Source organism: Adiantum capillus-veneris, chromosome 12 (assembly GCF_014529385.1).
Source record: "Adiantum capillus-veneris isolate H3 chromosome 12, ASM1452938v2, whole genome shotgun sequence".
NCBI classification, from domain to species: Eukaryota; Viridiplantae; Streptophyta; class Polypodiopsida; order Polypodiales; family Pteridaceae; genus Adiantum; species Adiantum capillus-veneris.
Window position 1 is genome coordinate 126899320 of NC_140942.1, and position 72089 is coordinate 126971408.

A 72089-nucleotide genomic window follows, 5' to 3' on the forward strand; every position below is an offset into this window, starting at 1 on the left:
CTGGAAAGGGAGAAGAGCATACTCCCACCTTCTCATTTTTGTTTTGACTTTTTCAAGGTCCCCATGAAATCTTTGTTTGTGAGTTACATCCAGTCCCAAGGGGGCTCCCAGGTGCCTGAAGATATTTCCTTTTGAGACAACCTCACTTGTCCAGTCAGAAGGGTCAAAGGAGTCATTTTCTGATAGGAATATCAACCTCTACTTCTCAATATTACAGTTGGAACCCGAGGCCATGGAAAATGTTTCCACAATCTCCAAAGATTTTCTGAAAACCTCGGGACATGCCTTCAAGAAGAGGAAGGAATCATCTACAAGTAGTTTTGCTAGGAGCTGGTCATTGCACAATAAAGTCAGGCCTTGTAACTCTCCTTGTGCAGCACTGGCTTCAAGCATCATATGAGAGGATGTAATCCGATGGCAAAAAGTAGGGGGTCCAAGGGGCATCCCTGATTAATAGACCTTTTGACCTCAAAGGAGACCACATTTCTATCATTAAACACGAGCTCTGACTGGCTACCAGCGCCCAATGTGCGAATGAGGTGACAAAGGCAAGGCCCGAAGCCCAAAGCTTCCATGACATCTTCTATATATGACCATGTCATTTTGTCATAAGCCATGTCAAGGTGAAGCTGTAGCAGAATGCACTCTTGCTTGGTGGAGACTGCGTATTTGATGCCCACCATTGCTGCCAAGATGTTGTCATAAATGGATCTTCCTTTAATGAACACATGCTGATGGGGAGAGATGATCCTATTCGGTAGGGGGGCTAGTCTGAGGACGACTGCCTTGGCAATACTTTTGTAAACTATTGACATCATCGTAATAGGGCACCAATGTTTAAGTTGAGAGCAAAAGACCTGTTTGGGGATGGGTTTGACAAGCCCTCTTTTCACACTTGTATCCAACGACCCTTTTGTAATGGCTTGGTTAGCCAACCGCGTGACTGGAACCTTGAGATCATCCCAAAATTTTCTAAAAACTTCAACAGTCATCCTATCCCAACCAGGGGACTTTTCCTTGCCAAGAGCTTGCAATGCTAGTGAAAATTCATCTCGGAGAATCCCTTCCAAGCGATTGGCTTCCGATTGGGGAACCTTCTTCTTGACACTCTCAAGCGAAGTCACTTTGGCTTCATTCACTTCCTGGGATCGGATCTCTGGGTAGCCAATAATTTGGCTTAGATACTTCAACATTAGACCAGCCATCTCATCTGGTTCTCAGCTGCATTCCCATTCTCATCGTAGAGCAAGTGGACATGGCGTTGGATCTTCTTGACTTTTAGAGCCCTAAAAAAATGTGCGTGATTAGAGGATTTTGGTTGTAGGAAGGTCTCTTTGGAAATCAATCTTGCCTTCTTGATTACCTCAAGTTGTTCATTAGCCAGGTTATATTTAACTTCAAGACACCGCTTGCTAATTTTTAGTAGCTAGCCCAACAACCTTTCTTGAGTTTAACAGAGCTACCTCTGATGTGAGATGCTTGAGGTACGCCTCACTCACTTCTTTGATATGAGGGCCTGAGCTTTTGATCGCTTTTTGAATTCTTCAAGGGAATGGATCCCAAGCATTTAGTTTCTTGAGATCCATATCTTTCATGAGCTTACCCAATACTTTCTTGGTGAGGCTTCTAAAAAGACAATCTTTGAACAGGTGTGTCCCTATTACAAGAAGCTTTTACCTCCTTTTGGGGTCTGCCCCTCCCCTTTAGCTTTCTTGAGTTGTATGTGTAAGGGCATGTAATCCAATAGGATTTTTGTTGAGATCACCTTCATCTCTAGCATCGACAAGATCTAGTTAGCTTGGTCAGAGCAGTAACATTTGTCAAGCCTGGAGACGGTGCGGGAATACTGGAGACTTGTGTAGGTGAACCCAAGTATGTTGTTCCAAGGGCCCACCTCCCACAAATCAACCATAGCCCATTTTTCACACAAGCTTAGCCATTTAGATTTTTCAATGCCAGCCAACATACTGGCGGAACCTATTCTATCCTTACTCTTCTCTACCATATTCAAATCCCCAACCATCAATGACTCCAATTCTATAGGAGTATCCCAACTTGGTGAGAGCAGTAACATCTGTCAAGCGTGGAGGCGGTGCAGACATACTGGAGACTTGTGTAGGTGAACCCAAGTATGCTGTTCCAGGGGCCCACCTCCCACAAATCAATCATATCCCACTTCTCACACAACCTTAGTCGTTTGGATTTTTTAGTGCCAACCATCATATTAGCGGAACTTGTTCTATCCTTACTCTTCTCTACCATTTTCAAATCCCCAACCATCAATCACTCCCCTTCTATAGGAGTATCCCTAAGATGCATTCACAATTTAGCTCTATCCTTTGCATTGCATGGGCCATACTCATTCGGGGTTGATCTTCCCACCCAATTCTAACTCCAAGGAGTCTGTCGAAGGGTGGTTGATAACAATCTTTGGTTCCAGTTCTCTGTGTCAAAGTAGGACAAGAAAACACTTTTTCCTTGTGTGGGTATTCAGGGGTTTGCAGTTGAGGTTTCGCTTCTCCAAAGTCTTCTCCTACAGCACCATGTCCACCTTATCACATATCATAGCCTCGTTTCCCTCCCCTAATCTTGCCCCTTCATTGCTCTTTAACTAATTCACATTCCCTTCAACCGCGATTTTCTCACCATGGACATGGTCGTCATTCCCTTCATCAAAGGCTTGTGTTGTAGGATTGGTATTCACTTTAGCCTTCATGGGGCAATCCTTGGCAAAGTTTCCAAACTTGTTGCACTCAAAAAAAGCCCCAGAGTAAGTCCCAAAATTGAGCGGAGTAGTTGTCAGCCCAACTCTGACATTGATCACCATGCTCTTAGGTGGTGTCTTAGAGACATTCCATCCTACACAAACCCTGTTAGAGGACTTTCCTAGACCTCTCTTGTTAGGAACAAACAAGGGGGTGCGCAGTTGACTGGAAAGCATCCTGATATAATCCTAGATTCACCTAGGCAGTCCCACAAACTCAACCTAGACCGGATGAAGCCCTTGGAGTGATTCTCCCGAGTCAAACACTAGCTCCCATGGCACCACACAAACAGTATTCCTGTTAAATAAGAGGTGAGCTTTATCCAAGATCTTCAAGACGTCAGAGACTTCTATGAATCTAACTGAACAAAACCCTTGGCTAGGTATGAGATATTTTCAATTGCTCCTCCATGCCCAAGAATTGCGGTCCCTGAAGCCAACGATTCAACTTGTACCTATTCGGGACTCTCCCACTGAATCCAAAAACAAGTGTAAGGTTAGCTTGCATGGCAATCTTTTTTTTAATCAGAGTTGGTAGAATTTCCACTATAATAGCATCTACAACCTCCACCTACTGTGGTAGATATTTCTTTAAATCACTAAAGGCCCTATCCGCTAGCACCATCTTCAAAAACCCCACTCATTCAGCCTGTGAGCAAGTCCTTTTGTTTTTGTTTGGACTGATCTCAATTTGTCTATCAACTTTTTTAAGTTTCTGTTTGAGCCAATCATTTGCATTCTTTAACTTTTCAAGGTCTCCCTCACTTGATGACTCATCTGATGTGGCTTTATCGCCATCCTTAGAGTTGGGACCCTTTAGAATGCTTGGGAGCAACAACTCCTGGTCTGAGAGATGCAGAGCCGATTGCCATCTTGTTCCCATTTACACAAATTGGATCTTGGGGCTCAGTGGCCTTAAGGGTCTTTACCTTGAAGTTGGTTCCTTGAGCAGTTTGGTTGATCGTTTTCTTTCTCATCAGCAAAGGGGACCTTCTCAGCCGACAAAGTTTTTTTAACCCCCATGGGTGGATTGCTTCGCAAAGTAACACCCGTCATAATTGGTAATTGCTACCAATTATTCATCTCCAATTTCAATACCAATTGCCATTGAGTAGGCACACACACCCAAATTGTATGCAAAAAATCCATCAATTCCACATTGCAATGCTCAAATTTCACCCTCGATCAAGCATAAATGAATGTATGCATGCTTAATTTTTTAAAAGTTAACGCTATTTTGACCTAATCAAGCAATGCACACAATAAAAAATTAAGCACAAATGATCAATTTTTTCTCAATTGATATGCAATTAGGCCAATCCCTAATGATTGCACACAATTGTCATGCACATTTCACAATCAAAAATCATTTGGGTGCCCCAATTGACCATCAATCATTGAAAATCAAGTGGTCTTGGATGGGCACACACTCTCAAATTTTGCCCAAATTTTTGGCAAATAGGCATATCCAATGATTGAATTAGCCTAACATACACATCAATTACATGATTTCATACTCATGTATCATCAATTTTATCAATTTCTATGCATGCACACACTCAAGATTAGGTGCACACACACTTAAATTTTTTGACAATTTTTTTTCCCTCTTTGGTGCATTACACACACAATGATTTTTATGCACACACATGAATTTTCTTGATGAGAATTAAACATTATCTTGATACACACAAAGTTCACTAGGCAAAATTGACCATCAATCTCATTCCAAGTGAATCAAATTAGGTGCAAAAGTGTAGGTCAATTGATTTACACACCTAGTTTTAGCAAATAATTAGCAACATTGAACCACATTAATCAATCAAGAATTGACATGAGCAAGTGAGTGCACTTACATTGTTATCACACTCAAAGCTATTCCTTTCTCTAGGAAAAATGCATCCAAGGCAACGACGCCTTTGGTCTTTGTCTGTGGAAGGGAAGAGACACGAGGAGATAATGGCATCCCAGATGATCGCTACCACTAGGGCAAAGCTCTCTTTCTCTCTTTTCCATGTGTGCATACTCTCTCTCTCTCTCTCTCTCTTCAATCTTGCAAGTTGCAACCGGATCAAGAGCTCACATTTGATGCCAACGCGGCATCACTGGTGGTGTTGTATGCAAGCAACCAGAGCATGCTCTTATTGGTGTAGTAGCCATAATAATTCCTCTTTCAACATGCTGTGAACTCCACTACTTGTGGAGGTACTCAAGAAGAGAGAGAGAGAGAGAGAGAGAGAGAGAGAGAGAGAGAGAGAGAGAGAGAGAGAGAGAGAGAGAGGACCTGGGAGCCATTATGACTTGTTGCATGCCCAAGATGAGCCACAAGTCTTTCCTATAGGTTTGTTTTGGATGATGTTTGTGCACCTGGGTGTGCACCTTGATGAGGTCGAGGGGATGCTCGTTTAGCCAACCACCACCCATGCGAGCATGCTTCTTATCGTAGCATGACATAATTGTAGTGCACACGTCTCCCTCCTCGACATCCATCCCGCTGTCATGCGCATCTCTTCCACTCCGCTTCTATTCAACAAAGGAGCTGGCACATTACACTATACATAAGTCTAAGCCCACCACAATTGCCTCCTTGAGTTTAGAACTATATGGCTTTGCAAGGTGCAGTGCATGTTTGAACACTAAGATAGAGTTGTTTTGCAACTATTTATGAACCATGTGATCAGCTTTGAATTGGGTTTTGCATGCAACATGTGCAAACCCCCATCCATGTATCAAAATGTGTGTGTTAATGGATGTTGCATGGAGTAATGTCCCATTAGCTAGCACTCAAAGTTGCCTCATGCGATAGTATATGTTGGGGTAAAGCCCCATGTGGCCGGTTAGGCCAGGCGTCCGCCCACTATACTTATTATTATGTACATCATAGAATAAAAGGCCTCACATATTGAGAGTTAGTTTTTAGCCCCTGCAAACACAAGGTATCCTCTTCTCCTCTCTTCTCCATTGTTGCACACACTCACACACGCTCCTTGATTGCGCACTTCAATTGGTATCAGATCAGCTCATGGCGAATGCGGAGAGCACAACGACATTGAGGCGGACATTGCGATGAAGCGGTGAAATTTTCAGCACTGTTTTGCAGCATAATTTTGGTTGAGAAAAATATCAATTTTTAGAATTTATTCCCTCTACCCTTACCAAAAACATCATGTTCTACAACTTTCCAGTTGAAAGTTTTTCCAAATTCAGCACTAATTTTGCTATATGTTTGACAGACTGGCTACACATCTAAGGTACACAACTGCAGATTTTTACAGATCTATTTTGACCTGTGAAAATAGCTCATTTCATGTCCATTCCCTCTATTTTGGATCATTTTTTTGAGATCTACAACTTTGCAGAAGGAAGGTTTTGTAAATTTTCAACGGTTTGAGAAATATGGGCCGACCGGTTGCAGGGTGTTCAGAAAGTTGAAGATTATGTATGCCTATTGTGGTGATTTGCTACATTTGGAGAGCTTGGATTGAGCTTTATCATTCTCTTTTTTTGCGCATTGATGTTTTGCTCTCAGTGAAGAGAGTGTGGGTGGATATTTTCAACAAATTTATGTGCATACGCTGAGAACACTTTGTAGATGTATGCATTCTTGTGGACTCTCAGGATTCGAGAGTGGATTCATCACAGGTTATGTGCATTGACTTATGCGATTACGCAGATTTCAAAAAATGTGGTGGATAGATTTGCGGAGAGTTTTGCAAGCATTTCTGGCATGATTGTGAGTTGAATTTTTAGCTGATTTAGATGCTCATTTGATACATACATTTGGTATATGATTAATGCTCGTTTATATTGCCATGTGGATGCACATGATGTGCGCTTTTCGGTGGATGATATTGTTCGCCTTGCAATGGCATATGTGGGCTGATTTTCAGCTGTTTTGAGCATCAATTTGTACCATATTTTGGTTGGTTTGCATCCAAATTTATGCTAGTATATGCCTCGCTTGTAGAGTGCAGTTAATGCACTTTGTGTTTTGGATTACATGATTGTTTTCCAAGTTTAGGGAGTTGAGACTTTGGGGAATCTCGTGTATGCTTGAGTGCGGATTTTGCGCATGATTTGCTCATGGTTTTTAGCATATTTATGGCATGTATAGTTATTATGGTTAGATAGCCAAATACTACCGAAACTTTGCCGGATTTTTCTTGCGAGTTTATATTTTTATGTGCATGGTTTGCATTCATGTTTTGATTGCATTTGGCACTTAATGGTTGCTTTGCCATAGTGTTTTGGTATCACATTGTGAAAATGTTTTCTCACCGGATTATGTCATTTGACATATATGTGGTAATCTCTTTAGGAGTGAGATTGTTGATGATAGTTTCATCAGTTACCACATAGTGCTCTTGGATTAGAGCGGGTTTTTTGGCATCATTTGAGTGATTTTGCTCAATTGTTTCGTTGCATTGATCGCCATATTTGCTGACAGTCCTCTTAAACAGCTTATGCCAACTTATGTTTTATTTTGACATTTATTTGTGTGTGAGTTAGCTAGGCTTTGGCTATTGTCAGTTGATCAATTTGTGCTTGATCTTGTCACATGTTATTGCCATGGATTTGACATGTACATCATTGTCAGGGTTTATGCTTTTCCATATTGAGCATTGGAAAGCAGGTATGCATGATGCATTGACTTAGTTGGGTCAAGTGTTGCCACTATAGGGCATGGATGCTAGGCCAGAGTCTATGAGTGACAATGAGTGGGAGGACTTGGATGAATTTGCATGTTTGACGATCATGTTACACCTTGGTGAGTTTGTCTATCACATTGGTTTGGATGCATGTATAGCTAGAGATTTATGGCAAAGATAGTGCAATGAATTTGGCACAAATATTTCTAGAGAGATGCCTATATAGTAAAAGGACGATCTTGCAAACATAGAGATGTTGTGTGTTGGCATTGTGGTCATACATGGCATGTATATAGGCGTTGTTTTCGATGGATGAGACAATGCAGGAGACAACATACGAGGGATGCTATCACTTTGGATGATGTGGGAGATGATGGTAGCATATATGGCTACATATGATGGAGATGTTGACTTTGCTTCCATGTTTACTCTTGACTTTCTTATGTTGATTTTTTATAACACATTACCTTTGCATTGGATACTAGATGTGAGTGCTAAGTTTCATGTCACACTGAATTGTGAGTGGTTTAGCACATTTGCTAGTGGTATGCTTGGACGTGTGTATCTAGCTGATGGTTCAGTGCATGACATAGTTTGTACAGGAGATGTCAGACTATTGTTGCTGAGTCGTGCATCATATGTGTTGCGAGATGTACGCCATGTGGCAGGTTTGACACAGAGTTTGATCTCTGTGAGTCAATTACGAGGAGACAGTGGATGTCAGGTAGTGCTCGACAAGCACAATTCTAGATTGCATTGTGGACAACTAGTCATAGCGAGAGGTGCTAGTGTTGGCACAATTCATGCTATGCGAGTATGTCATGTGAAAGATGGTACTGTCTTCATGAGTATGCAACCATGCAGAGAGACAAGACATGTTCCTTGGCAGATAGGTTGCATGATACTCCAGTTTGTGAGCATGTTGAGCCAGTTGTGCAAACAATTATGCAGCAAGGCATGTCATTCGTGGATACGATGACGTATATGGATGTCCTTAGTGCTGAGGATTCAACCATGATTTAGTCATTCATGGATATTCTTAGGCCAAAGGCTGATGCATGTGAGTTGGAGCTAGGCATTGCTCTTGCCAGACATGTTTTAGGATAAACAAATGCTCTTGGTGCACATGTGATGGACACAAGGATGGATTCCAAGGATCAAAGCGGGTGTTAGGGTAATTTCCATGAGTGGAGTTCTGAGCCAGATTTGATCAAGATGGTCAGATTGGTAGATAATTCTAGAATTGCATCAGCATTCAGGAGTCTCATAAACAAGATACTGATCTCGAGACCTGAAATTTCATTTTCGGTAGGTGCATTTGCAGTGGGAGCAGTCAGTCTTGTAGTGGCTGACGTTGGCCTTGAGCATAGGGTACTTTGCATTGTATGGTGAGATACCTGCGAGATGTGTGCGGCTTTGGTGAGGAGTATGGTGTTGATTGCTCTATACTTTCTATACAATTAGAGCTGGATGCACATAGATTGAGTGAGCCAGTGACTGTTGGCTAAGGTCATACTTGTGATGGCATCGTACAGGTTTTGTATGTTTTTTTTTCTCTCTCACAACACATTGGCCTTTATGTGGGAGGTTGTTAGGGTAAAGCCTCATGTGGCCGATTAAGCTAGTTACCTGCCCACTGTGCTTATTCATTATGTACATAATAGAATAAGGGAGCTCACATATTGAGAGTGAGGTTTTAGCCCCTACAAACACAAGGTCTCCTCTCTTCTCCATTGTTGCACACACTCACACTCAGACTCTCCCGCTCGCGCACTTCAATATACAACAATCTCTTTAATGTGTCTAGGAAAAGCTCGACTCTGAATGCTACATCATTGATAGATCACTCATAGAACTAGAGGATGAGTGCTGTCTAACTTTGGAGACTGAATGTTAGGGTTTTGTATTTTGTGACATGAAGTGGACTCTTGGCCTTGCTAAGTCTTGAAGTAACGACAAATAACAAGAAACGATGATATCTTCTTTACTATTCAAGTAGGGAGATTAAGTATGTGTAATTGGATACCATATGTTGGAATTAGGGTTGCAGAGAAACGCGCACAGCTTGGAGAAGATGAAGGAAGATCAAGGCACACAATAGAGAGTATGTTACTTAGTGTGCAATGGAAAGATAGATAGCCCTAGAGTGATGGGCGTATATCCAATGCTCGGGGGAAAAAACCTCTTAAAGAGGGAAAAAATGCCCCGGTGGTCCTTTCACACACATCACTACCACATGTATATGGTAACAAATCCCCCCCGGAGTGATGCGGTGAATGATAGCTGGCACATAAGTAAAGGGAAGTGCCATGCCTTGAGGACATGATCAGTCCACAGAGGGGAGTAAGCCCAAAGCTTTGCAGAAAGCTTCAAGCTTCTCATGAGACAATGCCTTTGTGAAAAGATCTGCAAGGTTGTCTTGTGTTGGCACATAAGCCAACCTGATCTCTCCTGCTAAGAGCCTCTCCCTAACATAGTGGTAATGCACCTCAATGTGCTTTGTGCGAGCATGAAAAACTGGGTTCCTTGCAGCTGCCAATGCGCTCTGACTGTCAGTGTAGATAGTGTTGGCAATGTCCTGTCCAACACCCAAATCAACCATAAGGCGTCTGAGCCATACACACTCAACCGTAGCTGTGAAGACTGCCCTGTACTCAGCCTCACAACTCAAAGTGGCCACAGTAGGTTGCTTCTTGCTCAACCATGATATACATGAATTGCCAAGCATGAAACAAAACCACTTGTGGACCCTCGCGTGTCAAAACAACCAGCCCAATTTGAGTCCAAAAAAGCATGTAAGTCTGGCGGAAATGATCCCCCCTTGGGATAAAACAATCCAAGATGTAAAGTGCCACTAAGGTAGTGGAAAATCCTCTTGACAGCATGCCAATGCTTAGACCCTGGGCTATGCATAAATTTGCTAACTTGTGAGACTGCAAACTGAATATCCGGCCTCGTGTTGCATACATAAATGAGGCAGCCAACAACAGTTTGATAAAGAGTGACATCAGTAGGATCTCCAGCATCATGTAAACTCAACTTCAAACCTGTTTCCATGGGATTGGCAATAGGTTTGCAATCCTCACGTCCAAACTTACATAGCAATGTCTCTATGTAACTTTTCTGGCACAAGGCAATACCACCATCACATTGCTTAAACTGTATACCCAAGTAATGATGCAACAGCCCCAATCTTTCATCCTGAAAGTATCATTCAAATCAGCCTTAAATTCAGCAATATGTCTCTCATTTGGTCGAGTGATCATCAAATCATCGACATAAAGAACCACAATGAGAAGTACATCACCCTCACGCTTTACATACAATGTGCTTTCTGTTGGACTGTTACAAAAGCCTCGTTTGACCAAATGAGTGTCAGCTTTCTCATCCCAAGCACAAGGAGATTGCTTCAACCCATGCAAAGCCTTCTTACATCTGCACACTTTGTCCTCTTGTCTTTTTATGACAAAACCACGAGGCTGCATTACATAAACTTCCTCAAATATGTCACCATTCAAGAAAGCAGTAACAATGTCTGATTGATGTACATCCCAACCAAAATGAGCTGCCAATGCACATAGAAAATGCATAGTAGTCATATGACAAGTGGGAGCAAAAGTCTCTTCATAATCTATGCCTTTTTGCCGTGCATAACCCTTTGCAACCAGTTGAACCTTATGGCGATCAATCTCACCATCCGGCTTGCGTTTCAACTTGTAAACCCACTTCATACCAATGGCCTTTTTTCCAGGAGGCAAATCACATAAAGTCCATGTGTCATTCTCTATAAGTGCATCATATTCTGATTGCATGGCAACCATCCAATTTTTTGAATTATGTGCTTCATCATGTAAGCTAGACACAACCAAAGCATAACAATCTGATGCATAAGATGCATGGCGAGAACTTGAACGAGTACGACTAGACAAAGGTGCATCCAATTTACTGTCACGCAAAGTGTGCACTAGCCATTTTGGCATACCTCTAGCCTGCTCATTTTCAGCCCTTTCCTCATCAAGTACATCATGCACATTTGCATCAGTAATAGGGTGATCTGTAACATTTTCAGAAACCCCCATAGGTTGTACATTTACCTCATTGGAACTTACATTCGTATTTCCACCACCGAAAAGAGGAAACAAAGTGTCATAAATGTCCTGTGAGCTTACATTACTGTCTCTAGTACATGACAGCAAGGGATGAATAGAATCTTCCACAAACACTACATCCCGTGAAACCAGAATACATTTTGTTTGTGGATGATACAATCTGTAACCTTTGCTTTCAGCACTATAACCAACAAAAATACATTTGACAGCCTTATCATCCAATTTTCTGCGCTGTGTTTGTGGCACCAAAGCATATGCCAAACAACCAAAAACACGCATGTGCTCAATAGAAGTCTTTCTATCATGCCATGCGTGTGGAGTAATAGACTGCAAAGCTTTCATAGGACACCTGTTTAGTACATAAGTGGCACACATGATGGCCTCAAGCCAAAAAGAATGCGGCAAAGCTTGACTTTTGACCATACATCATGCCATTTCCGTAAGTGACGTGTTTTTCTCTCAGCAACACCATTTTGCTGAGGTGTATAAGGCACTGTACATTGGTGTTTTATCCCATGACTAGCCACAAATGCATTGAATTCATGAGACATACTCCCCCCCTCGATCGGAACGGAGGGTGCCCATAGTACATTTCGATAGATTTTCAGCCATAGGCAGAAATTGTTTGAAGCACACAAAAACTTGGGACTTCGCTTTAAGCGGAAATGCCCATGCATGCCTACAGTAATCATCAATGAAAGTCACGAAGTAAAGGTAATTGCCCAAGGATGGAGTTTGCATGGGCCCACAAACATCACTATGCACAAGCTGCAACCTGCATGTGGCCCGAACTGAACCATCCTTTGGAAACTTAGAACGGTGCATCTTACCCAAAATACAGCCTTCACAAACATGTTTGGCAGGTGCTTCAAGAGGCGGCAAAGAAGCAACCATATCAGATTTTTGCAAACGCAGCAAACTGGCAAAATTCAGATGAAGAAAACGTGCATGCTAAAGTTTTGCATCTGAAATAGCCCTTGAATCTGCAACTGCATTTGCAAAATTTTGTCCACACTTGTCATGCAAAGTGAGCTTATATAGCCCACGACACAAAAGCCCAGATGCAACAATTTCATCACCAAAACTGAGATCATGAATTGTATATCTGTCATCCACAAATTTGACTACAAGTCCAAGTCTAGCAAGTGCAGATACAGACAAAAGATTCTTCTTGATCCCAGGTACATAAAGTGCATCAACAAGTATGAAAGAACTGCCATTAGCATCAGTAAGCACAATCTTTTCAGTTCCCTCAACTAGATAAGAGGCATTGTTGGCACAAGTGACAGAATTCCCATGAGGGACAGACTCGAGAGAGGTGAACAATTCATGATGTGAGGTAATGTGCTTTGTAGCACCACTATCGAAATACCACACATGTGAATCTGCAGCAACTGACAAGCATGCATCATGGATAGCAGGATTGTAAGTGCACTTTGCACTAAAAGCCCATTCTGCATCAACATTAGCAACACAGTCTTCTTTTACAGAAGACTCAACAATGGCTGCATTTGTAGTGGAACCAACATTTGCAGTGGAACCACCCTCTTTCTTCTTGACCTCTTTGGCCTTCAACTTAGGACACTGCTTGATCAAGTGATCATTAGCTTTACAATAATGGCAACGCATCTTCTTTTTGCCCTCATCACTAGAATTTCCAGACGAAGTGCTGCCAGTAGAAGCATTAGGAACAGAAGTTTTGCCACTCGCGGCAGAACCATAAGAAGTGGCTGCATTGTTGTTAGCACCCTTTCTTTGAGAAACAATAAAAGCTTGTTCAACTGCACGCTGTCTAGTCCTGTTTTTTTGGAAAGTGACTCTTGCAATAGCAATGTGCATAAGGCATCAAACTTGACAACTTTTGGATTTCCTTGGGTCATAAGTCTCCAAGTACTAGCAAAAGTATGGTAAGAATCCGGTAAGGCATCAAGAACAGTCTGCACAAGGGAACGATCTGAAATGACTTCACCTGCAGAAATAAGTTGCTCATTGATATCCTTGACATTAGCAAGGAATGTGTCCATATCATCTTTCTCATGCATAATCTTCAACTCCAGCTCTTTACACAGCAAAGCAATTTTAGCCTCATTGCAGCTTGCATAAAGACCAGCCAAAATACCCCAAGCCTGTTTTGCAGATTTTGCTGAACGGATGTGAGGAACAATGCTGCACTTCACAGACAACGCAATCAATGCATGAGCTTGTGCATCCTTTACATCCCAACGAGCTTGTTCTCCCATAGGAAAAACAACTCTTATAGCAGCAATCCTTGCAGCAAGACCTGCAACATCCTCAGAACCAGGACGTACATCAATGCCCTGCACAATATTCTAGACGCCCTTTGACACAAGAACGTGTTGCATCATATATGCCCACATAGGGTAATTGTCCCCATCCAACCTGTCCTCAACAGCAAACATCTTGAAGACATCTGTGTTGTTGTCAGCCATGGTAAATGCTGCACCAGATGTGAAAACTGCTCGAAAATACGAGAAACGGAGCGAGAACAACACGTGCTATATAGCACTATAAGGCACCTGTTATGCAAAAAACGGCACTGATAGAAACTCTGCACAAAATGACGAAATAGCCTGTGCAACACTGCTTGTCGTGGAAACGGAGGCCGAAATGAGCCTGAATAAAAAATTTGAGTAGATTGCGCTCTACGAGCTTGCTCGAAATATTTGTTGACCTACGAATGCTTGCCAAACCTCACTAAAATCGGAGAAAGTAGCAGGCGTGTGCTGGAGCAGCTGATGACTAAGCCCGGGATGACGTAACTTGCTCTGATACCAATTGTTGGAATTAGGGTTGCAGAGAAATGCACACAGCTTGGAGAAGATGAAGGAAGCTCAAGGCACACAATAGAGAGTATGTTACTTAGTGTGCAATGGAAAGATAGATAGCCCTAGAGTGATGGGCGTATATCCAATGCTCGGGGGAAAAAACCTCCTAAAGAGGCAAAAAATGCCCCGGCGGTCCTTGTGTGTTCACACACATCACTACCACATGTATATGGTAACACGATATGGTGTGACAAGCATGCCACTTTTATAGCTTGCTTCTTGCGTAGGGTGTCGTAGTTCTCTCTCTCTCTCTCTCTCTCTCTCTCTCTCTCTCTCTCTCTCTCTCTCTCTCTCTCTGTGGTGCTTGTGTCATTTCTCTTTTCCCTCCCCCTATTTCTCACACACAAGGCATAGAAAAATTCATCAACCTCCTTTATAATTAGGTAATAACCTTCTTTCTCTCTCTACTCTCTTGGGTACAACTACGTGTATGGACGCCATTGGTCCACTCCCTAAGTCTACAAGTGGTAAGAAGTATCTCGTGGTAGCCATTGAGTACCTCACTAGGTGGATCGAGGCCAAAGCTGTGAAGGAGATAAATGCACAGGTTGTAGCCCACTTTGTTTTTGATAACATCTGTTGCCATTTTGGAGTGCCGTGGTACTTATTTTTTATAGAGGCCAAGGATACATAATCAAACTTATGCGGGCATTAGTGGAGGGACTAAAGATTTAACATCAGTTTTCCTTGCCTTATCATCCCCAATGCAATGGTCTTGTGGAGGTGCCAATGGGCAAATCATCAAGATGCTGACGAAGTATGTGTATAAGCAGGAGATAGAATGGGAGATCAATCTAGAGAAGTGTCTATGGGCATAGAAGATGTCCTACAAAGTGGCAACCAACTTCACTCCATTTGAGTTAGTTTATGGTAAGGAGATAGTGCTGCCAGTGCGTGCGCAGCTAGGTGCTTTGAAAGGTATGTGGCACATCAATGCCACTCCACTAGAGGTCTTACAAGATAGGATTGTTGGCCTTGAGGCATTGTGGATGGATAGGGAAGCAACAACAGACTACTACGTGAAGGAGCGGGAAAAACGAGTGGGCAAATTCAATGAGAGTCTGCCAGACAAAAAGATAGAAGAAGGAGACCTGGTAATGAGATACGAGAGGTACTTGGACTTCACCTTTCAGAAGAAGTTCAAGGAGAAATGGACGGGTCTGTACAAAGTGAAAAGACCTTTTTGAATGGAGCCTATTAACTGATGAGAGCTAATGGTCAGCTTCTCAGGCACAGGGTAAATGGTGTATGGCTCAAGTTGCACTTTGATAGGAGAGTGGTGCCGAATGTGAATCAGATTGTGACCAAGGGGCTTAGGAAACCCACTTGAAAGGACTCAAGAGTAACAGACATACAATATTGTATATATTATACATATTTTACATATGGTTGTGCGCTTTTCAGTGTGCTTGAGTGTTTGCAAAGTGTTGTGAGTTTCAAGTTCAATAAAGCCACTTTTGGTTGAACATGAAAATGGGGGGGTAGACAATGGTGGCAGCCAAAGTTGGTCTATGCGGGGAAGCACTCTATGCCAAGCTATGGGTGCTAGCAAGTGCAGGACAAAGGGCCAAGGCCAATGTGGAGGACCTGACTAGGCAAACGATAGTGGAAGTGTATGTCTAATGTGGTCCAAGCTTTTGAAAAACTACATGTGATGTGGGGAGTCAGCCAAAATTTACGGCTCATTGATCGGAGTCATGGACATCAAGATAGGCCCGTTTCAAGTTGGCAAGCAAGAACGGCGAAAAGGGATCGTCAGGTGACTTTTCCCGTTTGTTCAGGGCATGAGATGGTCGAAACACGACAAAGTTCTCAAGGTTTGGAGCCGATAGTATGGAGTTCCAAGGTGGGTTGACGGAATGGGTGTTTGGCAAACCTGAGTAAGTGGAAGCATCGACCACGTGGAAAATGAGCCCAAGGTCCTCTTTAGGTGTAAATTCGTAAAGGGAATGTTGGTTGGACTTGGAAAAAGAAAAGAAGTAAGCTCACGAGCAAAAGGGCAAAAAAAAGAAGGCTTGGGGTTGAGAAGGCAATAGCTCACTGCACTATTGCTCAAGGAAACCTTTTTAGAAAGTGGTACAAAAAAGAGAGAAGAAGAAAAAGGAGAGGCACTGGTTTCGAAAAAAAGGAGAAGGGTCCTTTTGGCTTGGAGAAGAATTTGAAGAAGAAGGAGAGCTTTGTATATGGTGTAGAGGCCTCATAGGGGAAGTTGTCAAAGTTACACTAGATTGTGGAGTGCCATGTAGCTGCTTGGAAAGGGAAAAGTTGGGAAGAATCACCAAGGTGCCTCCTCACGTGGGCGAATGGGAAGGGCGAATACTGTTGAAGAATTTTGGGAGCCTCATGCACATAGGGTTGTGTTGTGTAGTGAAAGAGTTTTTTTTCTTGAGAATAGCCATGGTCATGGCATTTTGAAGGTTGTAATTGGCTTTTTTGAATCAAGATTGCACCAGTTTTGCCCCGTGCGGTGTTGATTTTCCCTTCCCCTTTTCTCTTTCTTTTGCTCTTGTTCGTGTTGTGCGGTATCGGTATGTGGAAGTGTGTGCCCCCCCTCGAACCGGTGGCATCTGTGTGTGTGAAGAGAGAGTGAGTAAGAGGAGTCATGTGTGTTGACAGGGTCAAGATCAACCGCAGTGGTGTGTTCATGTGGCTGGGTGATCTTGACAGCGGTAGGTGGATTGGGTGGAGTGCACGTGAGGCCCTTCTAGTGCAAATTGGTTTTTTTTAATTTGTTTCCGAGAGGACAGGGGTGTTGTGAATACCCTGAGCTATATAGAGGCAGTTGCTTGTGTGTTGGGTGTGTTTCCCATTCCCCCTCTCCAACATAAAGCAATTTTACATATTTTTGAAGAATTTACATTTGTGGATATGATGGGAGAATTGGATGCAATTATGCGATTTGATGATGAAGCTGGAGTGACATTGTTAAGGTAAATTCAATTGTCATGTATGATTTACTTTTTGGATTGGATGCAAAAAAGTATAGGTTAACACTAAATAGAAAACATTTTTCAAGAAGGTAAGGCATGTGGCTATTTCATTCCAAAAAGAGAGCGACACAATTACGGAGAAGTCTTCTCGACAACCTACTCTTAAGGATACATGTAGATTTGGATATTCAGTTATTGAAGAAATTTAATAGGACTTGAAGATAAGTGATGAGAATTTCTTAAATCAAGAAGAAATGGAATGTTTTAGAAAGATGTTGCAAAAGCATGGGAAAGCTTTTGCTTCCCAACCAAGTGAAATTGATTGTGTGGATCATGCCAATTTGGGAGCTTTAATGGTAGTATTCATTTTTTCACATTTGCCTTGGAATTTGTGGCCTATTCATGTTCCAAAATCTCATTTTTCCAAGTTGGTAGATTTCCTCAATGAAAAGATTAGGATGGGTATTTTGGAACCTTCTTGTGCTCTTTATTCAAACAAGTGGTCTACATTTCCCAAGAAGAATGGCACATTGAGGTTTATAGATGATATGCAAGTAGTGGACAAGGTTCAAGAATGTAGGGACAGATCAAGTGGATGAATTTGTAGAGGCTTTTGTAGGAAGAGCTATCTATTCTATGGGACATTTGTATTTAGCCTATGATTAGTTTCACCTAGCTATGAAAAGCAAGGACTTCACAAGTACTCATACACCATTGGGATTGGTAAGAATGTGTACATCACCACAAGGTGCAACTAATTCAATTGCTCACATGAACAAAAAGAACAAAGTATTGGGGGAATTCACCCTAAGATCAACATGTCTTTCATTGATGTTATGCCAATTAAAAGAGTATGAAGAGGGTGAAAAAGATATGGCTAAAGACAAGACAAGGTGTAGGCATTTTGTGGCTAACCATATTATTGATTGTGGCAAGGTATTATCGAGGCTTGAAGAGGTCAACCTTACACTTTTGGGCTAAAAGTCTACGTTTGGGGCAAGAGAAGTTTTGATGTGGAACACTTATATGGACCACCTTATAGAAGGACGGACCTTATCAATGTGGATGCTTTTCAAAGGATGAAGAATAAGTACACTTTGGTTACAAAAATATAGAGGTTCTTAGAGGCATGTATCTTTTATTTGATATGGTTGCCCCATTGTGTTGATGTTGTAGAGGTCTTATATCAATTGTTGTGTTGATGTTGGAGAGATCTTATATCAATTGCTACAAAATGGGAAAAATGTTCTTCTTTACACTCAAAAGGTATTCAAATGCTAAAGAAGATATTGCAAGAATCTCCTAAATTAAGCAAAGAAAACTACAAATGCATGATTCCAATTATTGTGACTGTTGACACTTTTGGATGGGCTATTGGATAGGATGATGAGCAAGGAAAAAGGTATGCTATTAGATTTGGCAAAGAGCCTCCCGGTGGTGAAATGAGAACTTTGGGGTGTTACAACTACCCTAAGGTGTGACACGGAATACTCCACTGTGTGATTGTAGAGATCAATGATTTCATTTTACTTGGAATTGTCACAAGCTATTCTACATCTGACATAGCTATACTACAGTGCATTGCATATGTAAAGCCATTAAATTTAGAGTTCCATCATTTTCCAAGTAAGAGTACATGATATGCTGTCTAGGGCCAGATTTGAAGATGAAGAAAGCATGGTCTCTGAGAGTAAAGATGTGGACTTAAGGTTCTTTATTTCCTCACAATTAAAGGGGAAAGGGGGACACATGTCAGAAGGCTATCACTTATGCTTCTTAATACTCATTGGCTAAGCTTGGAAAGGGCTAATAGGGTTGCAGCATGAGCAAATAGCAAGAGGGGTTGACCAAGAGAGAGAGAGGGGACTGATTTTCTCAAGGCATTATCCACACAAACGTGTGAAGCAAGAAGAAACTCTCTCCTTCTCAAGATTTAATGGCAAGCTTATGACCTACTCCAAGCTTGTGAGAAGGGAGGCCTACACCAACAACACTTGGCTTTGTGATGCAAATCCAACCAAGAGCCAAGCTTCAATGCATGCTTATCTCCTCTACCATGCTAATTACTAAGCTAAGTTATGCTAATATGAGTGATTATGTGAGGAGATGTACATCTTTCTCGTAAGACTACTCCGTCTTCCTCTCAATCTACTCTCATACCCCGCTAGCTCTCACCATCTTTGAAGGTGTGTGAGGTCTTGGGTCTGAGACCATGAGGGAATTGATGTTGTGTTTAATAAGTGTTTTGCTTAGTGCTTGAAGTTTCCATATTCATTGCACTAGCTAGTATTGAAGGAACACAAAGAATTGTATTGTAAAATGTCTCTCTTGATGGGAGAAACCATAATACAAAGCCTTTTGGAGGGGGACCGGCTCCATGTAAATCCGGTCCACAACTATTGTCAATAGCTTAATTTCTCTCTCTTTTGAAGTATTGTTCATGCTATCTAACTATGTTTTACACTTTTTGTTGCTCTCTCCACCCAAGCACTCTTGTTATTCTCATTAGGAATCTATTCTAATGAAATGCTCACTATGTTCATGCTATTTTCCGCTACACACAAGTTGCTAGGCCATTAAATGTTACATAGAGACTGGAGCGCGAGCCAATGCCATCAAGTACTCTACATACATGAAGATGTAGGTCATACCCTTAATGAAAAATCAAATAGAGCTCAAAGCTACCAATTGAGGAAACATGGTCAGCTTAGGACAAAGTAGAATTAGCTTGGAGGTATCGATGTGCTATCCGTATACAACTTGCATATGGATCGACAGACTGAGAACTTGTAGACACTCGAGCCAATGCCATCAAGTACTCTACATACATGAAGATGTCAGACATACCCTTAATGACAAATGAAATAGAGCTCAAAGCTACCAATCAAGGAAAGATGGTTAGCTTAAGTCAAGAAAATCTAACAATCATCATCGATGGCCATCAATGCCCACATCAATATCATGTCATGGAAGATACATATTTTAACAAAGTAGTCATCTTAGATGTTCCCTGGATGTGGACTTACAATGCATTCCTAGATTGGCAAGAGGATACTTTAAAGTTTAAACTTAAGAAAACCTCTTATGTCACTTCATTGGCACAAAGTGATCATATCTAGGAAGTACATTCCATTGTTACAGAACCATAGCCAGTGATGAAGCCTATGCCTGCACGACAATTCAACGGACAAACCTCAAGGTAGGTATGGATGAAAAAATCCATCATAGTAAACAGGCCTAAGCAAATATGGATACCCAAGTAAACCAATCCATGAGTGCCAACCACAACAAAGAACCGACAACCATCAATGAAATCTCGATAACCTTGACCCAATTATACTTAGAAGTGACAAGTAAAACAACCGCAAAAAACTCAAGCAAGACAACCCAAGTATTAATGGATTCCAAAGAGGCAACAATCCAACCATCACCAACGAGCCAAAATAATTAGTCAATGGAGATCTAAAAGACCAAATAGACAGATAGCTCAACCGTCTCCAACAAATACGACTACCAATACCAAGTGGGTACCAAAGGAGCCACAAACAGCACAAATAAAGACAATGGTACTCCAACAACCCATAATCCAAGAAACAGTGAGCCGTCTCTTTAAACCCTTTCGTTTGGACCATGTAGTATAGATGGAGCCTCACTAACAAAAGCCGCTGACAACTTTGTTCAGTACCCACATCTTGCACAACATATTGTTACCCCATGCATCTCTTCCATTGGCACAATAGGGCCACATTCCACGACCTTGCATAGTCGCAGTGTTTTTATCCATGCATATCGCACGGAACTTCGTCCAGGATGACTCAGAATAGGAAGGTGAGACTAGTAACCAATTGCAAGATCATGAGCTGCCAGAGCAGTCAAGTTCAACAAAGTCATCAAGGCTTTGGAAAAGAGGTAGTTTGACTACTAAGGAGCTTCCACAACTTGCACAAAGATGTACAATGGCTTGGAAGGGGGGAGTGTTTGGTAGATGCATCTGATGGGCACCCTCCTAATCAGCCACGCCTTGTCCAAGCTCCATTTTTTATGTAATTTATCCTTTTTTTAACAAGAAGCCTTGTAATTGAGTCTGTGTAATTTTGATCTGAAAGTTGCACACTCTGAGTTGTAATATTTATCATGAGCCCAAAGCCCAAGTAGCCGGACGTTGGCCATTTTGAAAAGCCCTAGGTATAAAGGTCAAAAAACTTAGTTTGGACACACATCTTATCTTTTGAATTTTGAAGAGCTTTTGTTGTACGAATGCCAAGTGGCTACTCATCTACATCTTGTAACTCATTTTTCTCATTATCTGATAATCTAAATTCAATTTCAAGAAGTGCATTCTGTTCCTTGTCTCTTGCTCTTTCAATCAAGTATAAGCAATTCAAGTTTTGTTGTGGTTTATGGCTACGCATCATTGGTGAAGCCAAAGTTGTTATGTGTTAGGAAGTGTGCTATGCAAGTCTTTGGGTGTATACACGTGCAAGGCAAAGTGCTAAAGCATGTACAAAAGCTATGGGAAAGCAGGTGATAGCGGAGATGTATGGTTGATGGGATTTTTAGACCAAGAAGCCTCCAAACAAGTGGGTTGGCAAGTACAGGTATCCGGAGTACTAGAGTTATACTTTGAAATGTAGTGTTTGAAATTCTCTAGAAGTTGGTCTCGACGGCTCCTCAAACAGAGCTATGAACGATGTGCAAGATATGTCATTTCAAAGTTCGAAGGTCTTACAAATCCTAAACGGACATGGCAAGTGCAGATAGGTGGCTGGAGCTGATGTCAGTGGGATAGGATTGAAGTGTCCAAATTATGAAGTATATCGATCTTTTCGGATTGTGAATCGGAGCTGTGCAGTGCAAGTTATGGCCAGTTGAAGATTTTTTGGGGGTCGGTGCCAGATTGACGGCATTGGAAGGCATGCCACCAGGTGTTTTTTGGGCCTCTCCAGAGTTTTGAGAAGGTAGGGCACATCATGCGGAGTCGATAGGAAGTGAGAGCTTGTCAATCGGATTCTCGGATAGCAAGATATGCCAAGTTGAAATTAGATGCAATTGGTGGTGGAGAGACGAGATTTTCATGGCCTTTTGTGGCCTCGGTTGGCGGGCTCGGATAAGTCTAAGGGAAATGGAGTTTGCATGGCATAAAGTTGACGCGGTGGGCTAACGAGGGAACTTGACGCTCGAGCATTGGGCCCATGAGTGTCGGATAGTAGGGCTTTGAACTTGCGAGAAAAGAGGGCATATTTTTTAAAGATGAAGTGGCTGCTTTAAATTCTCAAAGGGTTGTCTCATTGTGGAGGTGCTATGTGGTGGGCATAATCCCACATGTGGACACAGGAGGAGGGAGAGTGGGGTATATAAGCAAAACCGCGAGCCCCTTATGAGTGTAGATTGGAGAGAGAGCTATGGAGCTCTCCCCTCCTCCCCTCCCCCCTCGTGTGTGCAGCATTGGTGGAGTTTTAGCTGACGAAGGCGGTGAGCGCGCTATTGGCAGACATTGTTGTGGACGTCATTGGTGGTTTTCGGGCACTGTTAATGATAGATACTGACATGGAATCCCGATAGCCTGTCTCACGCCCGTTAGGGCCCTAGATTTTTGAAGGCACTTAGGGAGGGAGCGACCTCCCTAAGTGCTTCCCCGTGTTCATATCAGAGAGAGAAGGTGGAGATGAGCCATAAAGAGAGAGAGAGAGAGAGAGAGAGAGAGAGAGAGAGAGAGAGAGAGAGAGAGATAAGGAAATTGGGAATCCAACAGACCAAGGAAATTCCAACTTCAAAGGGAGCAATTTCAAGGTCAGTCAAAGCAAGTCAAAGAGGCACTTCTAAGGGCCGAACAAAGTGAGCAAGTGGGCAGTTCTAAGGTGAGTTGGAGGGTGGGTTCAAAGTGGAAAGGAGCAAGTTGAGGTAAACAAAGAGAGAGGAAAAGAATAAAAAGTTCAAAAATACTAGGGACACTAGCGACATCGCTAGTGCTTCCCCTCCTCAAGAGAGCAGTTAAGAGAGAGCTTAGAAAGGCTATTCCCCCCTTCCAAAGTTTCCCAAAAGAGATGGCATGGGCCAATCGAAGGCCCCCTTCCCAAAGTGAGATGAGAACCCCTATAAAAGTCAATTTTAAGTCATTTTTTATGCTTTTTAGCCAAGAGGCTTTTTGGGCAGGGCTTTTGGGGAGCCGGTTGTGTAGAGCCAAAGGGGGTGAGTGTATTTTTTTGTGGGGCTTCATGTGCAGAGGTGTGTGCCTGCAAAGCCCAAGGTGTGAGTTTTCTAGTCCGTTGACGATCATGTGGGTACACCATTTGATGTATTCGAGCTATGTGTGGTGCTTTTAGAGCATGATCGGGCTTCTATAGTTGTTTATTGAGTGTCATTTCCCCTGCTCCCCTTCTCTACTTCTTTTGCTTTTGTGTTGGTGCTAGTGTGTGTGAGTAGGTGTGCTCTCAGGCCCTTTTGTGCGCAAAATGGAAGTGAGAGAGTGGTTTGTGTGCAGCAACGATGTGTGGCTCAAACTGAGCTGTGAAACGTGTGTGGATCACCGATCTCGCCGAACGTGTTTGTGCGTTGTGGTGTGTGCAAGCGGTGGTCTGCTAGTGGAGTTGTGAGTTTGAAGGTGTTTTTTTGAGAGAATAGAGATGCTCTGAATTCCTCGAGCTGTAGAGGGGTGTTTGTGTGTGTGCTAGATGTATTCCCCAGTCCCCCACTCCAACGTCTGTGAGTCTTATTGCATATTTGAGTGTTAATCACCACTTTTTCACATTTTGACCATAGGAGAGCGTTAGTAGACCTTAGAATGACTTGGTTATGTTGTTATATTTTAGTTTTTATGATCTGGTACATATCGATTGCGATTTTTGTACCTTCTCAGATGGACACCATACTTTGTAGACTTGTGCCCTTAGACCTAATATAGCTTCCCTAAAGTTTTGTGACGATCCGAGTCCGTTTAATCGATAAAATGGTGTGATGACTTAGAGCGACGAGATATGACATATGCAGATTTTCAAATCGGAGAGTGGTGATTAACTTGTTGAGTTAATATGTTTGCTTGCTAGTTTCGCTTCTTAAAGTTGACACCCTTAAAGACCGAGTCATTCCCTGAGTATTGAAATATTATGTTAGTACCAGAAGGCTATGCTACAAACGTCCGTTGCAGTGACCTGCTAACAATACAATCCATTCAAATAGGTTTCATTTTGGTAGGAAAAATATAATGCAAAAATTTGTGGGCCCCAAGATGCACTTTACAACTTGTCATTTGGATACATAGGGAGAGAGAGAGAGAGAGACATATGAGTTTTTGAAGTTTAGGCTTGATGCCAAAAAGCTTCCAGGGAAGGGTTTTCTATAAACACTATGGGCTTAGCTTTAAGCGGATACACCCATGCAATCCCAGGTGTAATCATCGATGACAGTCATAAAGTAAAGGTAATTGCCCAAGGACTGAGTTTGCACGGGCCCACAAACATCACTATGCATAAGATGCACTTTGTATGTAGCCCTAACTGAACCATCCTTTGGAAGAACCATCCTTTGAAAACTTCGAACGTTGCATCTTACCCAAAAATATAGCCTCACAAGCATGGTTGACAAATGTTTCAAGAAGCGGCAAAGAAGCAACCATATCAATTTTTTGCAAATGTAACAAACTGGTAAAATTCAAATGTCCAAAACGTGCATGCCAAAGTTTTGCATTTAAAATGGCCTTCAAATCCACAACTGCATTTGCAAAATTCTACCCACACTTATCATACAAAGTGAACTTATACAACCCATGGCACAAAATGCCAGATGCAACAATTTCATCACCAAAACTGAGATCATGAATTGTACACCTATCATCCATAAATTTCACAACAAGACCAAGTCTTGCAAGTACATATACATACAAAAAATTCTTCTTGATCCCATGTACATAAAGTGCATCAACAAGTATAAAAGAATTGCCATTCACAACAATTAGCATAATCTTTCCAACTCCATGGACCGGATAAGAGGCATTGTTGACACAAGTAACTGTATTCCCATGAGGGACAACCTCGAGAGAGGTAAACAAGTCACAATGTGATGTAATGTGCTTTGTAGCACCACTTTCAAAGTTGGGATTGTATCGTTGAGAAGTTCTAATGTCGTAAGTTTGTAAAGAAATTAAAATTAATAGCTTGTATCAAAAACTCTACAATCTAGTGAGCCATCAATCTACAGATGTATCGTGATCCTATCAAATCAAAAATATTGGATGTCCTGACATTACAAACTAAGATGAAGGTTTGAGTTGGCATTCTAGAACATCTAAAATAAAAAGGAGATCGAGCCATGTACCAATGTGAGGTTGTGAAATGAAAGGACCCATTGACAAACTAAAACCTAAAGAAGATTTCAATTGCTCACATGAAAAGAAAGATCCAATCAGAGTGGAAAATAACAAATTTTGAATTTCTGCCTAACTCCCTTCCTCAGAAAGCCAAAAAGATAGCTTTAGTGCTGATTGACAAAACTTTCAAATAATGCCTTTTTCTTGGTTCTCTACTCTTTACTTTCACTAGCAGAGTCTTGCAGGAACTGAAGAGAGCTCATCTCTGCAATGCACACTAAATGCATCTATCTTCTCTCTTTCCCTACCTTCCCTTCCGTTCAATGGCCACTGGTCCCCCAAGGTTGACAAACCAGAAAACCTTAGTCCTGTCTTGGAGCATATCAACGTCCATGACAATCTTGTTGAGCAAAATACCAGTATAACATTAAAAAAATGTTCTTTCAGAGGATGAACAATGTGAGTATAATGAAAAGAGTGCTTTCACAGGATGAACAACGTCAGTATAATGCCAAAAATGACACTCTATACAAGCTCACAGGTCAGTATACAAGTCAGTGTATTTCATGATTCTTTGGCGACAGCATGGCCAAGCGTATAGTTTTTGGGTTCTTCCTCGAAACGTCTTTGCTATGTAGGAAGTAGATTTTTGTACACATGTCACAACCATATTCACAATGCCCTTGCCAGATCAAATTCGACATTTAGCAAGGCGTGCTCTTTGAGTTCAACAACTCCAAATAGGCAAGTATGGCTTCTCCTTCCTTGTGCACGTCAATGTCGTACTCGGCCAATGGGTCCCCTGTCAACTTTGTGGCTATGTCTTCTTCCATCTCAAAATCCCTCTGACCCTCCGATTCTTCAAGTGCTGTTTGAATCCCACCACTCGTAAGTACATTTGATGAGCTTTCAGCAACTTCAATCGGAAAAGAATCTTGAGCAAATCCATTGGCCATAGCTTCTGTGTCTCCATCACCACGAAGAAGTAGAGTTATAGCGTCATCAACGCTGAAGGCAGTTTGCAAAATCTGATCCACTGCAACACATGAGCGAAAAACCATGAAGAGCAACTCCCATTTGCATGCACAAATGCATAAGCAAATAATTAAATTTCTGAACCAAGGCAGAAAGCTTTTGAGTCTTGACCATCTACCTTGATCACGAGTAAAGCCCATAGCAAGCAACTCTTCTATTGACTCATTATTCAGGCGTTTGTGTGATTGCTCCCTTCCAAGTAGTAATTTTGACTGATGCACACACAGGTCGAGTCAGTCACCTGTTACTTACATACTCATACCTATTTGATATTCTCAGTTTGTACCTGTAAAGTTGCATTCTTCGAAGGATCGCTGAGAACATCCAGGGCAACGTTGAAGTCATTCTCATTCTGACGAAGAGCCTCCGCAGCTAATAACATCTCATAACTAGAAGCAAACAGCACCACAATTTGTTGGTAAAGGACTATTACCGCAAACGAGGCAATAGATAAAGCTCTCACTAGGCTTTGGTGCCGACAAGTATATTATACACTCGTGCAATGCATGCGAACTTAACACAAAGAGCAGCCTGTGGTAAGTATTGAGCATTCACCCGATAGTTACAAGCTTGTCTAGCTTTGAGGAATCTACCACCTTCCCACTTTGTGTCTTGCCAAAATCTTTCAGCTCCCTGCAAAAAAAACGAAACGCGCATTACCCCTTGATAACCACAAAACCGTTAGCTGAAAAACTAATTTATAGGAAGTGCATTAATGCTACCTGCGCCGCTTCTCCAAGCGCCTGTCCTCCTCTTTCCTAATCGACTTCTTTTTTCTCTCTTCCATAACAAATTCGATGGCACTATTCACATCCTGCCCAGAGACTCGCAAAGCTCGCTTGGACTCTTTTGTACCGTATCCCATGCTTACAAGGAGGGCCAAAGACTCATCCGATACCTGAAGCTGTTAATCAAAGACAATACACAGGATAAATTGGCTGGCCCTAGAAAACGAAGCAAACCACCGGTTAGAGGTGCTTCGGAGTCATACTTGGTTATACTTGCTTTGAGCAGAAACCATGGACCGTTTAGCAGCATCAAAGAGCCCTGTATGAAATGCAACAATTCCTTCTAGGAGCTCCAACCGAACATGTCTGTGCCATGCAACCCTTTAATGTCAAGCCTGAAAGTAAACTGCCAAAAGATCCTTACACAGCTAGCTTCAGAGATGCAATATCCTTACATGGCTAGCTCTGGACAAAAGCCTCCTTGGAGTGTATGAAGCCGCTCCAAATGAGGACCATGAGATCTGCGTAAACCCTCCCGTGCCTGAGAAAGTCGTTTTCCTGCATCTGCAATTCTTGCCATATCTTTCAGCATGAAATAGCACCATACTATGTCAATCTGGAGAAGGGCCACATTATCCACTGCCTGTAGAGCAAGACTAATTAGCCACTACAAAACTTTGAAGACCACAAAATGTAAGCTAGAAAGTTTGCAACTGGCAATACCTCTAGAAGTTTTTGGTCACAGAGTTCAAAAGCCTCCTACACGAAGCAAAAAAAACACACCATGATTCTCCACACACTACAAGCAAAAAGCTTTACGACAAGAAACATCTACGGACCTCTGACATGCTCAGGACTTGTAATGCTTCACCATAATTGTCTTGTAGAAGAATGTCTCGCCCCTTGGCATGCAGCATGAGTCCCAACATTAGCGCCCTATAGTATAAAGACAATATGAACACTAGTTGCACTTAACCAAAATGTTGACAGGAACTAGGGTTACCACATCATACAACAAATTCTAGCGAAAAATAAGAGAAATCATTCATATTCCCAAATAAGATAAGGACTCTGTCACCAGCCAGTGGCAATTCAATTTTTGTTTATTTTCTCTTTCTTTGGGGAATTTCGTTTGTTTTACCTTTTGGAAACACCCCTCTGGAAATCTAACTGCCCTGCATTGCATAGCCAGTGTGGAACTGTTCAGAGAGAGTCCAGGCCTGAGGGCTAAAGAGCACTAAGGTTGGACAAGGACTATGGTTAGCCAAAGTGGGGTCATTGGCCAGCCAAAGCGGAATCCTTTGCTACATAGGCGGGTGTGGCTGCATTGTACAAAGAGGGTCAGATGACCTAGAAGAATGTAATGGCAGAAACTCCTAAATTTTAGGGACTGCTATTTTTGGACGGCAAAATGTCTTCGCGTCATTACCTGCAGTTTGACATGGGGATCGTTTTGTTACTCTGTTGCCAAGTCAACAGAGGCTGCAGGTGAGATATTTTTAGACCCGAGGGTCTAAAGTGGGAAAATGCACAAATGAATGACACTTGGCACTCTGAGGCCAATTTACTACTTAAAGAGAAAGCAAAAACGTGATTTTCAGCTGTGAGCTCGTTTTTGAGTATTGTCACAAGTGGGAGAGCTTCAATGGAGTGCTGGCTTACCCTCTATGTGCAGTGAGGTGCAGGATGTCATGACCTGCACACCTCTCACTGCTCTCTCTCTTCCCTATTCTTTATGGTTATGCCCCTCTAGTGGGCTCATCAGATTGACCATGTACAGTCTTGTGGTTTAATGCTCTATTGCTGAGGCAAGAGCCTCCCTGAACAGGAACAGGAGTAGCTAACTGCTACTCCAAAGCAGGGAAACGAGAGGGTGATAACCTCTCAAGTAAACACACAAAAATCAGCACTGTTTTATTGCTGATTTTGGGCTGTTTTGGAACTGTTTTGTGCTCGGAATCATGCCAGAATCAAGGGGCACGTAGTCCAAGGCATTGGGAACAGTGCAAGGACAGTTGACAGCTGAAATTAGGTCAAAAACAGGTCCTAACCAGAAAATACAGCGGTCTGAAATTTACTGTTTTGCAGCCGTATGGATGCCAGATGCATTGGGAACAGTGCCCAATTGTCAGAGAACACTTCTGGGAAGTGTTGGGGCTCAAAACAAGTGAAACACCAGAAATTCCAGCGAGCTGTAATTGCTCTTTTTGAGTTGGAATCGAAGGGTTTATGCCAGTGGAAGTGAGTTCCAGCAGGGAATTGGTTTCGCGCAAGTTTTGGGACTGTTATGCTGCCGAAATTTGGCCAAATCAAGTGGTAGCTAGTTGGATATAGACCAGGACTCTATTTTGTAAATTTACCCTCTCAAAGTATAAAGAAATACCGAAAGGGGCGCCAATTTTGGGGCCTACAAGTTGTCGACGTCTACTCGGGGCATTCTAGCTTCCGAGCCGTGTGTGTTAATTCCCGTTGCAGGTTTCCTTTGCAAAGTGCTCGGTGTGTGTCTCTAAAGTAAAGAATTTCGGGTCAATTTTGGAGCCGTTGTGCTGCCAAAATTTAGCCAAAACACGTGTTGTATTGCTGGATACAGATTAGGATTCCCGGAACTCTGATTTTTGCAGGTTTGGGGCTGTTTTGATGTCTTAAATCCTTCCAGATTCAAGGGGCAACTAGCCCAAGGTGCAGGGAATAGTGCAGGGGCTACAGGGAGCTGAAAACAGAGAAAAACCAGTCAATAACCAAAAATTAAAGAGGCTGGTTATGCTCTGTTTTGGTCAATTAAAGGTGGAATCGGGACAAGGACAGTGGTCTCCTTAGTTTCCCTATTTGCAGACTGTTTTGGGTAGGATTCTGCGCCGTTATGCTGCCCACATTCCTCCAAACAGGATAGAAACTACGGGATACAGGTTAAGAACTGCGGGATACAGGTTTAGTGCTATAAGCACTCTTTGTACTTCCTCTTAACTGTAAAAGAATAAAGAAATACCAAAAGGGGCGCCTATTTAGGGGCCAATCTAGTGTCTGACTCGCATACAGATGCATTCTAGCATCTGTATCCCATTCCCCTCTCTTGTGTCATTATAGCACAGGTAGAATAGACGACTAATAATAGGTGAAAGCTAAATCAAGGTTTGAAGTAAAGTCTACCGCCCTTTTTAAAGTTAACAGGCCGGTTACATGGTTCCATCGACGAGATTAAATCACTTTTTCCTCAAAAAGTGAGCTTTGGTCAGTTTGGGTTAAAAACACAGAGAGAGTTTGGGATAACCTTGAAAACACAGAGAGTTTGAAAGTAGATCAAGTGGATTTACAGGTGAGAAAGGCTACGAGAGTCTTTCATTGGATACAGGTGAGAAAGGCTACGAGTCTTTCTTTGGATTTACAGGTGAGAAAGGCTACGAGAGTCTTTCTTTGGATACAGGTGAGAAAGGCTACGAGAGTCTTTCTTTGGATTTACAGGTGAGAAAGGCTACGAGAGTCTTTCTTTGGATACAGGTGAGAAAGGCTACGAGTCTTTCTTTAAATACAGGATGGATGGCAACAAGGAAGAGGGTTCCTCTTCAAAGGATAGACAGCCTATTCCAACTGCACATGAAATTGGCGAGAGTTCAGGCCAAGCAGAGAAAGCTTTGCAGGTTGTTACTGCTGTGACCATGTTCAAGCAATTGATGGAGAATCTAAGATTTATGGAGTTCATACGATCTTCATCAATAGCACATCAAGTTCAAGGCAGTTTTGGCATGCCAGGAACAATGTTTAGGGGTATGCAAGGCATGGTGCCCAACCCCATGTATGCAAACATTGGTTTGCACCCAGGATTTCAAGGCACACAAGGTCAGTTTGGGGTGTCACAACGCAACTTGGGTATGGCTGGTTTTTCAATCCCATCAGTGAATATGACACCTAGACATCAACATGTTACTGGCCAGGGAGTACAGATGGCTCCCACAGGTGTACCCATTATGCAAACTCTCTTTTGACAATTTGGAGTCAATGAATAAGCTAAAGCCATACAAAGAAGATGATCAGTGAGTCCATTGACACATTCAATGGCTTTGATGAGAGGACAAAGGTTTTCTCTTTCCTTGAACAATTTGACAAAGCATTTGTTGGAAGGAGCATTTAAAGTCAGGAAAGCTACCACTTTTCTGGAAAAAAAATGCAAGTCAGTGGTGGAATACACTATTGTTACAAGGACAGACTCCTTCCACTTGGAATGATTTCATACATGTACCGAATTAGCTAAAGGCTAATTCAAAACAGGTACAGGATGATTTAACAAGATTTCTTGCGAGAAATCTCGTGTAAATCAAAGGGCAAGCACTCCTACTGATGCAGAAGATCAAAGGCTACGAATTGATGCGATTGGCACACAAAACAGCGTCCGAAAGAAGAAAATACAGCTTGCTGTATTTTTCTGCAGATTTAGGGTTTTGACCCTATTTGATGCCTTTTTGTCCCAAGAGCTTCGGGGAAGCTAGAGGACAGTAATACAAGTGATCTGGAGCATTTTAGGAGCTAAAAACAGAGAATTCAGCGTGCTGAATTTCCAGGATAGGTTTGCAAAAGTGCTCTATTATGCGTGGATAATCACTTGGATATGTGGATTTTTGGTTGTGAAGGTTTCTACTACAGTTATGCTGCCAAAATTGGGTCAAAAAGAGAATTCTCAGCCCAATAAAAAGATCAAGATAAAGAGCAGAGAAAGATTGTTTTCGATGCTCAGTATGCAAATCAGTGATATTGCATAAAGGCTGAAATTGCCTGAGAGTTGGAAGATTCACAATGCGTTTGACGTGAGTCTTCTCAGACCCTATGTGGGTGATGTGCCAGAAGATATGCCAGCTGAAAATCAACCGGAAGTCGAGGAACTTGACGAGATCTTGGTCCCGGAACAGATTTTGGCACATAAGAAAGAAAAGAAAAGGCAAGGTTGTAAGGTGCTGTTTGGTAAAGTTCAAAAGCTATTCACCTCTGGATGTCAAGTAGATGGAAAAAAGTGAACTTGCAAAGTCACTAAAAGTATGGGAACTTAAAACCTTGGTTTGCAACCTACCTTGACCCCTTGAGATTCAGAGCTACATGGATTGTTAGTGTGACAATGGCTTCTGAAAGAAAAATGATGTACATGTTATTTACAGTGAGCTCAAATGAGTGCATGTTACATGAATGTTAGAGCTGTACAGATTGTCAGTTTGGCAATTGCTCTTATGGAATGTCCAAAAGTTTGTTTAGTGCTATAGAAGTGAGTATTTCTTGTCAGTTTGTCAAGGGTACAGCAATTATTTCTATTGAAGAGTACATGTGTAACTGCATTCTTAAACTGTCGGTTTGGGTATGCTCGAAAGGTTACTTGATCCAACGTGTACTAAAAAACAGTGGCAAAATGTAACGCTTCCATTTTGTCATTGGAAAGTTATAGACTCAAAGCAATGGCAGAGTGTGACGCTTCCACTATGTCATTGGGACAGGGTTCATACGCAGGCAATACATGTGTCAACGAGGTGTTGACTGTGAGCATGTATGTGTCCTACATGTGTCGACACGGTGTCCGGACACCCGGGTGCTGACTGTAAGCATGTACGACATAGGTGCAAACGAGGACGTTTGAGATTTCAAGAGGGGGGTATGTCACCAGCCAGTGGCAATTCCATTTTTGTTTATTTTCTCGTTCTTTGGGGAATTTCGTTTGTTTTACCTTTTGGAAACACCCCTCTGGAAATCTAATTGCCTTGCATTGCATAGCCAGTGTGGAACTGTTCAGAGAGAGTCCAGGCCTGAGGGCTAAAGAGCACTAAGGTTGGACAAGGACTATGGTTAGCCAAAGAGGGGTCATTGGCCAGCCAAAGCGGAATCCTTTGCTACATAGGCTACATTTCAGTTTTGGGTGTGGCTGCAGTGTACAAAGAGGGTCAAATAACCTAGAAGAATGTAATGGCAGAAACTCCTAAATTTTAGGGACTGCTATTTTTGGACGGCAAAATGTCTTCGTGTCATTACGTGCAGTTTGACATGGGGATCATTTTGTTACTCTGTGGCCAAGTCAACAGAGGCTGCAGGTGAGATATTTTTAGACCCGAGGGTCTAAAGCGGAAAAATGCACAAATGAGTGACACTTGGCACTCTGAGGCCAATTTACTACTTAAAGAGAAGGCAAAAACGTGATTTTCAGCAGTGAGCTCGTTTTTGAGTGCTATCACAGGTGGAAGAGCTTCAATGGAGTGCTGGCTTACCCTCTATGTACAGTGAGGTGCAGGATGTCATGACCTGCACACCTCTCACTGCTCTCTCTCTCCCCTATTCTTTATGGTTATGCCCCTCTAGTGGGCTCATCAGATTGACCATGTACAGTCTTGTGGTTTAATGCTCTATTGCTGAGGCAAGAGCCTCCCTGAACAGGAACAGGAGTAGCTAACTGCTACTCCAAAGCAGGGAAACGAGAGGGTGATAACCTCTCAAGTAAACACACAAAAATCAGCACTATTTTATTGCTGATTTTGGGACTGTTTTGTGCTCGGAATCATGCCAGAATCAAGGGGCACATAGTCCAAGGCATTGGGAACAATGCAAGGACAGTTGACAGCTGAAATTATGTCAAAAACAGGTCATAACCAGAAAATACAGCGGTCTGAAATTTACTGTTTTGCAGCCGTATGGATGCCAAATACATTAGGAACAGTGCCCAATTGTCAAAGAACACTTCTGGAAGTGTTGGGGCTCAAAACAAGTGAAACACCAGAAATTCCAGCGAGCTGTAATTGCTCTTTTTGAGTTGAAATCAGAGGGTTTATGCCAGTGGAAGTGAGTTCCAGCAGGGGAATTGGTTTCGCACAAGTTTTGGGGCTGTTATGCTGCCGAAATTTAGTCAAATCAAGTGGTATCTAGTTGGATATAGACAAAGGATTCCCAGGACTCTACTTTGTAAATTTACCCTCTCAAAGTATAAAGAAATACCGAAAGGGGCGCCAATTTTGGGGCCTACAGGTTGTCGGCGTCTACTCGGGGCATTCTAGCTTCCGAGCCGTGTGTGTTAATTCCCGTTGCAGGTTTCCTTTGCAAAGTGCTCGGTGTGTGTCTCTAAAGTAAAGAATTTCGGGTCAATTTTGGAGCCGTTGTGCTGCCAAAATTTAGCCAAAACATATGTTGTATTGTTGGATACAGATTAGGATTCCCGGAACTCTGATTTTGCACGTTTGGGGCTGTTTTGAGGCCCTAAATCCTTTCAGATTCAAGGGGCAACTAGCCCAAGGTGCAGGGAACAGTGCAGGGGCTACAGGGAGCTGAAAACAGAGAAAAACCAGTCAATAACCAAAAATTACAGAGGCTGGTTATGCTTTGTTTTGGTCAATTAAAGGTGGAATCGGGACAAGGACAGTGGTCTCTTAGTTTCCCTACTTGCAGACTGTTTTGGGTAGGATTCTGGGCCATTATGCTGCCCAAATTCCTCCAAACAGGATAGAAACTGCGGGATACAAGTTAAGAACTGCGGGATACAAGTTTAGTGCTATAAGCACTCTTTGTACTTCCTCTTAACTGTAAAAGAATAAAGAAATACCGAAAGGGGCGCCTATTTAGGGGCCAATCTAGTGTCTGACTCGCATACAGATGCATTCTAGCATCTGTATCCCATTCCCCTCTCTTGTGTCATTATCATAGTTACACGGAACGGGAACGGGGAACGGGAACGGGAACGAGGGGGCTCCGGGACGTTTCCGGAACGGGGGGCCCTCAGGGTGGCGGAACGGGAACGGAGGCCGGAACGGTAGCCTTGAGGGAAAGGGAGAGGGAGAGGGAGAGAGCCTTGAGGGAGAGAGTGAGGTAGAGAGCTTGAGAGAGAGGGTTTAAATCCCTTCTTTACATAGGAGAGGATGGAAATAACACCCCCCCAAAAGTTCAAAAAAACTGCCCCAAATTGTCATTTTTAAAAACCTTGGTGTTCTGGATTTGCCATTCCGCGTTCCGGATGCCATTCCGGCCGTTCCGGTTATGCCTGGGAAGGGAACGATGTTCCGATCGCGTTCCCGTTTCGAGGAGGCGCCGGGCTTGGGAACGCGTTCCGGGAACGGGAGGGCCCCGTTCCGCCCGTCCCTGTTACTATGGTCATTATAGCACAGGTAGAATAGACGACTAATAATGGGTGAAAGCTAAATCAAGGTTTGAAGTAATGTCTACCGCCCTTTTTGAAGTTAACAGGCCGGTTACAGACTCATTATCCTCTTTTAAGGAGATCTACTTTAAACAGCTTCCACAAGAGAAGCTAAACCCTTCAGTGGAGAAATGAGCACACATCAGAGTGGGCCGGCGAAGAGTCCCTTCCAGGATTCCGGATGCTATTGGCGATCTCCCTCGACGCCATACAGTTCAGTACCAGTACTTTGAAAAGGAGGGGATGTCACGTGACATCCAACCCTATGTGTCTGTGGACAAGTGTTAAGTGCAGCGGAATGAATGTTTGCGCGATGAGTGCTCCGAACTGTGCTCAAGGTTCCTTTTTGTTCTTATGGAAGGTAGAGCCTTCCATTCTTAATGAGAGAATGCTATGATCACAATAAAGTGAATGGACACTGTGCGTGCAAGTGTATGAGACTGAGAGATAGAGAGAGAAGAGAAATACGACACCAGAGATGTTGTAAAACCCTCCTCTGAAGGCCCCACTCTCATCGGCGAGAGTAGTCTACTATTGATTGCACAAATTGGTACAATGGGAATGCATGTGACTGATGCAAGTCTATGCTATGTCGACGATGACGACGGAGATGACGACACCGATCTAAGGGCTGAAATCTGCAATCTTTTATCTGCTGTCCAAAAACGCTATGGGCTGAAATTTGCTGCCAAAAACGCTAAGGAAAACGCTGATTTTGCGGGTCTTTAGGGCTGAAAATCTGCATCTACTGTAGGGCTGAAAACTGATGATCTTTGGGCTGAATCTGCTACTTCCTTAGGGTTGAATTTGGAGGTGCTTCATGGCTGAAAAACGCTGCATGGCTGAGGTTGTACCTGCTGAAAACTGCAATTGCCAGAGTCTCCAAAAACGCTAGGGCTGCAGGTCTTCAAAACGCTAGATGCTGGGGTAGGTGTGGCGATGATATCCTGATGCAAAAACGCCAAGGACTGGGACTTGTTGGCGATGATGCAAATGCTGCAAAACGCTAGGTGCTGAGTCTTGCTTGGAGGGGAGAACCGCCAAGGTCTTGCTTGAGAAGTTGTCTGCTGAGCTTGGCTCCTGTTGCCTCTTCTGCCATTTAGTGCTAGTCTAGGTTTGCTTATAACTTACTCAATTTGCCCTACCTACTTTCCAACAAAAGTCACTTAAAAATAATAAGTGAAACATGTCAAAAATAGGTAAAATAGGCTAAATGCACTGGAAAATTTTCTTGAAGGATTCTGATGAGGAGTAACAGAAACCACTGGTTCATGATGAACCCCTGACATGCGACCTTGCAAAGAATCCATAGGCTCAAACTCAGACCTCCTGGGCAAAGACTCTCCTCCTAGCTGACTCATTCTTCTCAGCTTCCACTCTTTGTTCCTCGCTACATCTAGTGCATCTTCATATGTCCTGGGCTTCTCTAGCTCCACTCTCCAACGTATATTCTCCCAAAGACCAACCAAGAACCTGTCCTTCATCATCATGTCAGGTGGGGGTACCTGTGGTGCTAAGGCCTTGCACATCCGCTCCCATGCCATTGAAAAGTTACGTATGTATACATCTACTAACTCGCCTTTCCTTTGCACCAAACCCTGTACTTCTTGCCACACTTTGTCAGGATCTTCCGTCTTCACAAACTTCACTTCCAATCCATGCCTTAGATTGTCCCAAGTTAATCTCACAGGTGGATCAGCTGCACGCAACTCCTCTTCAAATGCTTAGGACCAAACTCGTGCATCACTCTTCAAACAAATCTGGAGAAGACGTAACATCTGCGCCGGATCATGAATCTGATTGCTAATGCAGGCAACCTCCATCTTTTCCAAAAAGTCTTCCACATCTTTATCACTTCTTCCATGAAATTCCGGATAAGAAGAAGCCATGGCTACCCGAGTTTCAATGCTTTGAGAACCCCTTCTAACACAGATGCAAGAACCCAAAACTTTTTACTGACTCAATCCCCAGAAACTTCAACGGAGCTCAAGCTTTTAGAAAAGGATGAACACATGCACATCAAATGAGTTTTCATAGTTAATCATCGGAATAACAACAGGCAAAGGAGATTCCAATATCTCTCTTAATCTTCTTGGCTCAAACATAAAGACTATGCGCTGTTGGTAAAAAATCTTCTTGTCCACATGAACATTTATCTGGATTCTTTGTGCAAAATGAAAAGGAGTGAACTGAGGTCCGTCGTGATTAGCTATTAAAAGCCATCCATGTAGCTCCAAAGAAAGCAAACTTGACTAATTACCCTCTGATTTTGCCAGAATTTCAACAGCATAACAACATAAATGGCTCAAGAGACCAAAAAACTAGCCATCACAACTTGAAAATTTTTGGCAGAGTTTCCCCAGAATTAGAGCAGTAAAAACCCAAAATATCGATTGTATTTGTATGCATAACCTACCAACAATGGTAACCAAGCATCAAGTAGGAATCACTAGTACATAGCCTATGACGAGGTCACGAAAAGGGTGCTCCAGCCACCTGTATCACCGAAAGAATCTCACACTTGAGAATCCCCCAGCTCAATAAAACCTCACCACGACCCTCTCACGAAGGTTTATGCAAATATCGTATAGTCAAGTCTCAGAAATGACTATCTTCCAGACCAAGCCTCAGAAATGGTTGGGACTGCCAAATAAAACCAAGTATGGCTCCACATAGGCGTACAATGGCAGTATCCACAAGTAACGTACAATACAAGACAATGCGCTCAAACAGGCGCCAAATGATGCATACCCACGACAACTGCAAGTGATTCCACTTGCCAGTATATCAGCTACTTGTACCTGTGTGAATCACCTATACCTATGTGAATCACCTGTACCCGTACTTGTATCTGTAACCTGTAATCTATAATCTGCACTCTGTAATCCCGAAGCTGAAGGTACTCGAAGAAGATCCTCCGTGGGGGCGCCAAAAGAATGTGAGCGGGATGGAAACACACACAACGCCTCTATAATCACTCGACACGCACTCTTGGGATGATACACACACTATGGGACACCACTCGGCTTACACAACCCATCTGACCGAGACAGGGAACACACCGATAGAGTGAGAGGAGAGAGACTATCCATTTGCCCACTCAACACAGAGAGAGACGCACACACCACACAAAACTCAGCTCAAAAGAGGAAGATTTCTGATGTTTAGATACAATTGAGCTTGGGCCAACACCAATGGGGCAAATAGCTCACACAATATGGATGAAATATGCCACATACAATTACAAATTTGAGCAAAGGCTTTGCTCACAGAAGAAACTTACACAGCCAAAACAATAGAAAAACGGTGAGGAATTTGGCAAAATGGACAACGCCATTGCGTCCTTAACGGCCAAAAACCCCAGTCTACAATATCAAAGTGCTCAAATCCGAGCTTGGATAAGCAGTTTATGGCCAAAACAGGCTCCAAAAACAGCAAAAACTGAGTTGCAACTGTTCCTCCTCTTCTCTCCACGTTTTTTCTAGTTTTTTCTCAGGTTTTTCAGTGTCCACACTTCACTTTATCCCTTGGGCACATTTGGCCTTTCAATTGATCTCAAACGGACCCCGAACACGTCAAAAAATGGCCACACATTGCGTTTTTGTTACCCTTCTACATCCATCCGCACACCTGGCACTCAACTTTTTCTCAATAATGCATTCTGCAATCACGTGAAGTGGCCCCTAAATACAGTTCTCATGATGACCTTTTTTTGCATAATTCATCACAAGAAAACACCCCCATTGTGTCCTCGCTTACCACGTGCAAGTATTGACCCCATTTGACCTCCTGACGCCACTGGATGCCACTTGACGCACCTGCTTACCTCATGGCGTCGGCCCGCTGATAGCTTCCTTCAGAAGTTTTACGCTCTACCAGCTCCTCATTATTATAGAAAAACACATTGATACTGGTGATGATGAAAATCGATGTACTACATGTACACATGTGGGCCCCACGTAACCACCTGGCTCTGGAAAATGGGCAATTCTTTATTTGATGCATCATGCATGTGTGTATATATGCGCAATCACTTCTTCCAAAAAACTCCTAGCAACGTGTGAAGCCACTAAAGACCGGACGGGTTAAGGTTTCCCCAACCTAACCCTAGCCAACTTTCGAATCCCGATCGAGGGGCCTAAACCCTAGCAATAGTAGAAGAAGCAGGGCTTCAACACTCTCGGAGGAAGAGGAGATCAGCAGATTCTCCCGATTATTTAGACCGAAAGTCGACTGTAGAGGTGGTAAGCAGATCCAATAAGCGTGTTCGTTTCAAGGATAACCAAATTTCTTCGTCTTCACAGAGTTCGACAGTTTGTCGTCCTCTAGTTCCAGAGAGGATGAAAAAAAGCAGAAGAAGCGGAGAAAAAGCTTGAAAAGCATATTTTTTTAAAGTCTAGATGGCACAAGGAGCCATCTAGCAGTTCAATGGAGGAGACTCTCTGCTGACAATTCTGCCAATTAACAAAAGGACAAGAAGACCAAGGTGTTCAACGATTAGGGGTCAAGCAATCAAGTTTGACACGTTTTCAAGCTACCTAAAACACCCATCCAGCCCTTGAATTCATACAACAATTTGACGTCGCCTTCTCGAGAGGTCGTTTCTTGAAACGCTCCAAAGTGCGAAGGGCGACATCTTACTTGAAAGGAAATGCACAAACATGGTGGTCAACTCTATTGTTGCACAAGGAAGCACCTAAGAAGTGGGTAAAATTCAAGAGAGTTTTCACTTCCGCCTAGATAACCGAAGAATATGAAGAAGATGTCATTACGGCTTGGCATCATCTGCGAATGGCTAAGAAATACACTTTGGATGACTACTGCCAAAGACCATATTGAGCGGTTTTGCTATGGTTTTTTAAAGTGATTCGACGATATTCTTTTCAAGTCTAACTCCATTCAGAGACTTATGGGACATGCCAAGCAAGGTTTTAGTTTGCGTGCCGGCTCACATTGACCCATCCTAAAAACAAGCCAATATCCACCTCAATAGGACAAGAGTCTTCCAAGGAAAAGAAAGAACCAAGGGAGCCGGATAAAATTTCATCAGAGAATTCTAAAGAAACAAGGAAATCCGCTAATAGTGCATCCGAGGGTTTCGACTAAGCAAGGAAACCTACTGATGGATCATCAAAAAATTCCGAAGATTCAGATTGAGGTGCCAGTGGACAAGAGAGGCCAACGGGGCTACCAACAGGTCGTAGTGCACAAGAAAAGAACAGAAAGGTCAACTAGGTCCACCGGATAATTTGGTCAAGGGCACTTATTGGCTCTTGATGCAAAGTGGATGAGAAACGAGAACATCACAAATTCTCCTCTGTTTTGAGATGTACCTTGAAGCTTTTGGATTATCAGCAGCGTCTATGCCAAAAGTTACCGATGAATAAGTAGGTTGAATCTGGAGCTCTGCAGACCGCACAAGAGGAGAGCCACTCCACTCCCTTGTTACAGATTGCCTAGATTGAATAAAGTCACTAATTTCTCCTTGAGATTTTAGGGACAATGACAAGCCAACAATATTTTGTGGAATGACTTTAATGAAAATATGTGCATTGAATTTGAAATTTCCTTGATTGAACTAAAAACATGTACTCTACCATGTGTGTATTATTGAAATGACTGTCACATTTTGTCCCATGAATGATTTGAACTTAGCACATCTAGATAAGATTCCTATCTGGATGAGATGACCAGATACTGTTGTGAGAGCATCAGGAGTTCTGAAAGGATGAGATGGCTACACAGTGATCTAGGTGCATCAAAAGTTCTGGACGGGATGAGATGGCTGGATTGAAAGACTGCAACACAATGTTCATTGTGAACTAAGTGTGTGATTTAGTGAACTGCATGCTATGTCAAGGTATTGTCTTGTGGGGATATCATGGGCACGGTTTGCTTCAAATGTGAAAAGAAAGGATACGAACCTGATAGTAACAAGATTAGGTCGATCAAGGTATCCATGAAAAGATCAGTGCGATCCTTATGTGATTGCTAAATAGGTTACAATGATCATGATTTGTATATGAGACCCTCAACAAAAATGTGATTGATTTAGAGACCGATGTCTATGTGAAAGTGTTGGATTTGTGGAGCTTGGTGTTTGAGTACATAGAGTCACTGTCTACTGAAACTTTTCTTTCTCCAAATGCTCTTTTGCAATATCCCTGCAACACTTTGATTTCAAAGGGCTCTACATGACAAGTTTTAGGGTCCGGGTTTCTATGCCTAGGTCAAAGACCCCGTCAACCAATTGCCACAATGTCTATCTGCCAATCTAATCTACTCTCTATAGAAAGGCGGTTCATGCTAAACTCCTAGCCCAAGCAAGACCTCTCCTATGCCTCTGCACTTCTGCTACTTTCTCTCATCTCTTAGCCTGAGGTTTTGATTGCCTCTAAGTGTGCTTTCTAGACAGATTTGTGTGCACGCCCGTGCGCTCATCACTTGGGATAGATCATAGAACTGAATTAGGCCCTAGAGGCTAGGACAGACAATTCACCACATGAGGATTGAAGGCTGAAAATATAATTCCAAGGAGAGGACTTGCAGACTCTGCAAGTCTAGTTGTACACAAACTTCCATTAAAGAAACGACGACGGTCCAAGGCCACCGATTAGGCCCTAGAGGCTAGGACAGGCACAATTCACCACATGAGGATTGAGGGCTGAAGATATAATTCCAAGGAGAGGACTTGCAGACTCTACAAGTCTAGTTGTACACAAACTTCCATTAAAGAAACAGCGACGGTCCAAGGCCACCGATTTCTGTAGAGCATCTTGCCTCCCCATCTTCGTCTCTATCTACCTTCAATCTTATTGTCACTTTGTCCGATTATCAAGTTCTCACTTGATTCAAGTGTTGGCTCATAGTCTACTTTTTCACCCACTTCTCCCGTAGTGGTCAAAATTGGTTACACTCTGCCTACAAAACCGTTCTAAAGTCCAAAAGGTAGAACCCTTGCAATTCACATACATGCACTCTTTCAAATTTGGTAAATAAAGTGCATACCCCTGCAAAAGCCATTATAATGATATGACAAGAAAAAACTGGTCAAAAGAAAGACATTAATTTATGTCACAAGGGCATCAACAATAACAAACTTGATAAGTGATAATTGTACCCATGGTCATCTTTGCTTCTATCCTGTTGATTGTACTTGTGTTAAAGAAAACACCTATTGGACCTTAAAAGATTTGTCCACATTAGCAAACTAATAAAAGGCTCGGTCACCTCCCATAGTTTTATTGCAATACGGTGAGCAGCAATGAAGTTATGAATCATATCTAACAATGTTACTCCAAGAAACTTTGAGGCTCAAAATGGGAGCGATCAATAAATAGCTAGATGAATCCACAAAAAGCCTAGACCCAGCTTTCTATGAAGTAAATGCAAGTTATAAACTCACAGTAGTCATCCACAAGGGACTATAATCATCATCTCATCACACAACGTTCTTCATGCTTTTTGAAAATTTAATCTGGGTTTGGACACCATTATCACAATCCCATTCTTTTGAATTCATGATGTGACTAAGTTATTCCCGAGGTAATCAGTCAAAAACTACCTAAGTGTATGACAAAACAAAAATACTATCCATGAGGTATCGTTGATTAATCATAACTGTTACACAAGCCCATATACACAAACGGAAGGAAATAACTAGGATGAGCCTGGGATTCTCTGGAAACCAAGAAGATCTAAATGGGTAGCTGACCTCCTCAGAGAAGTGGTATACACATGCTAGGAGAGTGAATGATACGGCTTTATGGGCCTTAGCCCTTTAGATATTCCATACCCTTCTCGACTGTACATGACCCTCTCATGTCACATAGATCCTTTCCAAAATATCAAGAAATCCTCAGTTTTCGTCACCTCAACTAACACCACATTTAGGACTTCGCATGGATGTCTCCACTACCACTACATCCCCTCTAACATCATCGTCCCTACTAACATCCTCATGCCAATAGCAGGCATGAACTAGGTCTGCGTTGAAGGGTTACAGGAAGAAATTAACTCATCACTCTATTTTAGCATCAAATGACCTTAAAAGACACCTCTCCTTTGTGCTAATAATTGAAAGACAAAGTTGTTAGAACCTTTTGTCACTTTCAGATGAAAACTTTAAAGTTTCTCCACTCTGATTTTCAAGCTGAAGATCATAATGATCATCTGAATATGCATCATCATCACTTCGGTTCACAATTGCATCAGCCGCTGCCCTGCCACATGCAGAATATCATCACAATAGTTAGACATAAAGCATAACAGGAATGCTGCCATATCAACAAAATAGTCCTAGTAAGCCATGTTTAGAGACATGTCTTGATAGCTATCTGAAGTGGTCAATAAGAGAAACTTTGATGATGCTCTTAGTACTGTATCAAAACTTGATGAAATCACGCAAAATATTTACGCCCATGTTTTTTGGTATAATTTCTCGAAAAACTACACTATTAGTATCTTGGATTTCACTTTGATATGTTACAAAAAGTGGTGGCTAAGGCTGCTGAGGCCTTGCGTGTTAATGCCCATGCTTGACACGCTCTCTTCCAGCAACAAACAAGGTTTGTAAATAAAATCAATTTTTATCTCATATGGCACTATTGCAATGCTGGTCTGTAAATTCATCACCGTGCTTACTTGATTCTTGTGAGGCGAGCTTGGCGCTCCTCTTCAGCAAGAAAGGTGGTGGGTTGCTGGTGGGCAGCTAGTCGAGTCACCAGAATCTTGGATTTGACAGTAATTCCAACGTCACGAAGAGTGCCAGGGGCCTGATCTTTCAGGACCTTTCCTGCACAGATTAGATTGATGGTTTCAAGTGCAAAACCAGAAACGACAGAGAGGTGCGAACGCAGGTCTGCAATCGTCCAGACATCAAGTAGCGCCTCGATTTGGCCAGACCAGGCACCAGCTACGCGGAGTTGGGCAGCTGCGTTTAGTTCCTTAGTGCACGGCCCTTCCGCAGGTGACTCCGCCATGATGTGGGTTGACACGAGATCTTCACAAACTGTGCTATGATGCTATCCTCTTTGCAAACTGTGCTATCAACCTCGGATACTTCTTGTTGCCCAGGTTACGCATAGGCATGAAGTCTTATATATATACACTTATACAAGCTATTACCGGGCCCCTCGACCCAAGGTTCCTCTTGAATAACGTTCACCGATAGATCTTTGAGGTCTCTTGAAAATCCTCCTCGTGTGTGTTTGTGTTAATAAAAAGAGGAAAACGACATAATTTTCTATCACCCAAGTGTGGTAAATTGGTTATGCCATTTTCCTCTTGAATAACACGTCTTGAGTTCAACTCTTATCGGATAGAGCTATGAGGCTTAATATTAAATGAATTTTACTCATGGAAATATGTGTGTATGTACAAGTGTATGCTCATCTCTAGGGACTGCATGATCAAGAATAGGGGAAAAAATCCTTCCTGTGGTATGCATGCAGGCATGAAGTTGTAAGAAAGAATGAGGTAAGTGGGATTGTATGAGAGAACGGGGCACTAGCTTTTGTCCATGTAGATGTGTGTGTGTGTGTGTGTGTGTGTGTGTGTTTTTAAATTGATTGTCTAACAATAGTTTGAGTAGTTCAAACTATTGAACCATATAATGGACCAAACTAAACCTAAACTTTATATATGTAACATCAATGATACTAAGATAACCAAGACCGAAACATATGTATGTGTCAATTGAATTTGGTTTAACAGATAACAATACATCTTATTTCTTTGATATACAGGTTTTGTGGTCTAAAGAACCACAATAGTTCTTTATATGTAGAACCGGTTTGTACATGCAATATTTGTAGCTCTTGTTGTAATTCCAAGGAAGAGACCTTGTTACCTGTCACCATCCAAGAACACAAGCACATCAGTACTAGCATTTCTTGGGAAGACATGTGTCTCCTTCCTCTTATTATCTGTGTCAAAAATTACAAAAAAAACTAACCACTAAGCAGAGATCCAAGTGCTAAACGAATAGAGAGAGAGAGAGAGTGTATTTGGAGATTCAATTTTTTGCAAATCAAGAGCGTTAAATAGATTGGGTTATGAGAGGACCATCACTTCAAAAATTCAATTATATACACATTATCCCATTCTCATTTGAGTTTACATGCTCTAAAACACAATATCTTCTATAAACAAGAAAATTTGATAGCATCTTGCTCGTTCGAGGTCCTGGAAATTCTTAACAATGTGGCATAATCAATGGAACTTTATCAATGGAGTGACCTTTAAGCTATTCAAACAAAGGAGCTATCAACAATTTCCATGCAAAAACCTTTTATGGGTACCAATATATCATCCAAATAAATCAAATCAAAGGCAAATTTCTATTCTCATAGCATGCTAAGAACCATTATTCATGCTACCATACCATATTCTCTCAATACAATTGTAAGTTCATCATAACCACAACTCATAACCAAAGTAAAAAAAACCTGATTGCGATCACATTGCTTGCCGCAAAAGTGTTATTGAAGGGTTGTATCCTTTTGGAGGTTTGATCTATCTGCTAATTCCAATTACTTAACATCTTCGCCTCCGTGTGTGTATAGTTATCTCTGCATCCATATATGCGCAAAATCTATGCTTTCCTCAAGAAAGAGGGAGGGCAACATGCCAACCGTCATGTTTGTGTGTGTGTGTGTGTGTGTGTGTGTGTGTGTGAGAGAGAGAGAGAGAGAGAGAGAGAGAGATACCACTTCTCGCTTGCAATAAACTCCTTTGTAACTTAGGAGATGACTGCTCGAAAGAGGCCTAAAGAGAATTTCAAAGATCCAATTATCTTTGAGAAAGGCGTTTTTTGGGATAAGCATTAATTTTTCATTATCCATCACATGCAAATGGCATTGTGGGAAGATAAGAATAAGACCAAAAATATGCTGGGAGATTTGTGGGAAGATAAGAATAGGAACAAAAATGTGTTGCAAAGGCGTTGTCTTTACATTATATAGAACTCAAGTGTTTTCTTTTTTTCAGATGCATGTGATGAGCTTTACTTAAGTTTCTCATTTGAGAAAACAACAAAAGGCTTCAAGGATTCAAACAATTGAATTCTTGTCCCTTTACCTTTTTTTTCCAACTAATACAAGTATATAAACGTTTTCCAATTTTCTATGGTGGTAACAGAGGACTTGAGAAATGGTTAGAAAGTGAATGCAAGTGTGCATATGGTGTGATAATATTGTTTGAAAATACTCGTACAACCCACCCATTCATGTGTTCATTATTAAGAAGAAACCCTGTGGAGATCGAGAAAGAGATTGGCTTTACTCTCCATGTAGTGGTATGTGTGTGTGTGTGTGTGTGTGTGTAGGAGAGAGTCCACATTGTGGGAGGTAGGGTAATGCCGCTATCTATCATACGGATAATGTGTGTGTGTGTGTGTGTGTGGCCCTCTCGCATCCATAGGAGAGGGTCCCCATGGTGGGAGGTAGGGCCCACCATGTGGAACCCTACCCCCAACCAAGTTAAATTTATGTAATTGTTAAAAGAGATAGATTCATATGTACAAGGGGTACCATTTGGTAGAGTGGTGCCCATAGGGCTTTTATAGTAGCTTGATAACATATTAGCAAAGCAACATAATGAGGTTTACTAAGCCGAGTACTGAGTAAGAAAAGATCTCTTACCATTTTTCTCAAGGTTTAAGTGATTTGTATTATAACAAATATATATAATCGCTCGTTTACGAGAATCATCCCCAATATCATGTAGAAGCACCACATATCAAATTAATATTGTCAAAGGCTCACAATAAAAAAAACCACAAGCATTCAAAGTCTTTGTCCTCTTGACCGGATGAGGAACCCAAGGAGTCTCAACCCATCCCTTTGGATTAGGTAGGTCAAGTATAGACATTTAGTTTGGTCCATCACATGGTGCTAGCCCGACCAAAAGCTAGCTAGAAAAAAGTGTCTGTGTGTTTAAATTGAATGTCTAACAATAGTTTGAGCAGTTCAAACTATTAACCATATAATGGACCAAACTAAACCTATACTTTATATATGTAACATCAATGATACCAAGATTTTCATTACCAATAAACAAGATTGAAACATATGTATGTGTCAATTGAATTTGGTTTAGCAGATAACAATACATCTTATTTTTTGATATACAATAAGGTTTTGTGGTCTAAAGAACCACAATAGTTCTTTATATGTAGAACCGTCCAACGTTGATCAACTGGAATATTTGTAGCTCCTATTGTATTTCCAAGGAAGAGACCTATTACCTGTCACCATCCAAGAACACAAGCACATCAGTACTAGTATTTCTTGGGAAGACAAGTGTCAATGACCCCTTCCCCTTGTTATCGGTGTCAAAAATTACAAAAAAAATGAACAACTAAGCAGAGATCCAAGTGCTAAACGAATAGAGAGAGAGAGAGAGAGAGAGGGGGGGGGGGCAGAAAGTATTTGGAGATTCAATATTTTGCAAATTAAAAGCGATAAATGGATTGGGTTATGAGAGGACCATCACTTCAAAAATTCAATTATATGTACCCATTATCACATTCTGATTTGAGTTTACATGCTCTAAAACACAATATCTTCTATAAACAAGAAAATTTGAAGGCATCTTGTTCGTTCGAGGTCCATGTTTTGCAAAAAAAAAAAAAAAAAGGCCAACAATATGCCAAAATTTTCAGCCAAAAACTTGGAAATTCTTAACAATGTGGCATAATCAATGGAACTTTATCAATGGAGTGACCTTTAAGCTATTCAAACAAAGGAGCTATCAACAATTTCCATGCAAAAACCTTTTATGGGTACAAATATATCATCCAAATAAATCAAATCAAAGGCAAATTTCTATTCTCATAGCATGCTAAGAACTATTATTCATGCTACCATACCATATTCTCTTACTACAATTGTAAGTTCATCATAACCACAACTCACCAAAGTAAAAACACCTAATTGCGATCACATTGCTTGCAGCAAAAGTGTGATCAAAGGGTTGTATCCTGTTGGAGGTTTGATCTATCTGCTAATTCCACTTCCATAACATCTTCGCCTCCGTGTGTGTATAGTTATCTCCGCATCCATATATGCACAAAATCTATGCTTTCCTCAAGAAAGAGGGAGGGCAGCATGCCAACCGTCATGCATGTGTGAGCTTGTGTGTGTGTGTGTGTGTGTGTGTGTGTTATGAGAGAGAGAAGAGAGAACAAGATCTTTGTATCGATAGCTTGAGGGAGTGTGTGTGTGTGGGGGAGAGAGAGAGATACCACTTCTTGCTTGCAATAAACTCCTTTGTAACTTACGAGATGACTGCTCGAAAGAGGCCTAAAGAGAAGATTCCAAAGATCCAATCATCTTTGAGAAAGGCGTTTTTTGGGATAAGCCTTGCCTATATGTGAAAAAGTATTGGTTTTTCATTATCCATCACACGCAGCTGGCATCGTGGGAAGATAAGAATAAGACCAAAAATATGTTGGGAGATTTGTGGGAAGATAAGAATAGGAACAAAAAATGTGTTGCAAAGGAGTTGTCTTTACTTTATATACAACTCAAGTGGTTTCTATTTTTCAAGATACATATGATGAAGCTTTACTTAAGCTTTTCATTTGAGAAAACAACAAAACGCTTCAAGGATTCAAACGATTGAATTCCTTTCCCTTTTCCTTTTTTTTTTTTCCAACTTATGCAAGTATATAAACATTTTTCAATTTTCTATGGTGGTAAAAGAGGACTCGAGAAAGGGTGAGAAAGTGAATGCAAGTGTGCATGTAGTGTGATACTAGTACAACCCACCCGTTCGTGTGCTCATTATTAAGAAGAAACCCTGTGGACCAGCACCCACATTAGCCTCCATGTATGTGCGGATCGAGAAAGAGATTGGCTTTACTCTCCATGCAGTGGTATGTGTGTGTGTGTGTGTGTGTGTGTGTGTGTGTGTGTGTGTGAGAGAGAGAGAGAGAGAGAGAGTCCACATTGTGGGAGGTACAGCCCACAATGTGGAACCCTATCCCCAACCAAGTTTGAACAATTAAGCGACAAAAAATTACTAAGTACACAGTATGAAGAATAAAAAAAAGGGGTTATCTATCAGATGTAGAAAGGTTATCATTTGGTAAAGTGTTGCCACTATGGCTTTTATATAAGCATGATTACTCATGGAGAAGTCATCTAATCACGTCTACTCTGTCAGGTATCGAGTAACAAAAACCCATTCGGTGAAGTGGTGCCGATAGGGCATATATATATAAGCATCATGAATTATAACAAAGACCGTCTAATCAAGTATCCTTTGTCAAATATTGAGTAAGAGAAAATCTCTTCCCATTGTACACCATAGCTAACTTGATCCATTCCACGAAATTAGTTGCCAGTGTTTGTATAGTGAAATCGTCCCCTATCCTGTTGTTCATCATCACTGAATTGATTTACGTTCAATAGTTTCTAGTGTTTCTATATGGAAATCGTCCAATATCCTACAAAAAACCTTACATATTATCTTAGTATCTTGTGAAGTAATCAATGATACAAAAACAACTTCTAGCTATCTGCATATTTTATCTGTATAATTTAACAAAAGAACATCATGCTATATGTGCTTGACCAGATTAGGAGCCATTGCCCCAACCCATCCTCTTGGATTAGGTGGGTCAAGTAAAAAAAAAATGACTGGTCTAGGCCCATTGTATGGCGCTAACTCGACCAAAGGCTAGGTAGAAACATGTGTGTGTGTGTGTGTGTATGTGTGTGTGTGCACGTGCGTTTAAGAATGATTATCTAACAATAGTTTGATTTCACAAACTATTGAACCACACAATGGGACTAAAAACCAGTCAAAGTGTATATAATAGCCAAGAACTATGTCTACATTAGATAAAAGTAGTCTTTAAAATTGACAGAGATAAGATTACAATTGACATATAGACTAAAGATTGACATATACAATGTTATTTGTTGAAAATACAAAGAAGCATATACAAGGGCTATCAATCAGTTATACAAATAACTGGGCAATGGGTGATCATCTGTTATTGTTGCAGTTGGTGTCGTAATCCCAAGGAGGAAACCTCTTACCCGCTACCATCCAAAAAAAAAACCAAGTCCATCAGTACTTGACAATAATTGGGAAGACAGGTGTCAACAACTCCCTCCCCTTGTTATCGGTGTCGAGAATTAAAACAAAAACTAACAACATAGCACATATCAAGTATTATGTTTTGAGATTGAGTCATATATTTGCATCTTTTAATCCCAAAAAAAATCGGGCAACATCTCCTTTGTAATTGGGACCCATTTCAAAAGTCTAGTCCAACGCCATGTCGTTCACCACTATGCAAGGAGGCAAACACACGCATGTTTTCTACTGTGCCAACGATTCACCAATGTGTGTATGTAGGTCTTGAAGTTCCAAAGTATACGGGTGAAAGCATGTTAACCTGTAGCGCTTTTTGTGCTAGTTAGCAGTTTCTCAAAATATCCTAACTCGAAAATTACGGTGTTCACTAGCTTCGAATGTCATAAAATCTAATATCTAACCAACCCAAATGATTTCCTCATATTAAATTGATCATTTAATGTGGGAGAATAAACGGGAACAAGGGTTAGGATATAGACATGTGCTTCTAGATCTATCTCAACACGAGGCCAATGGTAAAGGGACCCAAATGAGAGATTGTCTATCAAAGAGCAAGGCTAACCAATGGAGCTTAAAGACCTTAGGGTTAGCTTCATTGAAGACCTCCAAAGGTTAGTGTTAAAAAGTCCTTTGACCTTAGGTAAGCTAGGGTTGAGCTTGAGGTGGGAACCCGGCCCAAGCTTAAGGTGCTTGAGGTGCTTGTTGACTAAGATGCTTGAGGTGCTTGACGTGCTTGATGTGCTTCCTGACTAAGGTGCTTGACGTGCTTGTCGTGCTTGCCGACTACGGAGCTTGAGGTGCTTGTGGGAACATCACCCAAGCTTGAGGTGCTTTGTCATGCTTGTTGACACAGGTGCTGGAGGTAAGGTGTGCAAAAGTCAATCATCAATCCCTACAAGGAGGGGGCGAGCCCTACAAGAGGGGGGATGAGAGAGAACACACACACACTCACACACACTCACATAAGGCAAGCTTTGTACAAAGAAAGCAAAAAGGACACTTGTCAAGTTCCTCCTCATGTTGCCCTCATGGTGTGCCTAAAGCCTATTGGTTGGCCACCCAAGGGGTCCAATAATAAATTAGTAGATTTAATTAATTGTTTTTGCATTTATCAAGTCCTCTCTCTCAAAGGGGAGAGGGGGACACTTGTCCCAAAACTAGTATGCTTGCTTGGTATGACTCTTGCTTGTGATTGGCTAGGCCTGAGGGGTCCAATGAGCTTCAAGTATGAGCTACAAGGGGGGGGTCGACCAAAGCAAGTAGGGGGCATGCTTGAGGGGTATACTCTCCCACTCTCTCTCTCTCTCTCTCTCTCTCTCTCTCTCTCTCTCATTGTGTAGTGCACAAAGTGCAAGAGCTCCCTCTCCTTCTCCAAGCAAGTAGAGAGGTTGAGAGCCTACACCAACACTCTTGGATATGGAATGCAAATCCAACCAAAATCCATGCTTAATGCTTAAGCTTGCCATCTTCTCCATATTCATTACTATGCTATTATGTATGCTAGAAATAAGAGTGATGATAAGTGAGGAACTAATTCTTTCTCCTATGAAATATTTCTTCTTCCTCTTCCCTACCCTCATTCCATGCTAGCTCCCTCCACCTTCGAAGGTGTTTGAAGTCTTGGGACTGAGGCTTGGGATAGTTAATGCTTTCCACAAAGTTTATGTTATGCTCGGGATGCGTAAAGCTTTCCATCTTCATTGCATCACCTATGTCACAAGGAACACAAAGATTGTATTGTAAGAAGTCTCTCTTGATGGGAGAAACTATAATACAAATGCCTATTGGAGGGGGGACCGGCTCCACATAAATCCAGTCCTCAACTGTTGTCATGTTCTCTAAACTCTCTCTCTTGCAAAAGTATTGTTCATGCCAAGTTGACTAAATGTTGTGTTTATGTTGCTACCATCAATTAAGTTCACCCGCTATGCTCACAAAGTAATTTCCTAAAATCTACTTCTCTAATTTCCGCTACTCTCAAAGTTAATAGGCCATTTCCATTACATTGGTATCTGAGCATTTGGTTTCTCTTTTCTTGCTTAAGAAGAGAGGTCGTTAAGTAGCCTATAAATGGTTGATTTTGTTAATTATATTAGAGTAAGTGGGACTGGGATCTATTATCGGTTTTGTTGAGCCCACTATGTGGGATATGATGCACACCTCAAGAGCTTTGGAATTAATAATGGGGTCTTTTTAGACTTGCCTATGGCTTTACCATTATTGAGCCATAAGAGGTCCGAAAGGAGATAGCCCTCGGCAATTCTGCAATATTTGACCCACTCCACTACTCTCTATAATTAACCACTTAGGACTGTGGGTGTAGATACTTAAGTGCCAATTTTCAAAGGCTAAGAGGAGTAGCAACTAAGGTTTTGAATTGCCAAAGCATACGCTAAGTACACAAATTTTGTTAACATGGTACACAATAACCAAGAGAGTAGAATGAACATTGATAGCTTTGATTTTTCACATGAAGGTGCTAATGATGATGCCCCCATGTTTGTCAATTATCTCATTACTAGGTTGCAGCAAGCTATGGGCAACCCTGCTTTGCAAGCTGAAGTTACTCAACAACTTCGCGCTTATGGGATTTCTCTTCCTCTCCAAGAGGAGAGAGAGCTTAGGAGGCCTCTTGAAGAGACCCCCAAAAGAAGACTCTCTCCCATACGAGAGGAGGAATTCAAAGAGCAAGAAAGCAATGAAACTTTAAGTTCCTCTGAAGATGTGGCTCCATGAAGACGGTTGTCTAGACAATTGCCAACTCCTCCCAAGAGGAAAAGATCAACACACAATTCTTCTCCTCGACATTCTGAAAAGGAAGAGAGGAAACAAAGGAAGAAAAGGGCAAGAAAGAGGTCACCCGCTTCTCCTTCTTCTTCACCTTCCTCCTCTTTTGACGAAAGCTGTGGCTATTCTCCTAGAGAATACAAGAGGGGCGGACATCGTAAATCATACCCTGCATGGCGAAGGTCACAAAAGCTAAAGAAGTTCAAGGAGGGAGGAAAGAGTATCTCTTTTCTCACCTATGATGGCACCTTTGGTGCCATCGACAAAGTATTGGCCTTCATCCGGCAATTTGATGTGGCCTTTGAAGACGAGGGCTTCACAGAGCCCTCCAAGCTACGCCATGTAGCTATGCACTTCCAGAAATCGGCTCGTCGATGGTGGGCTAGCCTTCGTGGCAATGGAGAAGCCCCAAAGACATGGAAACCTCTACGAGTTTCCATCACGAAGTGATTCCTTGCAAGCGATGCAAAGGACAAAGTGCTCACCGAATGGCGCAATTTGAAGCTTCTCTCTCATGACTTTATCCACACATATGTAGACAATTTTTGGGATGTAATGGAAATGGCCTATTAACTTTGAGAGTAGCAAAAATTAGAGAAGTCCTTTTTAGGAAAGTACTTTGTGAGCATAGCGTGTGAACTTAATTGATGGTAGCAACATGAACACAACATTTAGTTAACTTGGCATGAGCGATACTTTTGCAAGAGAGAGAATTTAGAGAGCATGACAACAGTTGAGGACCGGATTTATGTGGAGCCAGTCCCCCCTCCAATAGGCATTTGTATTATAGTTTCTCCCATCAAGAGAGACTTGTTAGATTACAATCTTTGTGTTCCTTGTGACCAGGCATCACGGACATAACATAAACTTTGTGGAAAGCATTAACTATCCCAAACATCAGTCCCAAGACCTCAAACACCTTAGTCATCAAGCACGACAAGCACCTCAAGCACCTTAAGCTTGGGCTGGGTTCCCACCTCACACTCAGACCTAGCTTACCTAAGGTTAAAGGACTTTTTAACACTAACCTTTGGAGGTCTTCAATGAAGCTAACCCTAAGGTCTTTAAGCTCCATTGGTTAGCCTTGCTCTTTGACAAACCATCTCTCATTTGGGCCCCTTTACCATTGGCCCCGTGTTGAGATAGATCTATAAGCACATGTCTATATCCTAACCCTTGTTCCCGTTTAGTTTCCCACATTAAATGATCAGTTTAATATGAGAAAATCATTTGGGTTGGTTAGATATTAGATTTTATGACATTACCTCTCTCTTGAAATCATAGTCGTCCTCAACTATGAGGCAGAAGAGATAAATCCTTAGTCATCAGTCAATCTTGCTTAGCGGGTAGAGGATCCCTTTTTACCCTACGACATCTTTCCAAGATGGATGACTAATCCATTTGGTGCTTGGGAGACATAGCTGCCGCAAGCATGTATGCTCTTTAGTCCATTTCATTCTCCCAAGTAGAGTGACTTCTACTTGGTGTTTTAGAGACGTTCTCATCCCAAACATGATTCTAAGCATGCATACTATTTAAATTTGTGCACAATGAAAAAGAGAACTAGCCTTATAAGACAGAAACATGGGTCATTTAAAAGAAATCTGTACATTTGCTTACTCTAATGTAGCATTGTAAGCATTGACAAGGTTCAGACTATCCTTAAGCTGTATTCCTTGCATCCATCTAGCATCTTCAAAAGGATAATTTTTGAACTTAATAAGTTACCATCGGATAATCTTACTATGTCGTGGTACCTTGTCTTCAAGGATAGCTTTGGGTTGTAGCACCTCTTCTTGGTCTTCAACTTTGGGAGGGTCTTTAATAATTGGTTCACTTGGTGGCTCTCCTTTGTAGGGCTTAAGTAGGCTCACATGAAAAGCATTGTGTATGAGACAATGGTTGGGAAACTTGAGTTGGTAAGCCATCTCATTGATGAGCTTCAAGATTTGGAAAGGACCATAGTATCTTTTTGCTAGCTTAGCATAATACTTTTGATGGCCAGTAGGATTTTTGCATGTTGTTTGCCTCAATCGAGCCTTAGGAAACTTAAGTAAGACCCAATCATTTTCTTTGAACGTTAAGTCCCTTTTGTGTTTGTTAGCAGCAGCTTTCTGCCTTTGTTGAGAGATGGATATAGCTTCCTTAATCTTTTTAAAAGATTCGTGTAGGTCACGGCTATACTCATTGGCAGTGAAGATCTTCCCATGTACTTTGAGTAGCAAGGGACTTTTAGGTCTTCCCTCAATGATCTCAAAAGGTGCTTTTCCCGTATAAGTATGTATAGTATTATTGTAGGCATATTCTACAAGAGGTAAGTACTTTTCCCATTGTGAGCGTTGATCTACTTCTGTAACATAAGTCTTTAGTAGATCGAGTATCGTAAGATTGGCTATCTCACTTTGGCCATCCGTTTGTGGGTGATAGGCCGAAGAGAAATTCAATCTTGTCCTCGTTTTTCAAAGAGACCTTTCCAAAAATTACTGGTCATTCTAGGATCTCTATCTGACACGATGGATGTTGGTAATCCATGGTGTTTGAAAATCTGTGATATGAAGAGAGTTGCCATTTGGTGTGCCTTAATAGTCTTTTTTATAGGAATAAATTGTGATTGCTTGCTAAACCTATCGACTATTGTCCATATTCTCATATTCCCATGGATAGACTTGGGTAATCCAAAGATAACATCCATGGATATACTCACCCACGGTGAATTTGGGATAGGCAATGGCTGGATTAATCCAAGTTGCTTCCATCTATCATACTTGATCTTTTGGCGTACTACACATTTTGAAACATACTCTTGTATGTTCACTTTCATTGTAGGCCAATAGAAGTACATTTCTACTCCTCAGAGAGTAGGTTGAATGCCTCTATGCTGCACATAGGGAGGAGCATGGGATTCATACATAACTTTCTGACGAAGGGAGTGGGTAACACATAGCCTATTGCCGTGGAGAAGATAACCATCCTGCAAGGTCAATGGTTCCTCTTTCTTTCCCAAAGCAAGGGCTAACATTATGTCTCTACAGTCAGGGTCAGTAGTATACTCATCTATCATAGAAGATAGATCATTGTGAGTTGCTATAGACACCGCGTCAACTTTTGGTCGTCATGAAAGTGCATTGGACACTTGATTGTCATTACCAGCAAAGTGAGCAATATGGAAATTAAATTGCAAAAGAAAATTTCCCACCTCATTTGTTTGTCAAAAAAGCTTGGTTTGCGTCATGAAGTACTTGAGACTTTGGTGGTCTGTTCGTAGAATGAATGGAGTCCACAATAAGTAGTGCTTCTATGTGTCTAGGACATGCAGAACAACTAAAAGGTCTTTCTCATAAATGCCCAAGATTCGTTCATCCATATTGAGCCTTTGGCTCTCATATGCTATGGCATGCCCTTCTTGAAGCAAGACCGCTCCAAGGCTATCACCACAAGCATCACATTGGATCTCAAATGGCTTTGAGAGATCCGGAAGCATGAGGACTGGTTGGGAGATAAGCTTCTCTTTGAGCTTGTCAAAAACATTTTGCTCCTTAGCAGTCCATAAATACTTAACGTTCTTCTTAGTTAAGTCATGTAATGGTCCTGCTAGTTGAGAAAATTTTGCTATGAAGCGTCTATAGTATGCACACATATCAATAAAGCTTCTTAGCTCATGTAGATTCCTTGGATTAGACCATGCTCTTATTACCTCTAACTTTGATGAATCCATACGGATACCATCTTGAGAGATAATATGACATAGATATTAAATTTCTTGAAGGAAAATTTTGATTTTCTTTTGGTTAAGAAAAAGCTTGTTCTCCCTCAATGCTTGAAAAATCACTTGGAGATGTTGCTTATGTTCCTCCAAAGACTTGGAGTAGATGATGATATCATCAAAGAACACTCCAATGAATTTGTGATAGGGTGTAAAGATTTTCTCCATTGGACGATTGAACGTGGCCGGTGCATTAGTCAAGCCAAAGGGCATGACTAGATATTCATGAAGACCAAACGTTGTGCAAAACACAGTCTTTAGGATGTCTTCATCCACTATCCTTATTTGATGATAGCCACTTTTAAGGTCAATCCTATTGTAGGTTGAGCCTTGTAGCTTATCAAACAGATCTTCTACCCGAGGCACGGGAAATTTGTTTTTGATAGCGATATGATTTAGTGCTCGATAGTCCACACACATACGGTATGTACCATCTTTGTTTTGTCCTAAAAGGCCTGGAGAACAAAAGAGAGAGGAGATAGGCCTCACCATCCCTTTGTCTACCAATTCTTGTACTTACCTCATGTTCTTCTCTTGTTGAGCTTGAGAAACTTGATAAGGAGGTTTGTTAGGCAGTGAGCATCCTAGAAGGAGCTCAATGCGATGGTGATGGTCATCATCCCCTCGATTTGGAGGTAAGTCCATAGGGATATCATTGATGAACACATCTTGGATCCATTTAGAAAATTAGACAAGTCTAACTCTTCTAGATTCCTACCATTTACATTTGATGAAACATTAGGATCTTTTAGGTAATCTTTGACAAAAATCATATACGCAAAAACTGAGCTCTTCATTGATTTATCAAAAGCAGGAGGATTTGCAAGTGGTATAGAACGACCACACTCACTAGCATCTATATACATGTTCTTTCCCCTATGGGTGAAGTAGATTCTCCTATCAGGGAACTTCATGTTGGTAGTCATGCAATCAAACCATGGTGCCCCTAGGATAGCATCCTCATGTTGGAGAGGAGACATGAAAAGTCTTCTTTGTCGACATAGCTTTGGACATGAAGCCTCAATTTCCCAATCAAGGGAGTAACGAAGGCTTGCTGTCCCTTAAAAGCTGTATCAGCCGTTACAATATCTCCCATTTCAAAGTCTTGAATGCCCAACTTGGTGACCAACTCCGTTGATATGAAGTTGTGAGTAGAGCTAGGGTCAAACTGGATGAAGCCATCATGCTCCCTTATCTTTCCGCAAGCATAGGAGAGAGTTGTCTCATTGTGGACATTTTTCTTGGGGCAAGAAAGATAGCCATGTCCTTGCTCCCCACACGCGAAACACTTATGGTCCTTGCAAAAAGCTTTAAGCTCTTCAGGAGAGAGTTTGTTTTTGCCTTTGTAAACTCCATTCTCCTTGGACCGATTGTTGTTGTTGTTGTTGTTGTAAGTGCCTTGGGAAGAATTTTGGGCATTGGTTTTTCCCCTTTGCATCATTTTTATCTTTGTTTTCCATGGGCTTGACATTCCCTCTAGCCCCTTGTTGGAAATTGATGCATGAAGCAACCATGGTGTGATGGATTACTTTGGTGATAGAACCAGGTTGTTGGGAGTTGACGTATTTGGCCAACTTTTTAGGTAATCCCACACAGAATTGTTTCTTTTGCTCAACGAAGTCTATCTTTTGGAAGACAGTAGCCTTGAGATGTAAATCCCAAAACTTGTCTACATATTTTGGATAGACTTATGAGAGAGGCGCTTCAAACTGTGCCATTTGGTGAGCACTTTGTCCTTTGCATTGCTTACAAGGAATTGCTTCATGATGGAAACTAGTAGAGTTATCCATGTCTTTGGGGCTTCGTCGTTGCCACGAATGCTAGCCCACATTGACGAGCCGATTTTTGGAAGTGCATAGCTACATGCCGTAGCTTGGAGGACTCCATGAAGCCCTCGTCTCCAAAGGCCGCATCAAATTGTTGGATGAAGGCCAGTACTTTGTCGGTGGCACCAAAGGTGCCATCATAGGTGAGAAAAGAGATACTCTTTCCTCCTTCTTTGAACTTCTTGAGCTTTTGTGACCTTCGCCATGGAGGGTATGATTTGCAATGTCCTCTAGGAGAAAAGCCATAGCTTTCCTCGAAAGAGGAGGAAGATGAAGAAGAAGGAGAAGAGGGTGTCCTCTTTCTTGCCCTTTTCTTCCTTTGTTTCCTCTCTTCCCTTTCAAAATGTCAAGGAGAAGGCCGTGTGTTGATATTTTCCTCTTGGGAGGAGTTGACGATCGTCTAGACCACCGTCTACGTGGAGCCACATCTTCACAAGAACTTAAAGTTTCATTGCTTTCTTGCTCTTTGGATTCCTCTTCTCGTATGAAAGAGAGTCTTCCTTTGGGGGTGTTTTTAGACTTGCCTATGGCTTTACCATTATTGAGCCATAAGAAGTCCAAAAGGAGCTAGCCCTCGACAATTCTATAATATTAGACACACTCCACTACTCTCTATGATTAAACACTTCGAACCGTGGGTGTAGATACTTAAGAGCCAATTTTCAAAGGCTAAGAGGAGTGGCAACTAAGGTTTTGAATTGCCAAAGCATATACTAAGTAAGTATACAAATTTTGTTAACATGGATGATAATAACCAAGAGAGTAGAATGAACATTGATAGCTTTGATTTTGCACATGAAGGTGCTAATGATGATGCCCCCATGTTTGTCAATTATCTTGTTACTAGGTTGCAACAAGCTATGGGCAACCCTACTTTGCAAGCCGAAGTTACTCAACAACTTCACACTTATGGAATTTCCCTTCCTCTCCAAGAGGAGAGAGAGAGCTTAAGAGGCCTCTTGAAGAGACCCCCAAAATAAGACTCTCTCCCATACGAGAGGAAGAATCCAAAGAGCAAGAAAGCAATGAAACTTTAAGTTCCTCTAAAGATGTGGCTCCACAAAGACGGCGATCTAGACGATTGCCAACTCCTCCCAAGAGGAAAATATGAACACACGGTCCTTCTTCTCGTCACTATAAAAGGGAAGAGAGGAAACAAAGGAAGAAAAGGGCAAGAAAGAGGTCACCCTCTTCTCCTTCTTCTTCACCTTCGTTCTCTTTCGATGAAATCTATGGCTATTCTCCTAGAGAATACAAGAGGGGATGACATCGCAAATCATACCCTGCATGGCGAAGGTCACAAAAGCTCAAGAAGTTCAAACAGGGAGGAAAGAGTATCTCTTTTCTCACCTATGATGGCACCTTTGGTGCTACCAACAAAGTGTTGGCCTTCATCCAACAATTTGATGTGGCATTTAGTGACAAGGGCTTTACGGAGTCCTCCAAGCTACACCATGTAGCTATGCACTTTCAGAAATTGGCTCGTCAATGGTGGGCTAGCCTTGTGACAACGGCGAAGCCCCAAAGACATGGAAAACTTTACGAGTTTCCATCATGAAGCAATTCCTTGCAAGCGATGCAAAGGACAAAGTGCTCACCGAGTGGCGCAGTTTGAAGTTTCTCTCTCATGAGTGTGCGCGTCTGTCGCACATGTCAATGCAAGGAACTTGCCGATACACTGTGCGTGAGCCACAAATGGCTCCAAGCATGCAGCTAGCCTAAACTAGTAAGCTCAAAGATGACAATGGTGTGTCACTCACCGCTCTACGCTTGCTGTCGTGGAGGATTCCTCACCGCGAAGAAGAAGGAGACGTAGCTACTCTGCGCTCAACCGCCTCACTGTCGTCATGCCGCCGTCGCAATGCTCGATCGCACACTCTCTCTCTCTCTCTCCCTCCCTCTCTCTCTCACGCATACACACACACACACACACACACAAGGAGATGAAGAAGAAGAAGATGGAGATGAAGCAAGAGCACTCTTCAATTGCACAAATGAGAGAATGAGTGAATTTTAGGTTTAGTTTACTTTTATATGAGCTCGCCCCATTCACACTTGGGCGCCCATGCTTAGCCAACTAATCCCTTGAATGTTTCAGTTAGAATTCGCCTCTCATCGACGATCACTCTTACCCTTTTCCTATTGGACCGAGAAGCCCGATACCTGACTCTACCAAGTAAATAATACAATGTCCGTCGTAGGTGATAGGGTGTCTGTGAGCCGTGAGGGTTAACATGCCCCCCTTCCTGATGGAGATTCCATCCTCGGAAGCTATTGAGTTGAAGATCGTTCGTCGAGGTGGAAGAGCATTTGAGATGAATGTCCTTAGCCTTCTTTAGTCACTGCAAAATCAAACAACATTGGCACAGTAATTGCATTCTCATATACAATTAAAAATCATATGCAGTTTTAGGCGGACAAGTTGATTGGTAGCATAATTCTAAACCATTTTTCAACAATAAACATTAAATTGCAATATAATCAAACGTATAAACAGTTGGTAAGGTAAAAAACTAAAGAAGTTCGGGGTTGCTAATTCAACGGTCGAAAGGCACTAAAGATCGACTATTAATACCATGGGTAAGGTTCTTAATTTTCTCTGGTCAATTAAGTTGTTTAATTGCGAGAGCCAAGTATTTCATGTTCGAGGGCTGACTAGAGGCTATACCTAGAAGTAGTTAAGCTACGATAAAAGGATTTTCTCATGAAATCATCGCCTAACTGATTAATTTTCTTTGACCCCTCAAAGTCTTTTCACAGTGATTCAATTTTGATGTGTGTGCTTATTTTGTATGCCTTGGGTTTTTTGCTTTTCAAGGAAAAGCGCCCACACTGGGAACCTCTAGGGCGCTAGTACCATAGGTGATACATGTGAGTGGAGTACTAAATCAAGCTGAGGTTTCTCTTCCAGCTTAAGATTTTGCATTGTGGCACTTTGATTTGTTTTTGTTTGTTCGTTTTCAACATTTTAATTTTGTAACTTTTGGGGGGTGATATAACACTGTTACACCTCCCCAGGCTCATCACACTAGTAAACTCCCTTTATAATACTTAAGCTACAGGTCAATAGGGACTAAGCCCACTAGAAAGCCCTAGTACATTTCACACAATGCTGCCTAAATCAGATTAAGAACCTAAGTAACCATTGATAATTAGGAAGGCATTCCCCATGGTATTAAGAGAAGATCTCTAACACCTAGCTTGGTCAAACTAGCTTAGTCGGACTGCTTGATTTTTAAACCTAGACAAGTGATTATGACAAAAAATTACAGTGAATTCAATGTTTGATACTAAGAAAATGCACTGAATATTATGCTACCAATCACAATTAAAGCAAACAAACATGGATGCAAAAAGATAAGGGGCAATGCTAATGGACAAGAAACACCTGTTTGTGTTGATGGTCGCGCTTGATTTGAAAAGTGGATGAGAGAAAGATTCCATGAAGGTCCAAATCCTAACCACATCAACATGTTCTTGTACACACTATGAAACAGAGGCACATTAGTGAGAAAAAAGAACTTTGGTAATCACTCAACTCTAAAACAGAAACACTCCTATCGTACTAATCTTACCTACCCTCCATCACTCTAGTCCTGAGGATCAAAGGTGTTTGATGACATAGGTTTTTGTTTCAATGTACCAGATGTGAATGTGTAGGTCTGGGTCAATGTTTTGACTTTTATTGTGCATACTCGTTTGCTAATTGCTCTTGCTCTTTATTATTTTTGTTTTTTGTGAGTATAAGGCTATATATATACATTCCCTAAGATTGGGAGATTGAGAGGTCAGGGAGGAAGGTTGAGAGGGGAGTGAGTGAATGATGACTGTCAGCAAACACTCCCCCCTTCCTTGGGTAGATCATACAGTTTGAAATGTGCTCGTCACCCTTTGAAACCAATTGTTCCAGTTGGTAATAGGTGAGGATTTTTGCTAGTAGTTTTCTATTACCTTAGGTGCCTCGTCGAGTTGCAAGGGTGGTAAGGTACTCTCCCAAGATCGAACTTGAAGTGTTTCATCAGGTGATTCTTGAACACTAGGAGGTGTGGATTCCTTTGTAGCTTTATGGAGGTCCACTATTGTAGGTGGAGGCTGTGGAGAAGCTTTTACCTCTATGGATGCATTACATGAGGAGCTAGAAGCTTCATTTGATTTCCCTGTTGCTGAGCTAGATGGAACAAATCGTTCTTTCTTTGGCACCCAAACTAGCTCTGGAGTAGGTGTGTAGCATTCTATGATTTTTTTATTTCCGCGATCGTTGATTTGTTTTGGAGCTACATAATTGGGCTCACATGGGTCAGGTGACAAGTAAGAACACAATCTACGTTTTGGCACCCAGATTTGATCATTTCCTTGATAGTAGCCTTGGGCTTACAATAGTCGTTTAGGAATCCAACACCACGTTTCCTTACATTTTTTGGGGCGAGTGGGACATTTCTTACAAGGCTCCTGTCTTTTATCATTGGCTATGGTCGCTAAAGAAGCTTTAGGGACCCACTTGTATGTTTTCTTCGTTACATTAGAATGAGTCTTGTCAGAGGCTATATGCATTTCTTGTAGCATATTTAAGGGTACAAGTGGTGGCATTTTATCCCCCTCAGGTGTTACCCAGGTCGCCCCCCTATTTCCCCAAGTATCTATGGTTGCCGCTAGGTGGATCCAATCCACATTGTCCGACTCAGTCATCCCAGGTAGTACATCCATGTAAGGAGAATCTTTCCCAACATCAATGTCCGCTTTATACGTGTAACAATACTGCAATGGGGCCGAGTGAACTGTGGTGTCAGATCTATGATCAATTATAAACCTGTTTCCTAGAGGATGTGCTCGACCAGTTACAAGATCCACTCTAATGACAGAATCTTGGAATTGCAAGTAGACATGGTTTTTAGACCAGTCATGTACCATTTTTGCTTCCCTCATGAAAGGACGTCCTAAGATCATCTCTGATGCCATAGTGTGTTTGGAGAAATCTATAACAATGAAGGTAACTCTTATTTTATGTCCAAAGACCTTAATCTTGAGGTCTTCTAGCATCCCAATAGGTTTAACAATAGACCCATTGGCCATCTTCACTACTATGGTTGTGGTCGCAAGGTGAGGTCTTCCCATAGTTTCCCAGCAATTTTTAGTCACAATGCTAACCCCAGCGCCACCATCAAGGATTCCCTTCACAGTTAATCCCTTAGTAGTGATTGGTATGGTCGCATTGGATTCATCACCCTCAAAGTATTGTCCCAACTTGTTAACATGTATTTTTATAACAAGGTTCTCATCTAGGTTGGGTTGTGGATCTAAGTGTTCCTCCTTTATTGGCATCTCCCCAACTCCATCCATCTGTGAAAATTGTGGTTGCCCAAACTTCAGTTCTCCATTGAGGAAGGCTCGAAGAGCTGAGACTAGCTCAGGGTCTTTATATAGTTTGGACATGATGGTGGTTCTAACTTCTGAAGACATGAAATCCATCAATTTGGCAATGTTTAACGGCACCTTTTGGCCTTGAGTCCCTTGACATGGGGAAGATGGGATCTCCATTTCTTCGATAGGATCAAGTAGTCCCTCTGTAAACATTCTTTCCATCAAGAAGTGAGTACACCCACTTTTCCATGACTTTAAGTCACTTTCTTCTTCGATGACACTAGGTATGGCTAAGGGTCTATGGACTTGGTGAGGTTGTCGTTGCGTAGGGAACACGGTGTCTGTAATCTGGATCTGCCTAGGTGCTAGTTCTAGATCCTTTTGGGTATCTTCTACCAAACTCCTTAATTGCTTGACTCGCTCAATCTCTTCTATAGGGTTTGGATAAGTTCATATCTTCTTCTTGGATCCTGGCCATTGTGGCTCATGAAGATCTTCCTTGTTGGTTTCTATCTTAGTGGTGGTTTTGGTCTCCATGGTTTCACCTGAATCAGAATCCTCTTCAGTGTTGTTCATATATACAGGGTCGTCATCAGTCCCTATGCTGGTCTTTGAACTGGGGTCTGACTTCGCTGCTTTTTGCAATCTCTTCCTTCGTGTTTTCTTCTTTTTCTGAGATTGGGCAATTGATGCCGTGTCTCTTTCCTCAAGAATATAATTTTGTTTTAGGAGCATCGATCGTGTGAGTACGTTTATTGGTACCACAGGTGTACTTTGTGATGGCTCCTCGGTAACTTCAATCAAGTTTAACGGCGTGATCTTCAGTGCATTTGGATTATTTGGACATTGGGCAATCAAATGATCTATGCCACATCAATTAGACATGAGTATCAACATTGTAGACGTGCTCGCTTGATTGGTTTGCATTAGTGTGGCGTTCGTTTGTAGCCTAATAGGACAATTGGCTACACGATGTGGACCTCCACACTCATAGCATTGAAGAGGTGGTCTCTTAGCAGTGTAATTCATATTTTGGCCTCTTGCCGCAAGAGCAGCTACTTGATATACAGGTTTGACTTGTCCCCAATAGTCCTCCATGTAGTATTGTGGAGTTTCTTCAAGCACATCCATCCCATAGGAAAGATTAGGGTCTATATCTTCCACAGCCTTCCAAAAAAGCAATAGATGACTCACAACCCACTTGATTCACATAAGTGATTGTCGGATGTGGTGGTTGCAGTCCTAGCACTGGAGGTGGTAAGGGTGTTGTTTGAACAACATTTTGGGCCCTAGGGCCCATGTGTTGTGTGGTTTGTTCAAGAGGTGGGACCGGCATCAATGCAGGCACTCGAGGTGTGTTTGTCCATGCTAAGGTTGGTCTATTGGCCATCGTGCGCTTAAATACTATGCAATCCTTAGCTTGATGACCATACCTTCCACAGGCATTGCAATTCCCATTGAATTTTATTCTAAAAGTAGGGCATTCACTGGTACTATGCGGTCCATAGCATGCTGAGCACCATTGTTGCTCCCTTCTTGGATACATATGATTGTTTTGCAGAGCACAATTGTCTCTAAGACTCTCTTGAATAGCCTTGGCGAGATCTGCTAAAGTCATCTCAGATATCTTTGGCTCCTTAGCAATAGGCTTTAGGGTCGTTAGCTGATGCCCTGATGCTTGCGAGCTAATAGATTTAGGCTCACGAGACACTCTTTCTCTTTGAATCATTAAATTATCCTCCAATTGGATCGCATTGGTGGTGACTGCTTCCCAAGTGGTGATACCTCTAATGACTAGGCCATTGTGGATATCCTCATGTCATAATCCCCTAATGAATCTATCAAGCAATTGATTATTATTGAAGCGCTCATTTGGATTACAACGAGAATTCAAATGCTTCAAGCGACTAATAAAGTCTCTCACTGACTCTCGTTCCTCTCGTTGGGCTTTCTGGAGCTGAGAGGCTACACCCCAAAGCACTCCCTCTTTTTTGTATTCTTTCAAGTACAGTCTCCTAAGAGTAGGGTATTGTTTTTTCTTCCACCCTTAGGGTTGTATACCAATCCCCAACCTTTCCACTTAAGGTTAGGCTTAAAGCATTGCTCTTATGTAGGTCATTGTGTTCTCCTAGAGAATCGCATATTTGTTCAAACACTTCGATATGCTTTCTCACATCCCCGTCTCCACTAAATTTTTGTGTGAGCTTGGCTATTTGTACTGCTTTACTTCTAGGCTCTCTATCAGGCGTGTTACGCATATTGTCAGCAATAGATCGACCCATAGCTTGAGCAAATGTTGCCAAGTCACCTAAGTGAGCAGGCACCGTGGGTGAAGGTGCTCCAGAGACTACATGTGGAGTAGGTATTGGCATTGGGCTTGGCGCATAGGAAGCCCTTGGGTTCCACGTTGGGTACGATGTTGTGCCATGTGGTGGCCCAAAGTTCATATGTGTGGCCCTACGCATAGCATACGTCGGATGTGACATGCTAAAGTTAGCCGGTATGGTCCCATGGAAATAAGAACTTGGGTGTTGTGGTTGGGGAGTATAGGTTGTTGAAACAATGCGAGGAGTAGGGACTACATGAGTACAATGACCCATAGGTGCATACGATTGGTACACACTTGTAGGTACTATTGTAGGCATTGAGCTACCATGTAGCGGTGCTTTACTAACAAATGAGGTCCATGGCGTGTTTCTTGGCATGCCCATCATTGGGGAAGGCATGGTAGCCGTGGTGTCATCAAGGGAAAGATGAGCTAGACTTGGAAAGGTAAAGCTATCATTTGTGGGCACTGAGACCCCTGGTGAAACAACATATGGAGGATCCATCGGACTTACCAAGGGAGTCTCCATTTGTGATAAGGTCGGTTGTTTAGCCTTTCCTGTATCCAAGAATCTCATGAGACCCGTTGAAGGCATGTTGATCCCCTTGTTCTGTCTCTCTAACTCAATCACCCTATGGATGACCTCACAAACTCTTTGTTGTTGATCCTCCACACTAGTAGCACCCATTGTGGATGTAGGACATCTAACCAACCCACGTGATAGGTGTGACCTGTGTAAAGGTCGGTTAGAGTTTTTGTTTGTAGTTCGTACTCCCAATTCTCATTTAAGAACGCTCCATCTAGGATTGAGGTGCTAGGGGTGTCCTTTGAGCTAGATGCAATGTTGCTTTCTAGGGGTTGGCCCTTTAGCGGTTGCTAAGTCAGGAGCACTCGATTGCTCTCTTAGCAAGGATATTGACATAGGGGCTTTTGATTTCAACTCTCTTCGTTGCTGCACCGTACGTAAGCTCTCGACTTCCTTTTCCCTTGCTGCAAGGATATATCGCTCAACCTCTTGCACTTCGGCAAGGCTTCTACCATCGGGTAATATGACCTCGGAGGGGAATAGCTCTGAAGAGTCAGGAGGTGCAGTGAATGAAGTATTCACGTGCACATTCTCTAAGGGCATAGGGTCTACATTGGTCATGAATGGAGAATTTACTTCCCCACCCCCCTCATTTACATCATTAGCTCCATGTTTGGAGCGAGTGGCTCTACTAAAGGTTTCCTTCAAGTGGCTAAGCACGCTCGGCCCGGATCGTGGGCCCATAACATGCATGTCTTGGCTTGAGCTATTGAAAGTAGGCATTGGGAAACCGTCCATGACGTCGTAGTCAGAGGAAGAGTCACTAGCCGCTATGTTCGGGTCTTGGTTTGTACTACCTTGGGTCCCCACCGAGGGCCCGGAACCTAAGGTAGGTGGATAATGAGAACTCGCGTAAGTCGAAATTCTCTCTAGTTGCTCCGTCTCTAGCACACTACCAGAGCACAGATGCATGTGCGTTTGACACCCTACAAGCGTCGGCGAATAACCTCGAAGGTTAACCGCTTACTTTTTTAGGCGTCCGTTTTCACTCGTGTTCTTATTTTATTTTTTAATATTTTTTAATGATCGATTTTTTGATTAAAGTGTGTGATAGTTAGAAACGAGCGTATCACTCAGAGGGTCACGATGTGCTATACAGCACAACGTTCCGACACCTGAAGTTCCATTGGTCCTCAAAAAAGTTGATTTTTAGCTACGTGTGAAGCTAAAATACGTAATTTTAAAAGGCGACTAAGGCCTGAGCCTGAGCGTGAGCTTGGGCTTGGGTCTGGGCTTGGGTCGGAGATATTCCCTATCCCGATCCTACCTTTATTTTTATTTTTTTATTTTTTATTTTTTATTTTTGGGATAAGGTCACCGCGGCCTGCGCGCGAGCACACACACACTCTACCTACCTACTTCCAACTAATATACCTATTGTGACACACTAACACACTTCATTAGCTCTCACAGATCTACTTCCTACTTACTGTACATTACATTACACAGAACTAACAACCTTAATACTAAGATGTTAACACAAAGAAAACACAGTAACCTTTTAAAACTTCATTAACAAAGAAATACACAGTAGCAACACAAAATCCTTCTTCTCAATACACACACCTTCCTTCCCTACCCTTCTTACAATTGAGATTGCACCACAAAAGAAGCACAGAGTGCCATTCAAGCTTAGTGTATGGCGTTCCCCGGCAACGGTGCCAAAAATGTGCGCGTTTGTCGCACGTGTCAATGTAAGGAACTTGCCGATACACTGTGTGCGAGCCACAAATGGCTCCAAGCACGCAACTAGCCCAAACTAGTAAGCTCAAAGATGACAATGGTGTGTCACTCACCGCTCTATGCTTGCTGTCGTGGAGGATTCCTCGCCGCGAAGAAGAAGGAGACGCCGCTATGCCGCACTCAACCGCCTCACCGTCGTCGTGCCGCCGTCGCAATGCTCGATCGCACTCTCTCTCTCTCTCTCTCTCTCTCTCACGCATACACACACACACACACACAAGGAGATGAAGAAGAAGAAGATGGATATGGAGCAAGAGCACTCTTCAATTGCACAAATGAGAGAATGAGTGAATTTTAGGTTTAATTGACTTTTATATGAGCTCGCCCCACTCACACTTGGGTACCCATGCTTAGCCAACTAATCCCTTGAATGTTCCAGTTAGAGTGCGCGTCTCATCAGCGATCACTCTTACCCTTTTCCTATTGGACCGACAAGCCTAGTACCTGACTCTACCAAGTGAATAATACAACGTCTATCGTAGGTGATAGGGTGTCCGTGAGCCGTGAGGGTTAACAATGAGTCTATCCACAAATATGTAGACAAATTTTGGGATTTACATCTCAAGGATACTGTCTTCCAAAAGATAGACTTCACCGAGCAAAAGAAACAACTTTGTGCGGGATTACCTGAAGAGATGGCTGAATACATCAACTCTCAACGGCCTGGTGGTTCTATCACCGAAGTAATCCATCACACCATGATTGCTTCACACATCAATTTTCAACAAGGTTTCAAAAGATACTATGGTCCTTTCCAAATCTTGAAGCCTATCAAAATGAGATGGCTTACCAACTCAAGTTGCCCAACCATTGGCTCATACACAATGCTTTTCATGCGAGCCTACTTAAGCCCTACAAAGGAGAGCCACCAAGTGAACCAGTTATTGAAGACCCTCCCGAAGTTGAAGACCAAGAAGAGGTGCTACAACCCGAAGCTATTCTTCGGTATGAAGACAAGGTACTATGACTTGGTAAGACTATCCGACGGTATCTTATTAAGTTCAAAAAATATCCTTTTGAAGATGCTAGATGGATGCAAGGAATACAACTTAAGGATATTATGAACCTTGTCAATGCATTGAAACTTTGAGAGTAGCAGAAATTGGAGAAGTAATATTTAGGAAATTACTTGCGAGCATAGCGAGTGAACTTAATTGATGGTAGCAACATAAACACAACATTTAGTTAACTTGGCATGAAGACAAGGTACTACGACATGGTAAGATTATCCGACCGTATCTTATTAAGTTCAAAAATTATCCTTTTGAAGATGGTAGATGGATGCAAGGAATACAGCTTAAGTATAGCCCGAACCTTGTCGATGCTTATAATGCTACATTAGAGTAAGCAAATGTACAGGTTTCTTTTAAATGACCCATGTTTTTATCTTATAAGACTAGTTCTCTTTTTTATTGTGGACAAATTTAAATAGTATGCATGCTTAGAATCATGTTTGTGATGACGACGTCTCTCAAACACCAAGTAGAACTTTTCACTCTACTTGGGAGAATGAAATGGACTAAAGAGCAGAGATGCTTGCGGCAGCTATGTCTCCCAAGCACCAAATGGATTAGTCATCCATCTTGGAAAGATGTCGTAGGGTAAAAAGGGATCCTCTACCCGCTAAGCAAGATTGACTAATGACTAAGGCTTTATCTCTTCACCTCATAGTCGAGGACGATTATGATTTCAAGAGACAGGTAATGTCATAAAATCTAATATCTAACCAACCCAAATGATTTGATACCAATGCAATGGAAATGGCCTATTAACTTTGAGAGTGGCGGAAATTAGAGAAGTACTTTTTAGGAAATTACTGTGACGAGCATAGCGGGTGAACTTAATTGACGGTAGCAAAATCAACACATCATTTAGTTAACTTGGCATGAATCATACTTTTGCAAGAGAGAGAATTTAGAGAACATGACAATAGTTGAGGACCTGATTTATGTGGAGCCGGTCCACCTCCAATAGGCATTTGTATTATAGTTTCTCTCATCAAGAGAGACTTGTTACAATACAATCTTTGTGTTCCTTGTGACCTAGGTGGTGCAAAGAAGATGGAAAGCTTCATGCATCACGAGCATAACATAAAATTTGTGGAAAGCATTAACTATCCCAAGCCTCAAACCCAAGACCTCAAACACCTTAGTCATCGAGCACGACAAGCACGACAAGCACCTTAAGCTTGGGTTGGGTTCCCACCTCAAGCTCAGCCCTAACTTACCTAAGGTCAAAGGACTTTTTAAAACTAACCTTTGGAGGTCTTCAATGAAGCTAACCCTAAGGTCTTTAAACTCCATTGGTTAGCCTTGGTCTTTGATAGACCATCTCTCATTTGGGCCCCTTTACCATTGGCCCCGTGTTGAGATCGATCTATAAGCACATGTCTACATCCTAACCCTTGTTCTCGTTTATTCTCCCACATTAAATGATCAGTTTAATATGAGAAAACCATTTGGGTTGGTTAAATATTAGATTTTATGAAATGGGATTTACATCTCAAGGCCACTGTCTTCCAAAAGATAGACTTTGTCAAGCAAAATGAACAATTCTATGCGGGATTACCTGAAGAGGTGGCCGAATATGTCAACTCTCAATGGCCTAGTTCTATCATCGATGTAATCCATCAGACCATGGCTGCTTCACGCATCAATTTCCAACAAGGGGCTAGATAGAATGTCAAGCGCATGGAAAACAAAGACAAAAATGATGCAAAGGGGAAAACCAATGCCCAAAATTCTTCCCAAGGCACTTCCAACAACAATAACAACAACAATCGGTCCAAGAAGAAGGGAGTTTACAAAGGCAAAAACAACCTCTCTCCTAAAGAGCTTGAAGCTTTTTGCAAGGACCATAAGTGTTTTAAGTGTGGGGAGCAAGGACATGGCTATCGTTCTTACCCCAAGAAAAATGCTCGCATTGAGACTCCTAGGGCTTCCACCATCGAAGCTCCAAAAGAGGATGCTCATTGCAACGCATCATCTCTCTTCTATGCTTGGGGAAAGGTAAGGGAGCATGATGCCTTCATCTTGTTTGACCCTGGCTCTACTCATAGATTCATATCAATGGAGTTCGCC

At 42.0% G+C, this 72089-nt stretch overlaps 1 protein-coding gene across 1 annotated transcript; it reads right to left on the reverse strand.

The window, feature by feature from the left end:
* Positions 1–26022: 26022 nt before the first annotated feature.
* NUB1 (ubiquitin-associated (UBA)/TS-N domain-containing protein) lies at positions 26023–44653 on the reverse strand. Its single transcript, XM_086525692.1, has 11 exons — positions 44153–44653; positions 43609–43731; positions 28203–28299; positions 28087–28122; positions 27819–28006; positions 27627–27729; positions 27358–27539; positions 27191–27268; positions 26922–27024; positions 26754–26847; positions 26023–26636 (listed from the first exon to the last, which is right to left on the reverse strand). The coding sequence occupies exons 1-11, from the start codon at positions 44488–44490 to the stop codon at positions 26305–26307; spliced, it is 1674 nt and encodes a 557-aa protein (XP_086381818.1). The 5' UTR covers positions 44491–44653; the 3' UTR covers positions 26023–26304.
* Positions 44654–72089: the final 27436 nt, after the last annotated feature.

Bases quoted from the DNA above. Each gene is read 5' to 3' on its own strand.
- NUB1 (XM_086525692.1), bottom strand. From the start codon at position 44,490: ATGGCGGAGTCACCTGCGGAAGGGCCGTGCACTAAGGAACTAAACGCA. The intron at 43,732-44,152 runs GTAAGCACGGTG...TGCATGTGGCAG, and splicing joins GCTCGCCTCACAAGAATCAA to GGCAGCGGCTGATGCAATTG. The intron at 26,848-26,921 runs GTACAAACTGAG...TGTGTGCATCAG, and splicing joins CGAAGAATGCAACTTTACAG to TCAAAATTACTACTTGGAAG.